At 36.8% G+C, this 72089-nt stretch overlaps 3 protein-coding genes and 1 long non-coding RNA gene across 5 annotated transcripts; 2 read left to right on the plus strand and 2 right to left on the minus strand.

The window, feature by feature from the left end:
- Positions 1-2285: 2285 nt before the first annotated feature.
- Positions 2286-10426, minus strand: LOC129267617 (retinol dehydrogenase 16-like). The gene is made up of 5 exons (XM_064104372.1): positions 10276-10426; positions 5676-5960; positions 4479-4661; positions 3434-3571; positions 2286-2923 (listed from the first exon to the last, which is right to left on the minus strand). Exons 1-5 carry the CDS (start codon positions 10424-10426, stop codon positions 2475-2477), a joined length of 1206 nt encoding a protein of 401 aa, XP_063960442.1. The 3' UTR covers positions 2286-2474.
- A 1912-nt stretch (positions 10427-12338) lies between these two features.
- LOC135155409 (uncharacterized) lies at positions 12339-22755 on the minus strand. The gene is made up of 2 exons (XR_010294603.1): positions 22095-22755; positions 12339-14753 (listed from the first exon to the last, which is right to left on the minus strand). It is a non-coding gene; the product is annotated as an uncharacterized LOC135155409 (long non-coding RNA).
- Positions 22756-33344: 10589 nt separating this feature from the next.
- On the plus strand, positions 33345-46765 carry LOC135155524 (1-aminocyclopropane-1-carboxylate synthase-like protein 1). 2 transcript variants are annotated; one of them, XM_064104852.1, is made up of 6 exons: positions 33345-33498; positions 43427-43486; positions 44312-44452; positions 45071-45137; positions 45642-45739; positions 46285-46765. In XM_064104852.1, the coding sequence occupies exons 1-6, from the start codon at positions 33346-33348 to the stop codon at positions 46381-46383; spliced, it is 618 nt and encodes a 205-aa protein (XP_063960922.1). In that variant the 5' UTR covers position 33345; the 3' UTR covers positions 46384-46765. The 2 variants fall into 2 exon arrangements, with proteins under 2 accessions (XP_063960922.1, XP_063960923.1); XM_064104853.1 differs by lacking the exon at positions 33345-33498 and adding an exon at positions 41010-41272 and having other exon boundaries at positions 46285-46760.
- Positions 46766-59850: 13085 nt separating this feature from the next.
- Positions 59851-66960, plus strand: LOC129267616 (1-aminocyclopropane-1-carboxylate synthase-like protein 1). The gene is made up of 6 exons (XM_064104854.1): positions 59851-59977; positions 61644-61785; positions 63096-63237; positions 64426-64568; positions 65140-65293; positions 66103-66960. The coding sequence occupies exons 2-6, from the start codon at positions 61663-61665 to the stop codon at positions 66153-66155; spliced, it is 615 nt and encodes a 204-aa protein (XP_063960924.1). The 5' UTR covers positions 59851-59977; positions 61644-61662; the 3' UTR covers positions 66156-66960.
- The last annotated feature ends 5129 nt before the right edge of the window (positions 66961-72089 follow it).

Consider the following 72089-nt stretch of genomic DNA (forward strand, 5'->3'; position numbering starts at 1 on the left):
GGGGCTGAGCCAAAAGTGAGGGTGCTGACCATGCAAAAGATCACAATCATATGGTAATTTTTACGTTTTTGTACACGGTTTTGGGGCTTCCGCGGCCCCTGAAAAACCACTGCCAGCAAATCAGACAAGCTATTAATAATTTTCCTTCAGGGCTTCTTTATTATTGGATTTGTATCATCACAGTAAAAAAAAATAGCAAATTGTCAAATTAGCAAAAGTCTGTCACTCTAACACCAAGATGTTTAAACCATTTTGTAATTGTTTGAACTTTTTAAACAACTTGTTTAAAAAAATTTAAACCTTGTACCTTGTAGTTTCAATCCCTGAAGTCCTCCACCAGGAAGGGTAACTCAGGGCTGACGAGAGTGGGAGTATTATTACTCTGTTTTGTTTTGTTGCAGGTTTTGCATGTTTAGTTTTGCTTTAAGTATGTCAGTGCTTTTGGAGGATACCATATCAGCTGTGAGGTTATTCCAGTGGGAGATTGCTTCAGGGAAGAAGGAATTAGCCAGTTGAGTAGTTGTGATGAACTTTGAAGTGACGTCATACAGTTCATCATGGGATCTTCTTAGTCTTGTTATTTTTCTTGTGGCATATTTATTTAAGTCAAGTTGAGTTTCTCCATGGATGATCTTATATAAGTTGATGATTCGGTGATTTCGCCTCCTTTCTTCGAGAGACATCCAGCCAAGTGTTGTCATTATGTTAGTAACACTGGATCCCCGTGTGTAGTTTCCTGTGACGAACCGGGCGGCTCGTCTCTGAACCATTTCCAGCAATTTGGTGTTCTTGACTGTGCCTGGGTGCCATGCTATCGAAGCGTATTCTAGGTGGGGTCTAACAAGTGAATGGTATAAACGTTCCTTCACTGTTTTAGAGCAGGGCGATAATTAGCTGGATCATTTTTAGGACCCTTCTTGTAGATAGCAGCGATGTTCGCTTTACGCCAATCCTCGGGAAGGATCCCTTGGTCGTATGACTGTTTAAATATGAATTGAAGGACGGGGGCTATTTCTTCAGCTGTAAGTTTAAGAATACGGTTTGGTATGCTATCTGGTCCTGCGGCCTTTGAGACATCTAACTTGTTCAATAGCTTGAGGATGCCACTAACTGTGATGTTGATATCTGGCATATCAGGGATGTTTCTTGTTGGAAGGTTGGGGATTTGGGTTTCGTCCCTGGAGAAGACGCTCTGGAACTGTTCGGCCAGTGCGTCTGCTTTCCCTTTGTCATCAGTAATGATGTCGTTTCCCTTCTTAAGGCTCTGGATCCCTACGTTGTCCTTTCGCCTGGTTTTGATATATTTCCAGAACTGTTTATTACCGGCTTCTGAAAGAGTTGCTATGAATGTCCGTTGGGCTTTTCTAAGTTCTTTATTGACTACTCTTTTTATTTGTTTGTATTTGTCCCATCTATCTTGTCCTCCGAGTTGCTTTGCCTTTGAATAGTACCTCTCCTTCTTGCGGCAAAGTTTCTGGAGTTTGGGGGTTAGCCAGGGTACTCTTGGTTTTCCTGACACTGTTTTTGACGGTACGTGTTGGTTGACAAGGTCGTGCATTTTGTCTCTAAAGTTGCACCAATTCTCTTCGACTGATTTACTACCAGGATTTGAGTCCAAAAAGTTCACGCAAAAATTATCTGCGTCTGTTTTGATTTTGTTTTCATCCATCTTTTTCCATTGGTGGATCTCTCTTGGCGGCCTAGTAGGCAGGGGTGCTTTAATGTTAATTTCCACCATTACTACGCTGTGGTCAGAAAATCCTGGGTATGGGTGGATGTTCTTCACAAGAGATGGGTGCGTAGTGAAAAACAAGTCTAGGATATTTTCGGTTCCACTAGCATCTTGACGTGTTGTGAAATTGACGAGTTGTTCTAAGCTGTGTTCGTCAATAATTCCTAGTATGTCTCGTTGAAGTGGGGTTGTGGCCTCGGTTGGAGTCCATGACATATTCGGTATATTAAAATCCCCTCCAAGTATGATGTAGGGTGTGTTAGTTTCCTGTTGGATTTTTTCAAGGCTTTTGCTAAGATTTTCTAAGTCATTACTTGTTTCAAACTTGTTCAAACTTAAAACAATACTTGTTAGAGTGATGGGCTTAAACGACATGCTTAAGATTTTAAACAGCATTTTTACAGTGCATGTGTTGCCATACTGCGCCTTTTTAATAAGCATTGTTATTTTCTTTCCCGGTTTATAATGGTTAAAACAATAAATGAAATGAAATCAATGAAAACAAAAATATCTCATGGGAAAAATGTTTCTTCAGAATAAATTTGTTTGTTTATATAGTAATATTGTTTTATTGCTAAGTAGACATAGTGAATACAACATGATGGCCTATAACACCACGTTTTTCATTTTCAAATCAACAAATGATGTCAGAGTTGGTTTCTTAGGAATTCTAAAGCCTGCTTGTTGCAGGTAATCAATAGCGCCAATTTAGTTATAGATTTAATGATTTGTTGAGCATTTCTCAGGTAGCAATAGGGAAATTGTTTGCTTTTATATTATTTGATAAAGATTCGATGTTGTCGTTTTTATAATCGTCTGCAGCCTGCCTGCAATTTACAGAACCCTTCCCTTCTGATGTCATCGCGAGGCATCGCTCCGAAATGTGCGTTCCTGCCAAATACTTCGCAATGGTGTCTGTGACGAATGTGGGGGCGTGGCTTGTGAGGAGACCAAGAACGATGGATGTTTTATCGCATGAGTACTGTTCATGGGGGTTCTTTGCCAACAGCGCATGTGCAGTGGCTTCGCAGGGCGCTGATTGGTCGGGAGTAAAGTCTGTCCCATCCTCCCGATCGACTGTTGCCATGGCAGCGGCAAAGTACTGATCTCCGTAATCATGTGATACCAACGGGTTCAGTTCATGTGTCATGTGCAGGAGGGCTTTCTTTAGTCTTCCATCTTTGTTGAAAGCTGTATTGGTCAGTAAGAAAGGACAAGTGAAAGGAAAGCAAATCTTCAAAATAATGATGACAATAACAACAATACAATTATAACAATATCAATAATAATGATTTTGTTTGATACAGAGGAAAATGTGAATAATGAAGAAAATATTAATAATAACAATAATAATGACAATTATAATAATAATATAACAAATAATAACAAAAATAATAAAAATAATAAGAGGTAACAGAAAGAGAAGGGGAATACTACTATTATTACTACTACTAATAATAATATTAAGCAAGTTTTTCATATGCCTATATTACATAGGGCCTACTGCTCAGAAAGATGCATTGTGGGTTGGGAACCTGACCAGGTTTGAGTAGCTGAGGACTTTAGGTGGTGCTATCAAGGCTGCTAAATTGTATCTCCTTTTAATGCAAAATGGGACAGGATTTGGTGGAATCTTTAAACAAAAGGCACATTAATGTCACAATAGGACAGGTGAAGAGTAGACCAATTTATCAGACTTACCAGCTCTGTACTCAGATGGCTCGATAACTGAAACATTGACACCCCATTTCTTCATCTCAATGCGCAGCACGTCACTGTACATCAAGAGCGCTGCTTTGGAAGCACAAAAGGCTGAAAAACCAGGTGCTGGAAGCCGGTCTGAAAATAGTGAAATTAGTTGTCATATTTAGTATATTTATTGATTCATTCATTTGTTTGATCGTTTGTTTGTGTATGCAGTAAATTATTGGGTTATTTACTCACTCATTTTATTACATTCATTCATTCATTCATCTATCTATTTATCTATTCATCTAATTGCTTTAACTACCTCTATTTATTTATCCACTTATACATTCATTCATTTATTCATTTATCCATTTATCAGTTTATATATTCAGTTATTTCTTAATTTCTTAATTCACCTATTCATTCAATCATGTATTCATTTAGCCATTCACTGAAGTCATGTTTACTTCTGCCAGTTTCAAAGTAGATTCCATAAATCTACATTATAATTAAAATACGATGGGCTCTTTACTTTTCATTTTCTTTCACATAACCCAATGTGATCCAGAATCAAGGAAGTCGTTGCTTTTAGGATAAAGGTCTCACGCTCCAAATTACAAGAGGGCAAGAAATATTCATTCAACCTTACCTATTTGCAATGTTTGTAACATAAATTGATCTGACTGACAAAATTGTATGCATATGATTTGCCATTAACACTGATCCTAGCAAGGGCAATAGCTGAACTTTCTTTGCCAAAACAGGGAATAAATTAAGTTTTGGAACTCTTGACTGATGGAAGAATTTGGGTCCAATTCACCCTTTCACGTGAAAATGACATCATGTCACTAGATTTTTTTCCGAAATATGTTGGTAAATGTAGGCCTACCCTTTGATGATCGGATATGAAATGTCAGATACAGTTCCTGTCTACTGGAAGTAATCATTAGTCCCCTAAATGAATCCTTATTACATAAATTTTATTTCCTGCTGTAGGATTTACACACATGTCTAAGGGGAAATAATTACAGGTGTGAAACCTATAAAGATCACTTACTTGATATACCCGTAATATTGACGATTCGGCCACGAGACCTCCTGAGAAGCGGAAGTAGTGCTCTTGTAACCCTTATCTGACCTTCGACATTGACTGTCCACTGCTTCCGGTAGAAATCCATCGGCATGATCTCAGATTCTGCATAGTAGCAGGTGGACACACCATTCACCAAACCCCATAAATCTGATGATAAATATGATGATAAGATGGTTTATAAATGTGTTCAATATTCTTGAGCTGTGCCTTTGCCAGCCTGTTTGCTTGGCCCCCCCCCCGCCCATTTTCAAATCAGATAACTTTTCTCCTTTTGTAAGTTTTATTTAATCAAAGTGGCCTCATCATTTATATACACTTTTGTTCAGCCCAAGATAAGAAATCAATATCTATATGATATTTAAACTCTTCAAATCGTCCCTTGAAACTCACTTATTTCAGCAGATGTGCAGTAATTAGCTTAATTGGATGAGCCTGCGCCTATGGATGTTTTTAACAGAAATATGGTTTAATATAAATGCTGTGGATAATCTATATAATATTTACCAAATATACATCAGTAAAATGGATTACATGTATAAAAGTATGGCATAGAAAAAGATTATCCTAATTATATGAAGAACATCTTGAATTCAGTGTAGAAAGCAGGAGGATATTTCAAGGCAATCAAGGAGAACATACAAAAATGAATAAAATGTAAATCAGAAGATATACAATATGAAGGATAACTTGAAATTATGATACATAAGGATTTAAAAACATATAAATCTCAAATGAAAATTACCACAGATTCTATTTTCCAAACTTTCTTTACATTAAGTCTCCAATGAACTGATAATGAAGGATGGCAGATAAACATTCAGTCGCAAAGTTTGCCATATACACTCACTGTTTTATCTTCAGATTTACTACATATTTTGTTTGTGAAGTAACTATGAGGAAAGCTGAAATGTTACACTATTGACAGACAAAAAAGAACATTGTTTAAACTATTGCCAATTAATGACAAGTATTTCACTATGAATTATCAGCCCTAATTGTCAAATCTGATAGTTGATACTGATTTGAAATTTGAAACTTTTTTTTGCATCATGTCATTAGATATCATGAATTCAATCTATGTATATTTCAGAAAATGATAATCTCATATGGTGTTACTGGAGGGTGGGGCTTAGGAGCGACAAGGATCAATTTCTAACAAACCATTTCCGTTGAGACTTTCTCTCAATTCTTCGACTGTACTCGTCACTCTGTTATCATCGCTTGGGTCGAGGTAAAGGGTCACCAGTCTGTCAGAGCATAGCTGTGCTAATTCTTTCTCTGCCTTTGCATCTTCAGTGAGAAATGCTGCATACACCGTGAACCCAAGGGAATCCAGATGAGCGGCCGTAGAGTGCGCTATTCCAGATTCGCATCCTGAAATATAAAAAAAATATATAGATATGATTATCAATCTTTGTTTCTTTAAAAAACTGAAAATGATTATGACTAAACAAATGAGAAGACAATTAATATTCAAGATGATTGAACAAATGATTTCAATAACTCTTGATTATTTTCATTCTGATTAAAAAGCTATTCAGTAGGTGTACCTCAGGAATATAATCTTGGTTCACTTTTACTTTTGCAAAAAATTAATGAAATTTTGGAGAATCTTGCACACAGTCTCATTTGCAGATGATTTTAATTTATCCTTCTAAGGTCAAGACCCCATTGTACAGTATTACACAATTGTTGAGAATACGAATTTAAAGGAAATAAACCTTTTTACTGCGATCATTCATTCGGAATAAAAACCTCTTTTCCATGTTACTTATTATATTTTTACAAAACATCAGAATGCAAATAGGCAAAGCAAACTACCATAGCACACATGCTATCTTTGTTAATAGAGTTGAAATATCCAATGATGATGAAATGAAAAATACAACTGTATTATAGCATTTTTATGATTACTTATATTCCACAGAACTGATGACATAAATTTTTTATATAATATTTTACATTATAGTGACAAAAGTTCACATAACACAAGAAATATGAAGTCAAAGTATTTACATTTTTATGATTATCATTAAAATTTCTAACTATATATTAAAAAATCACAGGTTTTAATGCTGATATGCTTAGAATCTGCCAAAGATACATTAAAGAACGCTGGACTATATCCTGCATTTCAAGAAAACAATATAATTTATATTTTCATCATTCTGAATAAGACTATTCCCCACACATATCCTATTTTCTTCAAAAAATATTGAAGATTAAAACTCTCTATTTCTTCTGATTAGGTTAATTCATTTACAAATATGTGATTGCAACCATCATCGATCAAAACACACTTACTTTTGCCCGCCCAAATTGGGAATTCCCTTTGCTTCACCAATGGCTTCACAATGATATCCACCCTATCTTAATTAAGTTAGGAGAAAATTGAAAGTTCTGATACAATTTTATAACACAAGTCAATGATTTATGAATGTTGTTGTGTACAAGTGCTATGTTTGCAATAAGAAATTGTCTTTCAAATTTACAAATAGCTTTTTCTAATAACTTTATCCAAGCCATCATAAATACCCAACGCTAACACTTATTTTATTTCATTTCATTTTATTTCATTTATTTATTCTTGTATTTTTCCATTTCATTTTTCATCGGCTATTTATGTATTTATTCTTTAATCATTTTTGTATTGTTTTTATTTTTCCTGTTCCTTCATGGGGATATCATTCAAAGCCATAGGTAAAGTTCACGATATGAATATTCATTCTATTTTGGGAGGTTGCTGATCCAGGGGGCGCACATTTGGCCCGTGACCCCCCCCCCCCCCCCCCCCTTGAGAGGCACCAAAAATATTTTTTATTAGAATGTTTTTTTTTTGCTTTACAAATTGTTCATTGAACAAAATTACATCAATTTGGTAGTGAAGACATTTTTTTTTTGGGGGGGTTCCAAATTTTCCTGTACAAGATGCCTCCCCCCTCTCTCTTGGAATATCCTGGATCCGACCCTGATTTGGGGGTTCACACTATAAATACAATGCTTTTGAGATTGGCAAGCCCTCGTTCATGTCCAAAACATATCAAAATGAATGTACTTCTTGTAGACTTAATTTTCCCTTGTGTATTTTTAATCATGTAAATGTACGTTTTGAATCTGTAGCATTTTCTTTTCGAGGGGATGATGATTTATCGTAATCAACTCAACATTTGAAAAAAAAAACCTTTAGGCGTCTCATCAATCCAATTCTCTGATTTGCCATTTCTCCGAGCAATTGCAATACGAGTTGGATTTCCCTTTCAAAATGATTTCACTGACCATATCCCACCGGTGCATCTTCCGAGACATAATCCCCTCAAACTAAAGAACATCGATTTTTTTTTGATACGCCTGTTATGCGACTGTCACACAGGCGAAACCGGTTCCAGACCGATCAAAGCTATTTCCACTGGTATATTATCGGTCGGTTTGGATTCGGTTTCGTTGTAGTGACTGCCGCGTACGAATCGAGGACGCCACACTCTTGAGCAGATGCTAATGCATGACGTAACGCCAACTCGAAGACGCTCAATCGAGGAGAGTTTGGTGGAAAAACGGGACCCCGATGACGTCACTGATGACGTTGTTCGTAGCGGTTCAGGAGGGGTGTGTTTTCACTTCGGGTAGATGTTTTGCAAACACGGGGGATAAGCACTGACGTCACAATAGACGTTGTGGAACAAAGTAGCTCAGAACAAAATAAAAGTTCAGCACCAAAACAAGATCAAAACATCCAACCGTGGGCTGTCTGATATTTTGTTTTTTATCATCACTAAAAGGGAACTTACGGGCGCTTCTAAATAAAGACAATATGACTCCATATTGAAAGGTTAACACATTCATGAGGATTGTCAAAGGAACCAGAAAAATAAAATAGGAGAAGAGCGGGACCGTTCTTACAAAATCTTTTTTTTATATTAATATAGAAATGCTCCAAAAATATTATTATTATGTTAATCAAGATAAATGAGGAACGGGAACGTTCTTATAAAATCTCTAGTTTATATATAGAAATGCTCAAAAATATTATAAAGTGATTAAGATAAACCTATTTTTGCAATTATTATACAAGACTCTCTGATTTCCTGAACCAATTGTAATAACCCTAGTTTTTTTTAGGAAAGCCTTAATTCTCGTTGTTCAATGTCGTACACAACATTCACACTACGTTAAAATAAAAGTTCAATCTAATATATTTTTAGCACAGAGAAGATGTGTCTATTTCTTTGGCAATTATAAAACCAAGTTGTCTTAAGCTACGGGGGCGTTAAGGGGCACCATTACAGAATTTCATGACCTATTCATATTGATTATTGTCAGCAAAACACATACATATATATCGACAGGAAAATGATTTTGGAAATGTCGGTGAATACACAATGTCGATAGACATGTATATTTGCGGACGTCTTTAACCCTCTTTTTTATTGAGTAACGTTTCAATGATTCTTTAATAGAATGATAATAATCTTATTTTCCTCCTATTTGGGGAGCGGGAGACGGGAGTTTGTATGGGGTTTTTTCGAGTAAACTTCATGCCCCCTCATTAATCAAATTCTGGGTCCGCCCCTGAACGTATACTGAGTGACTATAAGTTTGTAATGGGGATAAAGGGTGATTTGCGGGTCTAATTATGGCTTAGGCGTGTCAACAGCAGGTCAATTAATGAACACGTGATAGGCAATAGACACAGGACCTTAATTACTCTATCTCCCCCCTCTCTCTCTCTGTCCCTCTCTTTCATTCCCTCTGCAATTAACTCTGGGGGTTCAAACAGACAGAAAGCAAGCATGCTTAAAATGGCGGACTATCAGCATCAATACACAGAGGGATATCGCAAGGGATAGATGACTTCCACACCGTATGGCTCCCGAAACCTGATCCACTCTTTGACTGTTCTGCTTCAAGACGTGAATCTCGCACGAAAATGTCAAAGGATGGGTCTTCCAATATTTACATCTCCCTTTTAATCACTGGAGACCAAGGGCGGATCCGGAAATTAATCACGTGGGGATGGGGGCGGGGACAAAGCACCTTACGTTTTTATAGATTTTGCAAGGCAGATTTTAGCAAAAGCCAAAACATGGGGGACGGTTCTTACTTCCAGAATAGAACCTATACCACTATAAAAAATAAATAAAAAATTACGAACAAAATAAAATAAGCAACCATTTATAAAACTCATCCAACATATTTCCCCTAGAAGAATACGACAAGTGAAAAAGAACATTAGATCGCTACAAAAAGCTACGAATGTCCATTTTCATTATTTTCAAAACGGGAAAGGGGCTCCAAAAAAAAGAGGGAACTTCTCAACACAGGGGAGTAGAGTAAAACCATTTGGCGTAACAGGGGCACATGCGCGACTATCCCACCCTCCCCCTGATCCGTCACTGCTGGAGACTGGCCGACCCACAATAGACATGATAGAGAGGGGTTGATATAAAGCTCGAGAGAGAAGCACGATGCTCCTTGAATATGGTGGCGAATCTTCTTTACAAAGGTCAGCATCATGTAATTGCAAAGAGTGTCAGGTCGAATCACAAGCATTATTGCAACCATGGCGCCTATGTGCATGTACAAAGAATACATTACACATTGGGATTTATGGAATTAAACTTTTATTTATCATGTATAATGATGTTGATGATTCAAAATATCCTTTTCTCAAAGTAAATGATTTAACATCTTCTATTATTTTGGGGTCATCATAATCATCACGTTCTTCTTTTTCATCTATCACCATCATCACCGTCACCATTACCATCATCGTCGTTATCGAAATCATAATCGTGAGGCCTATGTTCGTCACCATCATCGTAACCAACAAAATTATCACTAGCATCATGATCATCATTACCGCCATCATCATCATCATCAATACCATAATCGTCATCATCAGCATCATTAATCATCATCATCATCATTTCCTCTATTATCATCATCTCCATCGCCATCATCATCATCATCACCATCATCAATCATCATCATCATCATCATCTCAGGCCATCATCTCCATCGCCATCTTCATCAATACCATAATCGTCATCATCACCATCATCATCAATCATCACCATCATCAATAATCATCATCATCTCCATCGCCATCATCATCATCATCATTGGGCCCACATCGGCATCACTTTTACCATAACAACCTTCGACATCGGGGAGGGGCTCCAAGATATCTAAGGAAGTCCACTGATTTCTTTCAACCGGAATGAATGCAAGGGAGAGAGAAAGAAGGGAGAAGATAGAAGTGATTGAGTATGTACAGGGGTCCGTTGCAGAAAGAGTTGCGTTTAAACGCAAGCCAAAAAATCAATCGCAAGTCCCAAATGCGCGCTGTTGATTGGTTGAAAATCAAGTTGCGCGTGATTTTTGGAGTTGCGACTGATTGCAACTCTTTCTGCAACGGGCCCCAGGACTTTATGGTAATGGGTATGAACAGTTTGACAGAGGCATTCCCGAGGGCACCATCCATTGTCAGGTGGACAGACAACATGCCCGTAGACAAATGCATGTGAGGGGGTGCTTTTTTTATCATCGCCTGGCGATGGCGGACGAAATGCATCTCCTTGCCCCCCCCCCCCCCCCCCCACCGCCTCTCCAACTTCCTCCTTTCCTCCATCACCTGGAATTGATTGATGTGACCCCTATCACCATGGTAACAGCATACATCAGGAGGACATTATGTATGGACATAAGGAGTGAAGGTGAAGGATAGGGTAATGCTAGAGATGCGGAGAAAGAGTAAACACAAGAAGGATGCAAAGAAAGAGAGAATAATAAACATGAAAGGAGGAGCGACGAAGGATGAGCGGGGTAAGACAGCGACGGACAGGTCCAAAGAATCGACGGAGGAGAATTAAAAGGAAGCCGAACGGAGAGGCATAGATTAACATTAAAAGGGTTTTCCTTTCAAATATACTGAATTTTGATTCATGTTCTGTATTTAATATTATTCGTCTGGATTTAAAAAACACCTCGGAAAAGAATTAGTGCAGTCACTATGAAAAATCTGAGATTTTCCTGAAAAAAAATATCAAGCTTAGAAATCATCGTAGAATATATGTCGAATAGTAAAAGAAATAAATAATTAATGAATGACTAAAAGAAATAATGAACGAATAAATTTATAAATGAATGAATATATATATATATATATATATATATATATATATATATATATGTAATCAATATATAAACAAATAACTAAATAATTGAATAAATGGATGAAGGACTGGATGTATGTATGTATGAATGAATGAATGAATGAATGAACGAACGAACGAACGAATGAATGACTGAATAAATGAATGAATGGATGTATGAATAAGTAAATAAAATAAATGAATAATAAGGGAGATCACTACCCCTCTCCCCCCCCCCCCCCCCTCCCCCTCCAGTCCTCCACTGACATACCGATGTAATTAGCACATGAAAGAGAATGCTTTTCGTCATATTGTGTTGCAATGAAGATAGCACCCACAGTAATGTTAGAGACATACCGTACATTCATGATATATGCCTCGGCGTATCCAGGTCTGCTAGCAAAAGCCTTGCATGCTATTTCAGTTCAAAGACGATGCTTTATACATGTAGCCTATGTCATTTGTGTCTCAAACTTCCTCGTTCATTATATAGTCTTAAGGCCTCTACAAAATACAGATATAAAATAAAAGATCGGCATTGTCAACCTACGTGTATGACATTTCGACATGAAGGCTTCAGAACTTCTTGCGTTCATTATCCCCCATTTCGGAAATTCAATTCAATTCAATTCAATTCAATTCAATTCAATTCAATTCAATTCAATTCAATCAATTCAATTCAATCATTTTATTTTCCACTTTCAATTTCATATTTACAATTTTTGATACGATTGACATAGTAACATATAATCACATTTGAAGTACATACAAAAAATTGATAACATTATAAAATTACAATAGACAATTATCAAATCGAAATATAAATAATTGAAAGGGAGGGAGGGCCAACTGATAAGCAGAGCTTGTATAATGTAGGCCCCCCCCCTAATGCTGTAATTACGTGTTTATAGCAACTGAATTGCTCTTTTGTAAAAACAAACAAACAAACAAACAAATAACAATATTTACATTATGTAATATATACATTATTATACAAATCATATGCATCATATGAAATGTAGGCCCTAAAGTAATATAATTACTATTTCATCTTCGAGCATATTTATAAATATATATAAACTAAGTAATTACTTCCTCGTCCTGCAATCTAAAATTCAAATTTAGCCAAATATAAGATAGTGAAAACAAATACATGATGGGGATTACAAGGAAGTGCACGAGATATGTGAAGTAGTTGATAACATGCACTACACCACATTTTTAATGACGATCAACGTCTGCATATCTTGGATAATTGTTTAGGCAAAGTTTGACTGCAAATTTTTAACTTCTTTTATGTGTAAAATATGCATTTTCTTCCTATAGGTCTTCCTCATGTTTATCGGCATACATACTGTTATCATCTTGCGCGCCGATTTCATAATATTTTGGGGCCCTCAAGGCGGATCAAATTCGAAATTCGAGAGGGGGCACGCCCCCTCCCCTCACCAGGATCGCCGCCCGTGCATATCATACTTTAACATAAAATACTACAATAATAAGAATCCATAAGGCTTCTCAAGACTGCAAATTATAGGCCTTATCATAGGATATAGGCAAAAGTATACCATAATTAACAAAGTCCATTTTGTACATTTCTGATCCAGATAAAGCTGTGTGTATATATACGATCTTTCAGAGAGAATCATGCTTTTTATGAATAACATATTGACCTGATTACTGGAAATATAAAAATTCGGGGAACTGCGCACGCTCTAATTTTGTAAGTGGTTTATGATATGGTTCCCTGTGTTGCACAACAATCAGGTGAACTAAGTAAACTTCTCTATCTCATATTCTAATCAGAAGCCGCGGAACGGGGGATGGGAAGCTCTCCCTACTACTTCACACACTTTTTTTCTTTTGTTGTTGTTGCTTTTTTAGCCTTTATTCAGATACTATCACATTTTTCATACATACAAGGGTAATAAATCAAATACATGTACAGTATACAAATTAAAGTGAAGCACACGTATACAGCAATATAACAAATGAAATAATATACATTTTGATATAAATTTTTCGAACAAATATCATAACCCATAATACCAATAACAAAAACCTCGTAATTTCACATGTATTTACTGTATAATAATACCGTATTGTATGAGAAAAGTAAAGACTTTTAAAGTGAAGAGGTTATCCCATAATAAAAAAGGTACTTATACATGTATATCCATGCCTCCAACTTTTGTAAGACAATACAAAAAAAGTCTCTGTTTATTCTTAGAAAGTATACAATAATCTGAATAAAGATTTTATATATAAAGCACACACGAAAACAAAACACAACATCAACAAAACAAAACAAACAAATCCTTTACCACACCCCCAAACAAAATATTCTTTTTTTTTCTCATTGACCACGCACAAAAACGTGAGAATTACCATCATCAAATTGTGATTTTATGAATATTCACCCCCCCCCCTCCCCCCATTGAAATTCGCTGCCCGTCCGTTGCTAGCATGGTCAATGGCTTACCCAATCATGTTAACTTATTCCTTGTACAGGTTGCTCTTTGCCACAATTTGGTTACATATATACGAAAGTGAAATAGGCTTCGTGTCTACTTTACATAGGTCTATAAAATTTAACACTCGGATATGCACCTGCGTTATTGGCTTTATCTCTACCATCTATAGGCCTATTAATAGTTGTGCTGGTATAGGAGGTTTAAGGTTGAAGTAAAAAAAAATGATAAGAATTCATCATTTCCCTAATATTTCAATGCCAAATTAATGAATGATTCTTGAATATCATGAAATGAAATAACGTCAACAACTTTTTTTTTTTTTTTTTTTACACATTTATATATTCTTCTACATACCATTATTATTATTTCTATTGTTATTAGTTATTATTATTATCATTATTATTATTATTATCATCATCATCATCATCATCATTATTATTAGCCGGTGTGTTGGCTCAGTTGGTAGAGCGTCCGTCTCACAACCTGGAGGTCGGGAGTTCAAACCCCGACCGCGTCAGACCGGAAGACGTTAAAAGATGGGAGTTGCTGCTACCCTGTTCGGCGTTCAACATTTCAGGGATCTCGAGCCTCGTCGATCTGGTGCTGCACATCGGCTGCAAATGAAATTTTGGAATATTCCTATTCTCAGATTTATATTCGGACAATAAAATACGGATTTATTATCATTATTATTATCATTACTACTATCATCATCTTCTTCTCACTGATCCTTCTTTCTTTTTTATTCTTGTATTAAAAGAAAATAACAATTCGGTCGGCATATTAGACCGAGATTTCTTGTCCCCTTACCCTCCCCATTAAGAAATCCTTGTCCTGCACTATATAGCCCTGCAGATATTATATACTTTTAGCCCGAACAGTTTCCAATTTTTACCCCATATGGCTGGCTCCATATTTTGATGGTACATGTCTCCTTTTTCAATCTACTCTATATAGCCCACATATCGTAGGCGAGACTCAAGCGTCCCTAAAATTAGATTAAAGTGGTCGTTCAAGTAATCAGTTTCATAAATCATCTGCAAATTGATCCCGTAATTAAATGCCCTGCGATAGAGTAGAAAAGCCGCGTATAAGCCCATTTTTCAAAGCCCGGGGATAAAGATATGCGTTGAGTGCAAAGACTCTCCATGCACGACATGTCGACATGAACACTCATGAACGAGGTTTTTAAGGTAAGATAGTATTTAAGAGAGTCGATATACCATTAACCATGCTAGTTATGAATCTCAATGTGTCCTAATATTTGTAGAAGTAATTGATTCAGTGATTATAAAGGTTAAAGAACAATAAAACACTTAAAAAAACATTATTTTAATACACATAGATATGTATTTAAAAAAAGAGTCCTGAAAAGTATTCTCACCTAAAAATTATCGACTTCCTCAAATTTCGATATTATAATCATAAGCTAAGATTCTAATCAATTTCTAGTATCAGATATACATGCACTTTCTTTATTTGTTTTATTTTAGTAATGCATCGCTGCCGTGAACTTCTTTTAAAAAATTACACACAATTCAGCCCACTTTCACTGTGTCATCAATTCACCATGCATGATCATTGATGATAGTCTTACGGTTCGGGTGGTTGAAAATGAAAACCACGACTTTCCGCCCTTTCACATGGTAAAAAAAAACGTAAGTTGAGAGATGATTCCAGTGAAAAATAAGGCTAATGACTTATTTTTAGCACGTGTGAAACCAAACTAGAACATGATTAGAATCACGAACGCTAATCACATACAGGAATTAAAATTCTACTCCGGGGGTGAATTCCAGTTAAGTTCACTCAAATTGCGGTACGAAGTTTGCGTGTGAATGGCTTGACCTCAAAAACATCTTTAGGGGGCGGAGCTTACGTGACCTTTTAAGCACTTCCGTATTTGCGATGCAGTGCTTTGATGACAACTTGTCACCAAGGACACAGAGTCCTACCGCCTTCGCTGAGGAATTCGAATTCAAATCAGTTTTCGAGTGAGCGTGTGAAAGGTCCGATGATTCTAAAGACGAATTGCCATCATCATTACAATGATGATTCAAGATTCACGTGTGAAAAGGCCCTTAATTGCACATAAAGATTCCTGATAGACCACAAATGACATCAATCTGAAGATCCATGAAATAACCAAAAGGAAAGAATTAGAAGCCAGTACAATGCCTCCGTCATTTAAACAAATAATCTTACATTATATACCTCGTTCCAATTGCTTATATTTGACCTCTGCTGACATTGTTTGTACTGTACTTTGCTGAACAGCATGAATACTGGGCCTGACTTTGTTTTCCACTGTACATGATTACTGTTTTCAAAAGGACTGGACAATGAAGGGAATTGGAGCCATTTCGATACAATGTTAGAAATTATTAGAGCTAGCGGATGGGCTGCATTTCCAAGTTGTTTTCATTTATTTAATGTGTTTATTCAATCATTCATTCACACATTAATTAATCAATTAATTCGTTTGTCCGATTTATTGTTCGTCCATTCATTCGTCCACTCAGTTTTACCATCTCACTCAGTTACTCACACACTTACTCATCCAGTCATTCACTTAAGCAACCACCCACTCACCCATTCATTTGAGCACTTAGCAAATCAATCACCCACTCACTCATTAACTCACTGCCTCACCCACTCACTCACTCCCCCGTTTACCTAACCCCTCAACGGTCAACCACTCATTCACTGACTTACTCATTCCCCACTCACCCATTCTCTTAACTACTCAACTAGCCACTCAATACCAACTTATTCGAACGAATACACACACACACACCCACACACATGCAACCATGCACTTAACCACTCAGCTAGCCAATCACTAACTAACCGACTCAAACACACAGTCACACACACAAACACACACGCCAACTCCCCCTGTCACACAACCATCAACCACACACACCCTGTACACACACACACACACACGCCCAACACTCACTCCCCCTCGTTCAATCTCCTACTGTCACTCAGTGACGTCACTCACTCAGTAAGTTTCGGTCGTTCGCTCATTCATGTACTTACTATCGGCTTACGTTCATTCTTATTTATATTCTCAAGGAGTTTCTCAAGAGATGGAGGGACAACGAAATGCAAATTAATTCATGTAGCTTCCAATTTCTCAACAAAGAGGTACAAATACAAAATAATACACTCCTTGATATTCCCGGTCTTCAGTAATTCACTAATATAAATCAATAATAGCAGACTTATTTTGGTCCACAGTATACATGGTAGGTAAGCTCACACTTCAAACTACAAGTTTATTCTTAAAATATTATGCCGTCATGAAGCAAAATTAATGCCAGTATACTGATGTGTGATACCTACTGGTAGACAGTAAACAGTAGACTATAACTCACAGTTATAATACCAGTATGTATTTTACTTACATGTAATAACTCACGCACTATTCTTAGAATCATCACAATTTGGTACTAATGTTCTACGACGCAAATAATCCCAAAGACTTTCGGTGTATTTGGGGACTAACTGTAAATACAATGGATAGCAAAAATTGTATGAAATTTATAGAAACGTGTCTAAACTTTTGAAAAATATTAATATTTGTATTTTAATTTTTATCAATAGTGAAATATTTATTTTCACATTCGAAACTTTCAATGTATAGTAAGGGGCGGATCTAGGATTTTCCAAAGGGGGGAGGGGCACATTTTCCCGATGAAAATTTGACAAGCAAAAAAAAATTGGATTATGGCTCTCAAAAGGGAGCACGGGCCGGCTGTGCCTCCTCCCCACCCCCCCCCCCCCCCCCCTGGATCCGCCACTGTAAGTAGTGTGCGTTAAATCACTTTTCATTAACTGATTCATGTTGAAACTTTGAATATTACCATTCATTTGATTTACCACCCTCTCTCAGATACTTTGTTTCTCAATACAGGCCATTCAGAACACCTTTCATTAAAATGTAGTGAAAATACAAAAAATGCATGATGAAAATTTCTCCCAATTAATATTTGAAAAAAGGGTTTTATGCCAAAAGGGGAAACATATAAGTATTTTCTATTCTGTATTCATTAATTTCTCATGGGTGATCTTCGGGGATCCGACATACATACATCTAGAAAATTAATTGTAGATGTTGAAAATAATCAGGGACGTGTCTCCCTCTCACATCCCTGAAATAATCTAACATGCGCTTTATGATATAGTACTGAGTCTTCGACAATTAATTCATCCTTTGAAAAATTCAGATTTTCTCAAACTTTAATTCAATGGAAGAAACTAATAAGCACCTGCTGTTCTTTAACCCTAACTAGGCCGGGCTTTTTTGGCTGTTCTGTGGCCGGGGGGGGGGGTTGATTCAACCCCCCCCCCCCCCTGAGATCTCGGCCACCGATCGCGCGAGTGCCGCAAAAAGTGTGCGATGTAATCTACAAGGCTGTATGGTAAAATTTTCCAAAATAATGAGATTTTATTTTATATGAATTAATTATGCTAATTTATGCATAAATCATACTTTTTGCTCTAATTCACTAAATAAAGCTCCTAGAATGCTAATTTTTGGTAAAAATATTCTTTGTAGCATTCTTAACAATGGCAATTGAAAAAAAACTTTGGTTTGGAAATCAATTTCTTATGTATTTTATTGTTTTATGAATTTCTTATGTATTTCTTTGTTTTTCAACCTTTTGTTTTTCTTTGTTTTTTTCACCAGATTTATTGCACAACCTTTTTGAAGCATAATTATGCTAAAGTCAATTGCTTTCAGCTGTTTAAAGTAAAAATAATCATATCTTTATGAATAAGATGAGAAAACTCAATTTGCATTGACTTTGTACACAAAATCACGTTTTGGAAAAATGTTTGGTCTGACATGCACTTACAAAATGTTGCGTAATTTCGGAACCGCGTACCCGGGCGTCGTAAATTTGGTCTCAAAAGATGCGCGAGACTTAAAAGTATAAACTCTGCGAGTGGCGTGGTCAAAAAATTTCGCGCGGCGGAATGATCGCAGAAAATGTTGAGGGGGGGTTGATTCAACCCCCCCCCCGGCCATTGTAGGGTTAATCCAGAAATTAAATTCACTGATTCCATATGATTCACTTTGAACTTGAAAGAGTGACTCATGACAACAAGACAAGAAATATAGAAAATTAATCATTCAATAAAGTTTGATCACAGTTGTAGCGCTGCGTCGCAATCACGTGACTTCCCCTTGGCGTCAAAGGGGATTTCCCCAAACTCGACTGGGGGCAGTGGACACAATGTCACAATGGCAACTGAAAAACTAGTCGTGGAAAATCGATAGGTCTTTCAAATCAATGGATATATAATTCCAGGCAGCTCTGTCGGTGTGCAGTAAACATATATATACCCACACTTCGTCTACAAACAGAATAGCCTATAGTGATCAGACCATTTATAATCAGATGCATCAGCTGGGATGGAGCCATTGGGAAGGGGCAGGGGTGGAGGCCCTTATGATTTTCTAGAGGTAAAAAAAGGAGGGAAAAAAGGCTTGAGAAAGGCAAGGAAAAGTGAATATGAAACGTAAATATTCACATCTGAATGATAGGCGCCTTCAAACCCAAGAAAACAACAACAAAAACAACAATAAAACGAAAATATCGGCTTAAGCCCGCGCGATGCCCATATTATTCAAGTGAGACAAGATGGCGCCACCTTAAAGTCGTTTTGCCGCCCCCCCCCCCCCCCCCCCCACTCCCCATCAAAATATAATGGCGCCATTTGTCAGAAAGTTGTTTGTTCGCTAAGTTAAAGGTCAAAGGTCAAGTCCATTCACATCCCATTTGAATGTTGGTATGAATAATTTGATCAAAATCAAAATAGCCAAACTTAAAATTTAATCAAATTCAGATAGAATATAAGAAAGTTGTGACGCTTTGGAATTTTCCGTATTTCCTCAAAAACAGCTGCATGCACAACACAGGTAATATGATGCTCTCAAATTGGAGAATCGATTTATATGTCACTCACTCATTACTCTCTCTGTATTTTATTATTCACGAATGAAATATAAAAACATACATGAATTGAATATATAGGTGACATGAATATTACTATTTTGTCCCCTACAAGCCCTAGATCGGCCTTTCAAATAGCATTTGTTTATATTTTTCTAATATATTGCCATATGATGTTTGGTTGTCATACCAAATAAAGAACTAAAGTGAGAAAAATGAGAGGGAGTGTCTGACGGGACACATCAAGATTTTTGTTAAAGGAGAATGAAACCCTTGAAACCAGCTGAATCAATATCAAAGAGAAAAATCAAAGAAACATATTGTTGAAAGTTTGAGGAAGATTGAATGAATGATAAGAAAGTTATGAGCATTTGAATATTGAGATCACTAGTGCCATGTAGATCCTCCCATCGGCAATGCGACCAAGATCTGTGATGTCACACACGTACAACTCCCTCATTACTTTAGTACTTATTTCACTTAGATTCTCACTTTTATAGAGTCTATCACAAGGTGAGGTGTTCTCTTTATGAGAGGACAAGTACAGAGGTTTCACAACATTATATCATTGATGAATTATTTGTCATATGATTAGAATGAGCAAAAAGAGATGTTTTGGGGTATATTTTCAGTGTCCAAATGGGAGAGTTGTACGTGTGTGATATCACAGATCTTGGTCGCATTGCCAATGGGAGGATCTCCATAGCATTAGTGATCTCGACATTCAAATGCTCATAACTCTTTTATTGCTAGTCCTATTTACTCAAACTTTTGTTGATCTTATTCTTTGATTTTTCTGCTTTCACAAAAGCTAACTTGCTCCAAGAGTTTCATTCTCCTTTAAGTATTACCATCTTTTATTATCATTATTCATTGTCTAGGCTGGAAACATAATTATAAACCGGGAAGTGAATCAAACGTTGTTGATTCTCTTATAATATGCCCTATATGACATATCTATAGTCGCATTGTCATTGTATTCAATTAAAAAAAGAATGGTGGAAAGCGCGAATAATCATTTTAAGTTTCAGAAGTTTGAAGAGGTTGATCAATTTACAAGGTAGCGTACTGTCTTCTGACTATAAAGCATATATATGTTTCATGAACAAGTTGTATGCTTTTGTGAACTTAACATTGTTAGTATAATTTTGCTTCATATTATTTATTTAATGTAATGAGAGATTGCATTTAGATCCTGAATCATCACATCGAATCACAAAATAATATTTTACCATTTCAGGTTTCATGTTTCTAGCTTATATAGTTTATCATTGTTCTTTGATAAAGTGAAGGGCTAAAGAACTGACTGAAGCAGTGACATTGTACATGTATAGTGTAGTCAAGGTAATATTCATGACATTCCCCATGCCCCAAAAGTTAGCATCATTACCTATTTAGGGCCCATACGTAGTTACATCATCAACCAATAACAGACGAACTTGACACTAAATCATGTCGTCTCAATAATTTAATGATTCTCATCATTCTGCAAGAATCTTCAGGATTGAAGCAGACTACACAGAAAAATATCGTATTAGTTTTAATGGTGTGACTGCTCCCTATATCTGGCCCATTTAGGATATTTCCATTTTTTATCTAGAAATTAAATGATGACCATAATGATGCAAATGCTGTAATGTTCAATGAACTGGATGGAATAAGATGGAAGTTTCAGAAGAATATTAATAACAGAATAGCTATAGCCAAATAACTTTTTCATAGATCATGTAGATATAGACATAGTTTAATAGTTCAAGCATAGGCCCGATATATAATTTATGTCCTAATAATTCATATCTATAGATAACATATAATTACAGAAAATAAGGCACTGATAATTAAACTTATTAAATGTAACTTATAGTTTATAGTTAGACCAGGCACGGCAGGAAAAATACGTACTGACCTGAATATCATAATATAGCTCCATGCATTGACTAGTGAAACACAGTCAATGAGTGAATGGCACAATTTAGTTATTCTTACCTGTAACAAATATTGCTTTTCCTCTTGGATCCAGCCATTGTTGCGGTAAATTCCTAAAGAGGTAATAACAAGCTACGGCAAAAACTGTTACTCCGCAAAATCCACCGAGAAATAACTGGCAAAATGGCTGGGCAATCGTTGGCAGAAGCACGAGGAAGGTGTATGGGAACGCCAGGCGTAGCTCCTCCCGGAGGTACCGGCGCAGGACAGCGCCGTTGAAGCATAGCGTTATCGCGGAGTAGCAGAGGAGTTTCACTGGTATCATCGTGTAGTGTGTACACGTATTAGACTTGAGAAATCAAAATAGGAAGCAGGCGTGTTCGGTTTTATTTGTTCATAACTAACAAAGGATTGCCTCCGTCGTGTTCGCACAGCAAACAGGAAATCCACTGCAGCATATAGTCAAGTATATCCCAAGTATATTACACTTTTCACCCGCAGAAGAATACAAGCACTCGGCACATACGTATTATATGCACTGATGATGATGTTGGAGTACAATGGTGTATCCTCATTCTCGATCTCCTGGCGGCGCGCTTTCCGTACACGAACACGACGACGGCAAGCGAGCGAGAGGGATAATAATCATAAATATACACCGCTTGATATATATTGCTATCGCACGTTGCGCGCTGTGTAAACCCTATGCTTCATTATTGATGTATACATCCAGAAACCGCTTGAGGGCAATAGTTCGTACTATTCCACAGCTCCAAATTTCCTGAATCAATCTTCGTAGAGGAGCGCGGGAAAAAGCTTTAGATTATTATTGCTTTCAGTTTTGTATTGTCATCAAGGTGCATGTGAAAGACATACAAGCAAGGTTATTACTAATGCTAATGAATGGACCAGTTCAGTTGTTTAGTCTTCCAAAACATACCCTTGATTTGCTGAGAAGATTTTGACAAACTATAGTATTCCTTTTTATTCTTTTATTGTACTATGCAATAAGTAGCCTATGGGTCTATGGTTTTTTAGCCAATAATACTTAAGCAACCATTATCAATTTAATCATAAAATGCAATCTCTTTCTGAAGAGTATTGATATTATAGTAGGTCCATGATTCAATCAACAATCGCTTTGGAACCCCATCCCGCCGAAACCACCCCCCCCCCCTTCCATCTTCACTCTTAAAAGAAAAGTTTACCCAATATTGAGTAAAATGGGAGTGCATGTTGGTTGGGTAAAAAGATTTTGTAAATTGTACGCAATGTTGCGTTGAAATAGCCCAATATGGGGTTAACAAAAAAAATACCCAGCAAACATGCATGTTCCTTTTCTACCCAATATTGGGTAAAATTTTTACTCAGTGTTTTTAGAGTGTTGCTCTCTTACTTTCTTTTCCTATTTGCCATTCTAGTTTCTTTTCATAGAGAGGCCCTCTCCCCCCCCCCCCCCCTCTTCTCTCTCTCTCTCCAAAACACTCTTGTGAAAATAGATTTTGTGGATATACAACTAGACGAAAACGCTCCAATAAATGTATTCACTATATCTTAATAAATCTGGGCCCCGTCTTACAAAGAGTTACGATTCATCCAATCAACGTCAACTAGATGGAAATCCATCAATGTCATAATTTTTCTTTAGAAAATGTGCACAATGTACTTTGTGCATAGAGAAGCACACTGAATTGTCAAGAAAACCATGGTATCTAGAAAATAATTTGAATAAACATGCATTATAGACATGATAGATGTTGACGTTGCTGGCTTTTCCATAGTTGTGGTTGATCAGATCAATCGCAAATTTATGTAAGACGGGGCCCTGATTTCAATCCAATCACTGTATTAGCAAAGTTTGAACACGCGTAGGCTTCAATCTTTTTGGATCATTCACCATATTCTGTCTACTATACTTTCACACAATTCCATGAATAGCTGAATGCCAAAATGCACTGCTCAAAATGTATAACTGGGAAAATTCATTTGTCACATGCGTCACAAAAGTACAAGAAGCAAGGCTGTATATGCTGAGATAAGTACCTGCATTGAAAAATCGAAGGATATAAAAGTCTTCAACTTTCTCATCTCGTTACTGATTTTGAGGGACTTTTTTTTCTTTATTGCTTCCCTCTGCCCCCCCCCCCCCCCCCCCCTCTCTTCATAGTAATGGGTTATGGAAAGGGTAATAAAATTCAAGTTTCGTTTTCCTTTAATTTCTGTTTTTATGAAAAATAAACGAGTTAGGATTGTTGTTGATGGCGCTGTTGCCATTCATTTTTTTTTTCTTTTTACGACGCTCTCATTGAATGAAGACTATATGCCCCCAAAGGGGATACACGTTCGTTTTTGGGGCGTCATAGTCTAGCGGTTATGACTCCCGTCTTTCAATCTGAGGGACGTGGGTTCGATTCCAAGCCATGGCGTGTTTTCCTTCAGCAAGAAATTTACCCACTTTATGCTGCAGTCAACCCAGGTGAGGTGAATGGGTACCTGGTAGGAATTTATTCCTTAAAATGCAGCGCGCGGAACATCTGCTCTGGTAAAGCCAGTGTAACTTTTAATCGCTATATGAGCAAGTATATATTTAAGCTTAGGTTTATGCATGACAGGTTTGTCAGTTCATAAGACTGCCATGAAGATTATGATAATGATCAGGGGTGGATCCTGGATTTTCCAAAGGGGGGGGGGGGCACATTTTCCCAATGAAAATTTGACAAGCAAAAAGAAAAGAAAAGATGGTCCTCACTTTCAAAGGGCCGGCAGTGCCCCCCCCCCCCGGATCCAACACTGATTATGGTCAAGGTCTAGTCTGTTTCTGTACAAAAACACTCATCATAAAAGAGTGCAGTTTGTGGTAGGGTTGATATTCACAAAGTTTTGAGCACAACCTTACTTACTGTACATCATTTTCGTGGATTTTAAATGGCATGTCATTTCCTGGCGATGGGGTCGCTCTTTATCATGCATCCCACATTGTATTGATTTCCCCTTGTATTGATTTGTAATGTCATTTTGACTCACCTTCTGTAAGCGGATTATGTGCAATTCTTTGGCTTCTCCGCAACAGTCCGTCAATTGAATTATCGTCTTAGACATAAACATGTAAAGTTCATTTATTCCAAAAGAAAACGGCTTACAGCGGAGCAATTGTCGCCGGAGCAAATGTCATGGAACTGTCTCAGCTCACCACTTCAAGCTGTTTGGAATAAATGAATGGCTCCATGACATTTGCTCCGGCGACAATTGCTCCGCTGTAAATTCCACACACCAAAGGAATGACCAACTTCAACCCTGATCCTAAACGTAAAATAAAACCCTATCATGATTGCAACCCTAACCCTAATCTTCGACGAAAAAAGCCCGGAGAAATTGTCGCCGGTGCAAATGTCGTGCTGAGACTGGGGCTGGCTGGGATAACTTGAGTTTTTTTGCTCAGCAAACGTACGGAGGACTCAAAAACACAGTAAATCTATTCAAAATACCCGTCAAAAATTAATGACAAACGCGTAAGAAACTTTCTTTCCTCTTTCGTTTTTGGACTGTTAAATCAAATATCCAGAAAGAGAATTTAAAAAGGGATGACTCCATTTTCTTTTCGACCATATACAGGGGCCGCGGAACAGGGGGGGGGGGGCTGGGGGGGGGGGGCAGCACCCCCCCCCCCACTTTTTTCCAAAACCGTGTACAAAAACGTAAAAATTACCATATGATTGTGATTTTTAGCATGGTCAGCCCCCCCCCCCCACTTTTGGCTCAGCCCCCCCCCCCCCCCACTTTGAAAACCGTTCCGCGGCCCCTGATATATAATCAACTATAATTTGAAGAAAAAAAATTATTATTCACACTTACTACTTTTTTTACGACGTGATCTGTTTCTGTTTATCATGTTTATGGTAACTCCCGTAGGAACTCGGCAGGACACCATTTTGCTGGTAAACGCCAAGTTGGTATATAACCAATTACCTAGGAAACATTTTACGTCTAGGGTAATCAGTCATAATGGCTGACCTTATCGACGACAGATCTTACTCTCGGGCCTTTTTATCAAAGTGGAGACAATGGCAGAGTGGGAATTCGAACTCACAACCTTGTGATTATGAGTCCAATCAGGGGCGGATCCAGGATTTTCCAAAGGGGGGGGCACATTTTCCCGAGGAAAAATTTGACAAAACTTAAAAAAGGTTTTAACCAATGTGCACTAACCACTGGACCACACGACCAGTGTAGTCGTATTCTCAGTATTCAAATTCGATGGATGGAATTACTGCACAACTCCGGAAGTGAAAAATCAATGATCTCATTAAACCTTTTATTTCAATCATTTTTTTTTCTCCTTCAGATTCGCTCAAGCATCATCCGCAAGACAGCACCATTGATCAAAACAAAGACTGATACTCCTATATCGATTACGGCTATCGATCAAGGTTACAAGCTAGATTGACGGTTTATAACCGCCTCTTGGTCCTATTAGGTGATTGGTGAAAAAAAAAATTCAGAAAATGGCACAAGCATGAAAATTGGCACAAAGTTAGAGTGTGTTATTCTAAACATTTTTAGGAGGGGGTGCCAACATGAGTTTCCCCAAATATAGCAACGGTTGCTGTGTAACATATTTACCTTAGTAACTGAGCTTTATTGGGCTTGAGTAACATATTCACAAGGTATAGGCCCTATGTTACACTCATTTTAATCTAAAGCATGTTCCTTAGTATCACAACAGTTTTGATTCATTCATTCATAGCAACGGTTGCTAAGGGACCTTTTCCCATAGCAACAAACTACAATATAGTTCAGATCATTATATCATTTACTCAGAATAGCTCAGAAATTAAATCTGGCCCATAAGTTCCTCATGTGATGAATGTTTCCATAGGTAGACCCAATGATTACCATAGCAACGGTTGCTACTAGGTAACATATTTCCTCAGTAACCAATTCTTATAGGCCATGCTTTTCAAATTTCTATGAACCACATCTTTTCTATTAAAACATTTATACATTAATCTCAACAACCCAGGAACAATAATATTCCTTGGATACTCGCCAATACGAGGTACCAGTTGCTAAGTAACATGTTTCCGTAGCAACCAATGGTAAGATTATTGATGTGTGTAAATCATAGAGGTACTAATACTATGTAAAAACTTGCACAAATTAAACTACCCCAAAGCATGACATGGTTCATATTTTCCAAAGACGATGTCTGTGAGTTCCATATTATTGGCATAATAATACTTGTTTCATGTTTAAAAAAAACTCACCTTAAAACCAATATTTCTCCATTTGGAAACCATAACTACTATGGATTAACCTAAACATGTATAAAAGAAAGACCATTGATTAAATTATTTGGTGTCTTTCATAGCAAAGGGTTCTTTGTTAATAGTAACCGTTACTATGTTATCATCGAGAATTAAAGTCAAGAAACCGTTGACATTCTGGAAATTTGTGGCTATTTATTTCCAAGGGGAGGGGGCTATGAATCTCTTTTAAAAACCTATCTAATACCTACAAATGCCCTTGGAAAGAATTTAAAAAAATCAACATTTAATAAGAGGTCACTCTATTAGAAGAACGGTTACAAGAGCTCACAAGGAGGTCATGGGTGCTTACAACCTAAATATATGTAATTTTGGAGAGATGAAAGAATGGCCGCCGAGAATTGATTTATTCAACTATGTTTGAAATCATTTCAAACACCAAATGGGTGCTTAGATACCACTTTATCCCTTAATTGCCAATAGTAGTCGATCGCTTGAAAGCCAACACACCCTACCTTGGTTTACCCCCTCCCATCTTTAGCCTGCAGGGCCTGCAATCATGAAGATCATATTAGTTATCCGTGCCGTTCCCGGACCTACGTGCTGGAGTTGATTTGGACCTAGCTGTCAGTACCGATTCCAGGTGTTTTGACCTGGATCAATCCTGCAGCTCAGGGAACTTTCATGACGTGAAAGATCTTGCTAGAGTTTATTATGACCTGTCACTTCCGTTTAGGCATGTTGGCCTGTATCCTGCAGCTATGATTGAAGGGGATGATCTATCATGCATGACTCGATCCTGCAGAAGTTAATTTGGATCTGTCCGTTTTGTTTCAGGTGTTTTGATCTGGATCATACTGCAGCTCCATGATTTATGATCACGTGATAGGTCTCGCAAGATTTGATTAATAATAATAAAAAAATAATAATAATAATAATAATAGTTCCGAAGTCGTTATTACGCCGACTTTAGCACGGCTCCCTTGCAGTGGCGTAACAGGCACCATGGGGGGCAGTTTGCCCTCCCCCCCCCCCAATGGCGGATTTCACCGGGAAAATTAAAAAAAAAACGGGAAAAAGATAAAAGAGAGAAAGGGAAAGAAAGAAAGAAAATTAATGGAAGGAAATCGGAAGAGGAAGGAAAGAAGAACATGTGAGGGAGTACAAAATATCCTGAAATACAAATACATTAGCATGATTATCGTAAGATACAAATACAATCAAAATAATATGACACAATGACACGGGCAAGAATGGCGGGAAAATGGGAGAAAGAGGCAAAAAGAAACGGGAAATGAAGGTAGAGCCGAAAGCTAAATTGGAAAATCGGAATATGAAGAAAAGGAACAACAATTTTATGCAATAATGGTCGCAATCAGGACAAAAAAATCCTTAGCCAAGGGTTCTCCAAGAGCTAGTTATATCCCCCTATATTATGTCCAAACCTATAGGTAAAGCTTTACGCTGGCTAGATTTACCGTAAAAAACCTCTTGTTTACTTTTGCTAAATTTCCAAAGCTACTATCACATAATTAGAATTTAATTTCAAAGTTATTTAAAAAAGGTAAACATTTTCTGGCTCACTCGCTCGATGGCGACTTTACCTCAAAATATTTTGTTTATTATCCGCAACTGCGTTGAAGTTAATACGTGTCGTGTTTGTACCCGCGAGTTGATAAAAAAGTGGCCATCTGCAATGTTTAAACATATCACGAGGTTCCGAGGGCTCCGCCCCAGCCCAGTGGTGGCACCAAGGGGGGAAGGCACGGGGGCATTTGCCCCCAGTGTGTTGCCACCCCTCCCCTTGCTCCCCCGAAATTTTGAAAAATAAAAATGTGCCTTGTCATTTGCATTCTACTAAAGCTACAAAGTACTCCAAAACAGCTTTTCGTTCTTTAAATTTTGAACATTTTCTCATCCATTCACTGTTAGCTCCCAACAATTTTGTCACTAACATAAATCATTGAGGTCATTATATAAAATTCCAAATTTCGCTCGCGCTACGCGCTCACAGTATAACTGTTGTCTAAAATAAGTAAATTATCTGTTCACATGGGGCTTAAGAAGCCAATGTTCAAGTCAATATGCTTCTCGCAATTGGAGTTTTCATTATTCGTTTTAGCTAGATCCTGCGTATTCATAACTTTCATAAATAGATAATTGTCAGCTCGTAGCGCTTGTTCAATTAGATGGCCATCCAGTTCATTATTACAAAATGTGCTTAGAACGTCCATTTATCATCTCAGGATATCAAAAATTATTATATAATTATCATTATTTATTTGGTGAGATATCATCTTCATGACCCAATGCAAACAGCTAGTCCTTAACAGGTCCCTTTTCAATTCAGTAGGGTCTACGTTAAAAATATTAGGTTGTGCTTCTCGCTCGATTTTGTGAAATAGGCAAAATATTTGTGTGTTGCCCCTTAGATTCTCATGAAAAGGGTTTTTCTCGCTCACTTCGCTCGCTCAGGACTTATATCAAGCAACCTTTTTATTCCAAGAAACCCATTAGAATTAAATCAAATATGAAAGCCACATGGGAGATTATTAATGATTTGATAGGCAAAAAAAAAAACATTACATAAAGATAATTTCACAGTTCATGATGTTGCAATAAATTCAGAAGATATAGCTGATACCTTTGATTTATTTTATTGTTAACATAGGACCCTCATTGGCAAACTAACTTTACAGACCAAATCAAAATTATGCAAAGTTTCTTCCCACACCCATCAATTCTTTGTTATTCTTTAACCCCCAAATTTTCAGGAAATAATTGAAATAACAAAACATCTCAAATCTAGCAAATCCCAAGGGCATGATAGAATAAGCATTTTCCTTCTTTAAAAAAATCATACATTATATTGCATCTCCTTTGAGTCACATTTTTAATCTATCGATCAGCACAGGCCAAGTCCAGATTCCCTAAAAATTGCGAAGGTAAATCCTGTTTTTAAAAAAGACAATCCACATGAAATAACTAATTACAGGCCTATATCTATTCTTCCCAGCATATCCAAAATATTATGAAAAAAATATTTACAGCAGACTTTACACGTTCCTAGATGCTTTTCATTTTCTAAATTCAAACCAATATGGATTCAGGAAAGGACATTCAACAGACCAGGCTTTAGTACATTTATACGATAAGATTACAAATGCAATGGCAAATAAAGAACATATAATAGGAGTATTCATGGACCTATGCAAAACCTTTGATACTCTCGATCACCAAATTTTACTTTAAAAACTTGAAAATTATGGAGTTAAAGGAACTGCATTATCGTGGTTTGGGTGTTATTTATCTATTTATCAGATATTAAAAATATGTAATTCACAATAATATTTCTTCTAACCTTCAATCAATAAAATGTTGAGTTCCACAAGGATCGATCTTGGGCCCCTTACTTTTCTTAATATAATGATTTGACTTATGTTATCATTTGTATTATTTGGAGATGACACAAACATTTTTTGTTCACATAATAGTTTAGAAACTTTAGGAGATACAATTAATCGTGAATTGCCAAAACTATTTATACAGTGTAAGTGTAATAAGCTTTCACTTAATATATATATAAAAAAAACTTTATTTATTTCAAACATACAACTTCACATATTGCTGGATTACCTTACAATATAATCATAGACAATACTCCTCTGAAAAGAAAAAAGGATACAAAATTTTTAGGTGTTACAATAGATGAAAATTTAGATAGGAACGAACACATACGTTGCATATCCACTAGTATCTCGAGAAACGTCGGTGTACTTTACAAAATGAAAAACATTATTCCACAAACTACCCTTGTCACACTATGCCATTCATTAATTTTGCCTCATGAATTATATCGTACTGCAATATAGTTTGGGCAACCTGTGCAAAAACTAAAATTAAAACTATATATTTATTACAGAAAAAAGCTATTCGAATTTGTACTGATTCGCAGTATTTCGCGCACACAAAACCATTATTCCATAAACTAAAGACTCTTAGACTAACAGTATTTGACATAAATTCACTTCAGAGTTTACTACTGATGTTCAAGTACGTATAAATAACATGCTTCCACCTTCATTCCACAATGTTTATACAATAAACACATCTATTCATTCATGCCCTACACGGAACTCTTCAAATTTTCACTTAATCAACCCCAAATTTCTTATTGCACACAGATCCATAAGACACCGCGGTCCCGGTCCATGGAACTCTCTACCAGAGTCTATCAAAAAAATGTTCATCTCTTAATGTTAAATCCATGTTATTATCAGAATAATTTAAGTAAGTTTTTTCTGTGTCAGTATTTCAATTGATCATTAAATCACCATTCCTGTGATTTAATCATCAACAATACTCTATAACCATCATCATCATCATCTCCATCATGACCTTCATTTTGACCATTATCACCATTATCATCATTTTTATCATCTCCATCTTCATCATTATAAAATTATGAAAAAAATAAAAGTTCCATTTTATTCCGGCGTTGTCATTTTTTTCAAGCAATCTGCTTGTGATGACAATCCTTCTCCTGTAAACTGCAAATGTTATATACATGTATATATATATGAAGAGTTTAGTTGCAAAAGGGGTTAGGTCCATTTGGACTATTCCGAGAATAACCATGTTTTTTATTCTCACTTACTGCAATATTCTTATGAGAAACTCAATTGTCATGATGTACTACCCTATCATGTGAACATAAAATTGGGTATAAAAGAAATCTACCTGTCTTCAATTTTTTTTTTTAATTAAAATTGTGGACCTAACCCCTTTTGCAAGTAAACTGAAATGAATCCAATCTCTTTTGATTAAAAAAGTGATTTTTCTTTGCCACTTTCATTCACGTTTTCATTTGAATTTCAAATCGTCTTTGGAATCATCAGATTGCCTAAAAATTTAGAGGTTTAGAGACAGAAAACAATAAAATTTATGAAAAATGGACCTAACCCCTTTTGACAAATGAGTTCTTCAGAAGAGTTTGGTTGCAATAGGGGTTAGTTCTACTCCATGAAAATCATTTTTTTTTTATTCTCCCATATTGCAATATTCTTATGCGAAACTGAATTGTCATGGTACCCTACCACGAGAACATAAAATTGGGTATAAGAGAAATCTACCTGTCTTCATATTTTTTAAGATAATCTTTTCCAAAAAAATATGTGTGGACCTAACCCCTTTTGCAACTAAACTGAAATGGACCTAACCCCTTTTGAAAAAAAAAAAATTTTCTTTGCCATTTTAGTTCACTTTGTAATAGGAATTTCAACTTTTCTTTGGTGTCATCTTATAGAGCTACTAAAAAATCAAATTTGATGAAAAATGGACCTAATCCCTTTTGCAAGTGAGCTCTTTACATATATATATATAGTATAGTATAGTAGTAGGGTGGAGCGAGTTGCTTAGATTTTAGCCGTACAACTAAAATCCAAGCAACTCGCTCCACCCTATTACTATACTACATGAAGCTCCTATATGTACATGTAGTTGAGCACTTTTAAGTAACTGCAGTTTCGTATAGTCATTATATATATATATATATATTTGTAGTAGATCATATTTGTTTAAGATGACTTTTTTATTATACAAAAATCACTTACCGATATATTATGTTAGTTACGCAATAAAAATTGTTTTGTCTACGAATGTTATGAATGCAGAAGAAAACCATAAATCAAATCAAATCAAACTTTTTGCTGCGCGCGCCCCTCTTTTTTGTACTTATCACGCATTGAGCTCTGCCCTACAATGTTCGGGCACAATCATAAAAAAATCCTGTACACCTGTACAAACCATGATATGACCGTGAAATTTTTGCACTTGCCCCCCCCCCCCCCCCCCCGGCCACCGACCCCTGTAACGCGCCTGTGCCGAAAGCTGGATCCGCCCCCTGGCTTTGGAACCCATAAATATCCCCAAGGTTACCACTCCAATCCATCTTTTGTCAGAGCAATGACATACGGTCACAATCATTCAAAAATAAGGTGAGACAACATTCGCGGATATATACATATTGTACGATATCGATAAACTTAATGCGCCTTGGCCTGCACTTTTGCTCTAAAAAAATTATGTCCGGGTTATCTTTGTCTAAAAGAAGCGACTGTGTCAAGACTTTCAACGATCCCGTGAGAGCAGCTTACGATGTCGTCGCGGAAAGTTTCTACCATGAAACTCAAAACCAGAAGGTAAGATCTCGAGAATTTGTCATTGATCACTAGTAGAGTAATCAGCCCCCCAAAAAAAAATGAGGCGACCAGACATGGAGTATATACTGGTATAAAATTTTAATAACTTTGGACCTTTTTAAACAAAAATCAAATTTTGTAATAGATTTTTTACATAATATTAAGAAAAGAATGATTATCATATGTCACCTTTCCCTTTCCTTTTCCCATTTTTTCTTGGTTGTGAAAATTTGGGGGGTTCATGGCTCCCTCATCCCCTAAAAATATATATATAATGATTGCATGTATATCCAGTATATTGTGTAAGATTGAGTGTTATCTCTTATTCATTACCATATGTTGTCATTTCAATACTCCCCCCTGCAGTCCCCCCCCCCCCTTCTCTCTCTCTCTTTCTCTCTCTCCCCCCATCTCCCTCTCCTCTACCATATTTTCTTTATGTAGATATAGGGTCCCTAAAAATCGAAGCCATTTGGTCACCACCACTTTGCAAAGCACAAGATGAAGGGATCATTCCTCTTCTTTATTACTTAATTTACAAAAAAAATCCCACTGCGCCCCCCCCCCCCCCCGCTGTACCGTCCATGCCTGTCTGTGAATGTCAGATGTGAACACAAACGTGATATTTGCATGGCAGGTTTGTGAAAATGTTCAAAAAGTATAGGGTATATATAGATAGGCCTTACCCAGAAAATATTTGCATATAATAGAACAATCATAGCCGCAGTACGGTTTTGAAAATGGAGGGGGGGGGTTGAGCAAGCAAAAAATCACAATCACATGGTCATTTTTCACGTTTTTGTGCACAGTTTTAGGGGAGAAAAGTGGGGGCTGTAGCCCCCCCCCCCCCCGTGAATGATGAGTGACCACAGTAATACCGTCATAAAATTATTGAAAATCTTTACGTTGCACCCGAAACAGTATCACCGAAAATGCCTTCTTAAAATATGTTCCTATATTAGGGAGTTTCTCTATCTAATGTATATAAAAAATCACAATCAAGAAGTTTTTTTAAAATGTGATCACCTCAATGGGCGGTTCGGGATTTTAAAAAAAGGAGGGGCACTTGAAAAAAAAATTACCAAGCAAAAAAAAAGATGTTTTAAAACATCACTTCCTACAGGAAGTGTTTTCCCGTTAAAATAAAAAGGTCCCCAAATAATGAGGAAGGACAAGCCCCTAATGCCCATCCTCGCCCTCCCTAGATCCGCCCCCTGGTCACCTTTGGGGGTGAGAAAGAGGAGGGGTGAGATACCCCCCCCCCCCCCAGCATTTTTATTTCAATATTGATGGGCCCTATAAAGTAAACTAAGGGTATTTCAAAATCACAAGACACGGCAATCTGGGTTTTTTTTCGAACTATTTCTTCTCCTTCCCTTTCTTCATGAAAAAATGTAAATATAGGGCCTACGCTCTCCCCCAATAGCGTAAAGACCCCCAGAATTTGATGGGGCCAGACATAGCTTATGGGGCAAAATGTCATAACTTTCTTATTTTACATCCGATTTTGATGAAATTTTCAGTGTAATGCTCGTTGGATTTTTCTCTTTTTATTCAAATCAAAATTTTGTTGGGGTGGACTTGTCCTTTAATGCGATGTTTGCATGGCATGATTTCCACAGGACTAAGGTGGAGGAGCTTTAATTGAGCATTGAAAAAAAAAACCAGACCAAGTTGACAATATTTGCATAAGATAAAACGATAAAATTAGCACATGGGTCACTGAAAAGTAGGCCTAATACGGCCATGGCGTTTGAAAATTATGTAAAGGGTCTTTATTATGCATGCAGTTGAGATCGTAATATCCAATGTCAGGCGCATGTTATGAGTTTCATCATGGAGCTATTTTACACGGTCACACACTGGGAGCAACTTCACAGATGCAACTTTGGATCTTTCTGACCTAAAAAGGTTCAAAACTAAGTATACAAAACGTATACCTGTTAAATGTGTTGGCATATACACCCCCTCAAAAAATGTCCCATGACCCCCCCCCCCTCCAAAAAAAAAGAGAGAACAAAATGAGAATATAAAAGAAAATGAAATTAAAATATGGATTCAATATACATTTCTGAATATCATTTCTAAATCTATCACAAAATTTAAGTTTTAATTTGAAACAGATAAAATATTTGCTCACTCGATTTGCTTTCTCGCGACTTTTTAGATGTTTATCTCGATAAGCCAAGCAAGTTTTGCACCCTCAAAAATTTGGGGTTCGTTGCGCAACGGTGGTCCCAATCTGAAAAGGTGAAAAGTTCTACCACTCAGGTTGCTACCACTAAAGATCCAGAGAAGAACAGGGTTTGTTTAGAGTGTAGCCTATATCTATAATTTTATGATGCTAATGATTCTATTAACTTTGAATTGTGTTTAAATGGAATAGCCTATTGTTCTCTTGTCGCCTTTATTTCTGTAAGACATTATATATATATATATATATATGTATATATATATATAAATATGAAAATAAAACGAAAGGAAACAAACCATGAAGATAATTAATAGACCCTGGTAAAATTGACAGCCGTTGCCACGGGGCGAAGGGGGGGGGGGCAGTAGTGACTTCTCATTATTTGATTCAAGGAATAAAAAAGGGGTGGGGTGATGAGGACCGAAGAGCATCCCCCTCTTTAATAAGTTTCCTTTTATTTGATTTTCTTTACTGCGCCATGAGCATCTTTTCATCACGGATACCGTTCATTGCAAATGTCGATCCTTTCACGTGTCAAGCCAGGCGAATCATATTAGGCCTTTGGCCTAGGCTATATTTTAGACAGAAGATGTTTATATAAAATAAAACAAAATGAAATAAAATAAAAAATATAATATAATATAAAATGAAATGAAATGAAATAAAAAAGGTCATTTATCATTCAATAATTTATATAATATAATACCGTCATAAACTTATCGAAAATCTTTACGTTGCACCCGAAACATTATCACCGAAAATGCCTTCTTAAAAGATTGTCCTATATTAGGGAGTTTCTCCATCTAATATATATAAAATCACAATCAAGAAGTTTTTAAAAAATGTAGATCACCTCAAAGGGCGGTTCAGAATTTTGAAAAAAGGAGGGGCACTTGAAAAAAAATTACCAAGCAAAAAAAAACGATGTCTATAAAATCACTTTCTACAGGGAGTGTTTTCCCCATAAAATAAAGGGTTACACTTCGTATTTCCGAAGGTTCGTAATTCCGAACCACGTAAATTGCCTATACCTCGATGTTCGTTAATCCGAAAACGAAAAAGGGTTCGTTAATCCGAACATTTGTGGCGTTATTCCGACGGTTCGTTATTCCGAAGGTTCGATAATCCGAAAACAAAATAAGATTCGTTATTCCGAAGGTTCGTTAATCCGAAAAAGAAATAAGGTTCGTTGTTCCGAAGGTGCTTTAATCCGAAAACAAAATAAGGTTCGATGTTCCGAACGTTCGTAATTTCGTAACGAACCTTATTTTGTTTTCGGATTAACGAATCTTCGGAATTACGAACCTCAAATCGATTTCGGACTAACGAACCTTTGGAATTACGAACCTTATTTCGTTTTCGTATTAACGATCCTTCGGAATTACGAACCTTCGGAATTACGAACCTTCGGAAATACGAACCTTCGGAATAACCGAACCTTCGGAATTACGAATGTATGCGAAAATAAAGAGGTCCCCAAATATGGAAGCGCGAGCCCCTAATGCCCATCCTCGCCTTCCCTGATGGATCCGCCTCTGATCACCTTCAGGGATGGCTCTGTGAGTAGGGGTGACGCGCACATTTTCTTTGGAGGGGGGATGAGAATGAGGAGGGGCGAGATACCCCCCCCCCACCCCCTGCATTTTTATTTTAATAATGATAGGCCCTATAAAGTAAACTAAGGGTATTTCAAAATCACAAGACACGGCAATCTGGGTTTTTTTTTCGAACTATTTCTTCTCCTTCCCTTTCTTCATGAAAAATGTAAATATAGGGCCTATATGCTCTCCCCCAATAGCGTAAAGACCCCCAGAATTTGAGGGGCCAGACATAGCTTATGGGGCAAAATCTCTATTTAAAAAAACTGCGAACGAGCAAAACGAGCGACCAATAATGTTGACCTAGACAGAGATTGGCACAATCATTCCGAAAATAATTTCATATTTATTTAAACCCTTACCTTTACCGTTCTTTGTTTTTCTTTTTTTTCTTGGTCCTGTTTTTTTTTTTTTTTTTTTTTTTTTTTTTGGGGGGGGGGTGGGGGCCATGGCCCCATTTCTGTAGGCCTATGCCCGTGCCCCTCCATGACTACCCCTTACAGTGCCACCTGACCGCTTTTATAAATATATGTGACATCTATCATTATAATTTTGTGAGCAATGTCAACTCATTTAAAGGTAAATTCCACCCCAGGAAAATGCTGACTTGAATAAATAAAGAAAACTCAAATTAGTATAGTGCTGAAAATTCCATCAAAATCGGATGCAAAACAAGAAAGTTACGACATTTTAAAGTTTCACATAATTTTTCACAAAACAGTGATATGCACAACTAGGTGAGTCCGTCGATGATGTCCATCACTCACTCTTTCTTTTGTTTTTATTGTTTGAATTATACAATATTTTATTTTTTTATAGATTTGACAATAAGGACCAACTTGACTGAACCATATAGTATTAAACCATGCTAATTTCACATGTTCAGGGAGGAATTAGTCGTTGTATCACTTGACAATGAGGAGAAAATTTGAATATTTCATATTTCATTTAATAAAATACAAAAGAAATAGTGAGTGGATGACGTCATAGTCTCCTCCTTTGCTTACCAGCCAGGATGTGCAAATAACTGTTTTGTGAAATTAAGTGAAACTTTGAAATGTCATAACTTTTTTATTTTACATCCGATTTTGATGAAATTTTCAGTGTTATGCTCGTTGGATATTTCTCTTTTTATTCAAATCAAAATTTTGTTGGGGTGGAATTGTCCTTTAATGCAATGTTTGCATGGCATGATTTCCACAGGACTAAGGTGAAGGAGCTTTAATTGAGCATTGAAAAAAACCCAGACCAAGTTGACAATATTTGCATAAGATAAAACGCTAAAATTTGCACATGGGTCACTGAAAAGTAGGCCTAATACTGACATGGCAATTGAATATTATTTAAAGGATCTTTATAATGCATGCAGTTGAGACCGTAATATCCAATGTCAGGCACATTTTATGAGTTTCATCATGGAGCTATATATTTTACAACGGTCACACACTGGGAGCAACTTCACAGATGCAACTTTGGATCTTTCTGACCTAAAAAGGTTCAAAACTAAGTATACAAAACGTATACCTGTTAAATGTGTTGGCATATACACCCCCTAAAATAATGTCCCATGACCTCCCCCCCCCTCCAAAAAAAAGAGAGAACAAAATGAGAATATAAAAGAAAATGAAATTAAAATAGGTGAGATTCAAGATACATTTCTGAATATTATTTCTAAATCTATCACAAAATTTAAGTTCTAATTTGAAACAGATAAAATATTTGCTCACTCGATTTGCTTTCTCGCGACTTTTTAGATGTTTATCTCGATAGGCCAAGCAAGTTTTGCACCCTAAAAAAATTGGGGTTCGTTGCGCAACGGTGGTCCCAATCTGAAAAGGTAAAAAGTTTAGTCTACCACTAAAGATCAAGAGAAGAACAGGGTTTGTTTAGAGTGTATATTAGAGTATAAAGTTTGTTTAAAGTATATATATATACATATATATATATATATATATATATATATATATATATATATATATATATATATATATAATTACAAATAGAATATATACAAATAGGTAAAAATACGGCTGGGAGCCCATATTCATAGCTGCAAATAATCTGAACGGTGTTCGGTTATGAACTAAAAATTGAATTAGATTGGATTAAATAAACTAAAATGAAATAATATGAAATAAGATATAATATAATTAAATAAAATTAAAAAAATAAAATAAAATAAAACAAAACGAAATGAAATTAAATAAATTAAATTAAAATAAAACAAAATAAAATAAAATAAAATAAAAATATAATTTTTTTTTTCAATTCAATTCATTTATTTCCAATTAAAAATCACAATACAGAAATTCATGAAAATACATAATTGAGCAAATGTAAACCATATTTATGTACATGTATTACAAAAGTCTTCCAGATAAAATATATATTTTTACAATAATTTAACATTTTAAACAACAGAGGAATTACGGAAATTATAAAAACCCAAAAATAGAGTTTGTCTAGATAACCTCCCCTAAAGGAATTAGACAAAATATAATTGACAAAGTAAGATTTAAGAAACTTATTTGCCCACAATTAAACACAAAAGAAAAACCAAAGAAAAAAAATATATAATATAAAATGAAATGAAATAAATAAAATAAAATATAATAAAGTAAAATCTGATAAAATTCAATTAAATGTAAATAGATTTAATTGAATAATAATTGAAGTAAAGTGAACAATAAAACACAACTAATTCAAATAAAGTAATTAAATAATGGCTTTTGTCTTCTGCCTTTTTGTACACTCTTTTTACAATATTTTGGTTTGTTTACAGTACTTATTTGATGATGAACGATACAAAAGCAGCGTACATTTAATGAAAATAAAGCGAAAGTAAATAAACTATGAAGATAATTAATAGACACTGGCAGTGGCGTACCTAGGATTTTCCACAGGGGGGGGGGGGGCAAATTCGTCCGCCAAAAAATTTGACAAGCAAAAAAAAAAGGTATTCAACCACAATTAAAGGATTTCGTAATAGAAAAAAATTTGACAACCAAAAAAAAGAAAAAAAAAAAAAGGTCTTCAAGACTCGTCAGGGGGCAGGGATATGTCCCTTGCATGGATTGTGACTCGTCAGGGGGGCAGTCTGCCCCCTCTGCCCCCCCCCCCCGTAGGTACGCTAGTGGACCCTGGTAATGACAGCCGTTGCCACGGGGCGAAGGGGGGGGGGCAGGAGTGACTTCTCATTATTTGATTCAAGGAATAAAAAAGGGGGTGGGGTGATTAAGACCGAAGAGCATCCCCCTCTTTAATGAGTTTCCTTTTATTTTATTTTCTTACTGCGCCATGAGCATCTTTTCATCACGGATACCGGCTCAATGCAAATGTCGATCCTTTCACGTGTCAAGCCAGGCGAATCATATTAGGCCTTTGGCCTAGGCTATATATTATAGACAGAAGATGTTTATATAAATTAAATTAAATTAAATAGATTAGAATAAAACAAAATGAAATAAAAAAATATAATATAGTATAAAATTAAATGAAATGAAATAAAAAAGGTCATTTATCATTCAATAATTTATATAATATTCGCGTGACGGTGTCTCAGTTCCGCGTTCAACCCCACGATGTTCGTAAACAATTTATAAGCCGACCCCGCCCCCAGCCACGCCTCCTTATCTGTGGGGATTACGTAATGTCGACAAGATCACGCACGTGTCGAACTCGAAGTGCAACGAAGCGGTGTGCCGTATATAGCGCTTAGAGCCCGCCGTGTTTGGTGCAGAAATCGTGCTGTGTTCACTTCGTTTTTGTGTAAATTGGAAGTATTAACAGTCTTCGAGCAGGCGAGCAAGCACAAATACAAAATCAGTCAAGTTGAGAGAATCAATTTACTTGTAATATAAAGGATCGAGATCTTAAAATCATGTCAAGTAGAAGTGATTGCGTTCTTGAGTTCAGCGATCCCGTACGAGAAGCGTCCGAAGCAACCTGTTCAAACCCTTACCATGAAACTGAAAACCCGCAGGTAAACATGTTTATAGTGTCAGCCATTTACTCAAGTCTTTGGTTTGGTTTGGGGAGTGTATTCAGTGTGTTTAATTGTCCTGCTTTTGAAAGTGAAAGGAAAGCTTTAATTAGAGGGTATTATTTTGTCAGACCAAACGTGATTAAAATGCACAAGCTGTTTAATAATTAATAATATGCGAAATACAAAAGACTTGAAAAATCTGTCAAGATTTTGTAAATTCATTATTTTTTTATGTCAAAATTTTAATATCTTAAGTGTAGTTGCTGTCTTGGACTTGGTTACTTTCTCGTATTAGGGCATGATTTCAGATTTTTTTGGATTGCACCTGCACACTAGTGGGGTACCAGTCTCCAGATACTCTCTGGCATGTCGGGAGTGGGTGGGTTAATTTGTGCCCGTTTCTATTTCTATTACTGCTCTTGAGTCTTGTATTGTACATATGTTTATTATCATCATGTTTGATTCTTTTTTTCTTTCTTTTTATTAATCTATTTTTTTGTTACCTTGGTATTTTTTTCTTATGCCTATTATTGCCATTGTTGTAAGTTGTTATATTTCTTCTATGGCTATGCCCCCAGGAGGGGCCGTCAAAGAAATAAAATCATTGTCATTGTCATTGTCAGTATGTCTAACTGAGAATGGACCGCTAGGCCTAGACTACCATTGCAAATGCTTGTAAATATGAATTTAAAAAAAAAAAATCAAAAATAAAGTAATAGAAAGAAAAATTTATTAGAAAAATTATGGTGAATCATAATCATATTAAACATTCACTAGATTTTATTTGGATTTGATGAAATACAAATTAGTCAAGATGAAAAAGTTAAAAGTCTACTGTCTAGAAAGTTCTAAGTCTAACTTTCGTATTTGCTGAAAATAAACTTAGTCTCAGAACATGCAGAAAGTTAGAACTGATTTATTCTTATCAGTTTTGTTTTGCTAACTGCTCTCTCTATCTCATCATTAATTGATCCATGCAGGTGGGGTGCCAAGGCCTGCCCCTCTATTTTTAATTTGATAATTGCCTGATAACTAAAGGGGAAGTTCACCCTAACAAAAAGTTTATTGTAAAAATAGCTAAAAAAACAATTTGAAAAATACCTCCAAATAGGTTTGAAATAAATCCATCAAAAGATTAAAAAGTTACTAGAATTTAAATTATTTGATTTGTGACGTCATATGCGAGCAGCATTCCTACATAGCAAATGCACTCATTCAATGAACAAGGTTATGATATAACCTTGTTCTCAGTTATATCTCCATGTGTGGCAAAATAAGGGTGGCAATTTTTGGCTTATTTTCTCTTTTTCTTTGGGACAAATGCTTGATTTTTTTTACACTGAGTTTCCATTACACCTATTCGTCATACAACTTGGCTCTTAAGTAAATTTGATTCTTTAAATTATTTTTTTCTTAGTTAAAAATAGAGATAAAAAATTTGAAAAAATTAAAATTTTCTTGCCATATAACTTTCCACCAATAGAGGGCATACACAAAAATATGCCCCAAAATCAAGTTTTTGAGCGCTCTGGTGAATACAAAAATTATTCCCAAGTTACTAATGAAAAATAAATTGCAACTGTATGGAAATTAGTAATTTTGGTCACAAAAGTGATATTTTAATGATTCTTTAAAGTGTGTGCTCTGTACAACATTGGCATACCATAGTCCTACCTGTAGATTCCCCACAGGCAGGATGGTTGCAGTGAACAAGTGAGCAAATGGTAAAAAATCAATGAAATGTCATTTTCTCTGAAAAATGAAAATGGTACTGTACCTTTTATATATCAATAGACAAATCATTTCACACCCGATCATAAAAAGAAAACAAAAATAAGTCACCAGGAACCATTACAAAATTAAATCCGTGCATATAGGGCACCTGCTCATTTATAACGTCACAAATCAAAAACTCAAAATTCCAATAACTTTCTTAATCTTGAATACTTTCCTCAAACCTTCACCAATATTTTTTATTATTTTTCTGCTATTTTAATAACAAACTTTTCTTCAGGGTGAACTTCCCCTTTAAATATAACAAAGTGGTCTATAGTGCCCCCTCTAATTTTAAATTTGCTTTTTATACCCCTCACTTTTTTAAAAATCTTGGTGCCTCGACTGTTTTCATTTTTTTTTCTTCAAATTTTGCAGGGTATAGTGGATCTGTGTATGTCGCAGAATACTCTTATTTCTGATCTTATTCTTGAAAAGGTAAGAATAATTTTTTTTTTTTAAATTCCTTAGAAAGTTAATTTAGAGATGTTTTTTTTCCTTGAAATGTTTTTGTAATTATGGCCGGTAAAGACTTCCCCAAACAAGAGGATGATTTGAACAGATAAAAAAAAAAAAAACAAGCATTACACCTAAAACTTCCTCAAATTTGGAATGTAACATGAGAAACATTGCAAATTACAAAGAATAAAAAAAAAAATCCATGTTGCATTAAACCACTTGCAACTGAAAATTAAAGTTTGATTTAGTAGGACTTTTATTGAAATCCTTGTGAAACATCCCAAGCAAGTTTCTTTAAATCATTCAGGTCAACTACTCTAATTTAAATGCGATTTTTAACCAGACTTACATGTTTGTGAAACACTTCACCTCTTCCAGAATTAAAGATAAATGCCAGTTGTCATAACGATCTCAAAATGAGTTCGAACAGAATCCAACGAAATTACCACCAAAGTGTCTGTATGTATAAATAACAAGTATGTGCCAAATAGCTCTGGAAGAAAATGCGTAATTGCTGAGAAATGAGCAAAATAAGCACAGAATTCCATCAAATGTTGGGTAGTTTTTAAAGCAATATTAATACACTGTGCCACATATGCCTTCCTGTGTTAGTGATCATCAGAAATTATCGATTTTGAGCTGAGATATCATGATTTTACAAAGATAAGTTTACATTAATATACCAGACCTAGGTGTATGATAATATTTTGACAATTAACCTTGATTTAAAAGACTTTCTCATGAAATAATTGTTTGCTGCAACTACTGTCTTTTACCTTTAAAACAAGTATATTTATTTATCAGTTACAACAGCCAGAATTGTTGAAATGGGAGAAGACGATGCTGACATATACAGAGAGAAGAGGGACGGCAAGATTGAGAGTTGCCATTGCAAAACTTTTAGAAGACCAGACTGGCTCTCCGCAACAGATAGATCCAGATAAGGTATGACTATTGGTGCCACATTGTCCAAAATTTCATCCTGTGCCTTGGAACGTTTCTTGCAGATAAATCCTGACACTATGCAAATCATCACATCACCAATATCATCATCATCCTAATCATTAATTATCATCATCATTCATCATCCTAATCATTGATTATCATCATCATCATCACCATCATCATCATTTATCCTAATCATTAATTATCATCATCATCGTAATCATCGATTATCATCATCATCATCCTAATCATTAATCATCATCACCATCATTCATCATCATCATCCTAATCATTAATTAACATCATTCATCATCATCATTGCTGCTGTTATTCTCACTTTATTTCTACCTTTAATCATACCACACGTTGATAAAAGGAACAAAGTGCCAGAGATATTAAATAAAGACATGTAATATTCTCCTTCATCTCTTCATCATCATCATTATTTGATTGTCATCCATTTCGAGTTGCCTAGGAGACCTTAATGAATATTTTAAAGTACAAGGTGTTGTACATCTATCCATTATCATTTCAACTGAAGTTTTTCTCAATATAATCTTACAGCTTTAGTTGCATAGCTTGAATACAATATGAATGATCTTATTTTTTAATATTCAGATGTGCATTATGAATGGGGTTACTGGAGTGATGAACTTACTGACCTATGTTTTATTTGAAGAAGGAGGTAAGACTTGCAGTTTGTTTACACAAGAATAAATTAATTAAAAATTATTGCTTAACTTAATAATCTAAAAGTCTGGATAAGGATATAGTACAGTAAAAAAATGCAGTGAATTCTTTTCTCTTTAATCTTTTTGTGGGGTTTTTCATTTATTATAGCAGTGATGATGGTGATGACACTGATGAAAAAATGAAGGTGATGATGATGATAGTGATGACGATGAAGATGATGATGGTGATGATGGTAGAGATGATGACGACCCTGATGATGATGGTAATGATGATGACAATGATGATGGTGATGATGATGATAATGGTGGTGGTGGTGGTAGTAATGATAAAGACATTAATGATGATTATGATAACAATGATAGTGATAAAATTTGGTGGTGGTAATGAATGATTATGATGGTCATCCTATAATGATGACGATGATGATCACAAAACGATTGTTGTGCACACTCTTTATCACATTTATAATCCCTCTTTTATTATATTTCTCTCCTAGATACGGTTCTATGTCCTGCTCCATTTTATTACTCTATCCCAAGGGATATCATGTACATCTCCAAGATCAAAGTCTATCCAGTCCCACTCAGCAGCAAGGTAAGAAATAATAAAGTAGCAGAAAATTGCTAATTTTCTAGAGAAGAGACCCTTGTGATTATTTTATTTTCGGTTACAGGGGCCCATCTTACAAACAGTTGTGATTGATCTGATCAATGGCAACTATGGAAAGCCAGCAAAGTTAACATATAATATGCATGTTTGTTCAAAATATTTTCTAGGATGCATATTCATGCATTCATAGATTTCTTGACAATTTGGTGTGTTCTCCTTTGTTTACAAAAGACATTTTGCAAATTTCCTGGAGAAAAGATTATGACACTGATGGAGTTCCATAGAGTTATGATTGATTGGTCAATCATAACTCTTTTTAAGACGGGGGCCCTGATGTACGTCTTGGTCAGACACACTCACTTCGATGCACAGTGAACTTCATATTATTTGTTGCTTTTTAGATATTTCCTGACAGACTTCTACATGTATTTTGTGCAAAGCTTGAATACAGTCCCTTTTACTCTTCATCAATAACAGTTTTTCTCATTTTGGTCATGTTAATTAATCCCTTCAAATGATTTATTTTACAGCCAGGGGAGAATGGATTGAAACCATTTGAGTTGACTGTTGACCATCTTGAGAAAGCACTTGAAAAGGCAAGAAAAGAGGTGAGTGCTTTAGATTATTGACGACTTAGCTAATTCAAGTTAATTATAGTGTCATCACCCCAGTCATTGGATTCTGGCATGCCCGCATACAACGTATGGATTTTCTCCATCCCTGGGGGGCATTCCAACAAGAGTTCCAAGACTCAATTGCTAGGTATACTACATACCGGTAGGCTTTCGTATCCTAACGAGTACCCATTTAACACCTGGGTGGAGAGTGGCAAAGTGTGGATTGACGCTATGCCAGAGCACGCAAGGCTGCGGTGGGATTCGAACACACAACCCTCTGACTACAAGACGAGAGTCAGAACCACTACACCGAGAGGCTTCCAAGATCCAAAGTGTAATGAAATTGGTTATTTTGCATCCTTGGAACCCCTTCTGTACAATTTAATTTTGCCAATGTGAGGATACGGGTTGGAATTCATAAATCAGACGAAGCAGTTGTTTTTGCGGTTCTATTGGGTATGAGGCCAATCTTTATTTCATCATGTTCAAATCAAACAAAAGAGGGTAGAAGACCCTTGACTGAGGTCACTTCAGTTGCTGTAGAATTAAAAGACACAAAATTACAGTAAGTATTGCATCATTATGATCACAAATAATTACTTGCTACAGCTGCTTTCAGAGCAGAGCAGAAAACTAAAGGTCCATAATTACAAATATATCGTCTTCCATATCATGTATGCAATTTAGTTCATACATGTACATTGTATATATTGAGTTTACCTCAGCCTATGAAATGCATGTAGTAAATAGATCTGCAAAGAAGGCCATTCCCTATTTATTACTTTCACATAGATATATATACCGGTAACACAATTCTGCAAATGAGTGAGCTATCATAATCATTCTATCAGTCTTAAGCAATATAGAAACATACTCGAACTAATCACAATACAAATCAGTGGGGCATGACATCTACCAATATTTAAGTCACCTCAACTCTAGAAAAGATTTCAATATTTGCTATCTGTAATTAGTTATTAACACATTTGCTTACCAACGTGAATTCCTCAAGAAAACCAACAGGCCCTGTCTTTATGAATACAAGGCTTACCAAAAGGCAGTTATACATAGTATTATGTCTTAATGACATGCCTTTCTAGCATTAATAGGCATAACTTGGTTACTATACCAGCATGCCTCCTTCATGTAAATTGAAGTTATCTCCCTCTTCTTCACACAAATTATAATCTGTCTAATATAGCTCCTCAGCAAATCTTAACATCAGAGAGTAAATTATATACTGTACTCACATATTAAGGTGTCCAAAATCAACTATATACATCAAGAATATCAGGATGAGACATCGATTACCGCTTCATGTAGGCACATGCAGCTACAGCCAGTCTCATCTGCTCACTGCATGTTTGAGCTTTTTCCTGCATGCAGTGAGTGTATGTCCACTGGAGCATATCGCTCCTCTTTAGCTACATTCCTTTTGTACCTGACTAATTTGCATTATAAAGAAAGGGTTATTTCTCATCCCCTCACAATCTCCCCTGCTAAAATTCAAGTTTGTCCTCAAACTTGGCATAATTCTAATAATAATATATAACTTAAACAAAACTCATGAGCACTAACAATTTTTTTTTTTTTTTTTTTTTTTTTTTTGCTTTCCATATAGTTGCATAATAGGTACCAAAATACATGTACATTATAACTTTGTCCTTGTCTCAAAGTAAACATATACTTCTTCAGATATACATCCAAACTTATTCTCCTCCCCAAATCCCAACTTTAAATACATTTCTTTCCTAAACCTGTATGAAAACAACAAAACTATAATTAATGTGTGTGTGTTCACTAACACATCTTATCAATCAATATTCCCACTACCACTGTTTTCTTCAATAACATTGATTAAAGTTTTGTTCGCAAACGCTGATATCGTCCACAAGATTCCAACCACTTTCTCCAATAATAGTTCCATATCAGGTAGTAAGAGTTGCTATTAATATGACGTAGAGGTTTCATCCCAATGTAACTGGCGATTAATACCACTTTGGAGTCTGTCAATCAAAACTCCACTATGTTCGTTCTGTGCTCTGGGCTTTACTCTGGCATTACCATTAATGACGTTAGCTGTCGCTGCAGACCGAGGTAGACGGAGAGGATTGCGGTGTTTCCCTTTCATCAGCCTCAGGCTTCGACGTAGACGTGGAGGTGGGGAAAGGGGGTCATCCTCTTCACTAATTTCTGGTGTAGACGGGGAGGGGGGGTCGTCCTCATCACTGGATTCTGGTTCAGGGGTCCGGACATGTAATTCAGGCTGTTCGTCAGTGGACTCGGCTGGTAGATCCCTCACCACTATTTCAATGGCTGAGCTAGAGTCATCAGAAATGCTATCAGTCTGCTCTTGGGGGGTATTGCGTGTTCTCCCCTGTCTGGTTTTGGGAATGACAGGGTCCGATTGTTCCCTGACTGGGCACACCTTTAGCTCCCTTCGGTTGACAGTCCGTGGACCACCACTGCCATCTGCTTTCTCAATAGCATAGACTGCTCCCTCTCCTGGTCGGGATACAACCTTGTATACTGTTGATTGCCACCCATCAGCAATTTTATGTCTACCTTGAGGATGGCTCCTTAGGTACACTCTGGTGCCAACAGTCAGTGGTCTCTCTTTGGCAGATTTGTCGTAGTGTGCCTTGCGATAAGCTGCTTCATGATCAAGTCTCTCCCCTGCTTTTTGGTAAGCCCATTGTAGAACCTTGGTGTGGTTAGCCAGCCAGTCATTCACATTAGAAGTGTCGTGTTGCGACTCTTCACCCAGTAGGAAGTCAACTGGAAGTTTGGGATCCCTCCCAAACATGATGTAGAAAGGGGCGAAACCAGTTGAGGCATGCTGGGTTGCATTGTAGGCATAGATTACTTCTGGAAGAAATTCTGACCATCTACGTTTCTTTTCAGGAGGGAGTGTTTTTAGTAAATCATGCAATGTTCTGTTAAACCTCTCGGCTTGACCGTTACCCTCTGGGTGGTAGGGTGTTGTATGTGATTTGTAGATTCCGTACTGTCGACACAAGGATTGGATAAGCGACGACTCAAAATTACGCCCCTGGTCTGAATGGAGTCGATGCGGCACCCCAAACTTGCTGAACCATTCTCTTACAAGTACCTTCGCTGTGGTTTCAGCTGTTTGATTCCTAGTTGCGACTGCCAATGAATATTTGGAAAATGCATCAGTCATGACAAGAACATTTTCCTTGCCTGTTGAGTCTGGTTCTAGTAGAGTGAAGTCAACAGCCAGCAATTCATTTGGGTGAGAAGCTGTCAATCCCCTCATGGGTTCTCTGATCCTTGGTGGATTTTTCGCCTTGGTACATCGATCACACTGATTACACCAATCTTTGATGTGCATCGTCATCCTTGGCCAGTAACATCGACTCCTAACTAGGCTTGTAGTTCTTTTCACAGCTTGATGTCCTGTCTGGTCATGGCAAGCCTTTAGTACATCCTTGATGAGTACTCTGGGTAGAAGTAACTGCCAAACATTTTCCAAGTCACAGACTCTGTATAAGAGACCACCCTTTTCTCTTATCTTCTCCATCTGCCGCAAGAGAAGTATTACACTTTCGTCTTCTATAGCCCTCTGTTCTCTGTTTGGCTTTTCTTTCCTCTCCCAGTAGTATCGGAATTTGCTGATAGTTGGATCTCGAAGCTGAAATTCTTCCAACTGTTCCCTTGAATAGTTCGGGAATGGGGCAGGCGTAGGAGAAGGTTCCTCATTATCCTGCATTTCTCCCTTGTCTTGGATAAATTGGGAATAGACATGAGTGTGCTGGAGTTCCTCTGGCAACCGAGTAGCTCCCACTACCATACAACATCCATCAGAAGTATATATCGCCTCTTCTGCAGTGTCGGGTGATGCATGGGGGCGACGAGATAATCCATCCGCTACCATGTTTGACGCTCCAGGTTTGTATTGTACATCAAAGTTGAATGCGGAGAGAGCGCCAACCCATCGCTGTTCTACAGCCCCAAGTTTCGCCGAGTTAAGATGAGCCAGAGGGTTATTGTCTGTGAACACTGTAAATGTACTCCCGATAAGATAATCTCTGAATTTCTCTGAAATTGCCCATTTCATCCCCAGTAGTTCAAGCTTCATACTGGAGTACCTTTCCATGTTCTTCTCTGCACCTCTGAGCGTTCGACTGGCATAAGCGATTACCAGACGCTTACCACCTTGCCTCTGGAAAAGAACAGCTCCTAGTCCCTGTAGACTTGCATCAACCTCGAGCTCAAATGGTCTTGTGAAGTCTGCATATCCAAGCACTGGCGGTTGACATAGTTTCTCTTTGAGCTCCTCAAATGCCGCCTGGTGTTCTGGTTCCCACGTAAAGGGTGTTGTTTTTCTTTCTTTCCTCTTCTCAACTTGGATGGCAACCAGACTGTGCAGGGGGCCAGCAATCTGTGAAAATCCTTTCACAAATCGTCGATAGAAGGAGCAGAACCCCAGAAAAGAGCGTAGCTCTTTCAGATTCCTTGGTGTTGGCCAGCTCCTCACCACCTCGATCTTGTCCGGATCTGTCTGCACGCCCTCTCTTGAAACTTTATGGCCCAAATACCTCACTTCTGGACGGAACAGTTCACATTTTGAGGGCTTGATCTTTAGTCCATGCTTGCGAAGTCTGTCAAATACACGGTCTAGTCTTTCAAGCTGTTCTTCAAAGGTAGTCGAATACACTAAAATGTCGTCCAGATAGCACAAGACAGACGAGAAGAACTGGTCCCCTAGGCAAATTTGCATTAGACGCTGGAACGTTCCTGGCGCATTACACAATCCAAAAGGCATGCGTACATATTCGTATAAGCCAAAGGGTGTTGTAAAGCTTGTCTTGTGTTGGTCCCTCTCATCCATAGCCACTTGGTGATAGCCCGACAAGAGATCAAGTGTCGAAAACCATTGTGCGCCATATAATGCATCCATTGATTCGTCAATCCTTGGTATTGGATAGGCATCTTTCCTAGTTTTCTGATTCAATTTGCGGTAGTCCACACATAGCCTCAATGAACCATCTTTTTTGCGAACCAATACAATTGGTGATGCATAAGGACTTGTACTTTCCTTGATAACCTTTTTCTCCAGTAGCTTTCGGATATGCTCTCTAACTTCTTCCAGCTGGGATGGGGGGATGGGGGGATACGCCTGTATGATAAGCTTAACAGGCTCCTCATCTACTGTTCTGACTTGGTGGGTTACCGTTTCCGTATGGCCCAAGTCCTCTTCCGAGGCAGCAAAGACATCACTATTTCGTAACAACAGGGCTTCTGCTTGTTGTCTCTGCTCCTCACTCAGTCCTTTCCATAGTAGTCCAGGTGTCTCTAGCAGCTTCATTCTACCTGTATCAGTTTGTTGGTCCCCACTTGCAACCATTCTTTGACACAAGACACTATTGTCATCGATCATCGATGCAAGTTGAAGAGATCCAATTGGAGTTCTGGGATTTAAGAAGATGTCCTCATCTGTGGTATTGTATAATTGTACAGTTATTCTCCCCCTACACGAATGAGCCAGAGTCGGACTGAGGATGATTCCCTTCGGAGTTTGCACAATTTGGTCCACAATTACCGCGGTTTGGGTAGGACAAGTGGGTCCTGTCACCTCTATGGCTTGTATTGATCGAGCTGGGACTCTCACCTTCCCTCTTCCGGCAACACGAACAAGGCCCACAGTACTTTTCTTGTCGATCCAGTTCTTGCTTGTGACAACTGACGCATCAGCTCCAATTACGGCTGCTAAGGTCTCACCTGGCAAACCTTGCAGAACATTCATTCCGAGCAAAATGGGATGTTTTGGTTTATGTGATGTATTTGTTACTAGAATACCTCTTTTCGGAACTGTAATGCCAGCAATAGTCACATCAGCCTCAAAATATCCAGAGTAAGGAATATCTGTCCCATTTGCTGCACTAAGAGAAATCCAGTTTAATTTCTTTAGGGTCGACGGCGAAAATGATCGCTGGAAGCAATTGGAAGTGATGGTTGTGACTTGAGACCCACAGTCTACCACACTAGTGAGTTCCACCCCATTAATAAATATGATGCTTGTTGGGCAAATACCAATGAGCATGTTTTGTTCTCCATTTCCAGAGCCCCTTTCAAAACTCTCTGACTCTGAAGAGACACCCAGGGCTTGGCTCTCAGCCCTGGGTGTATACAGTTTCCCTGTTGCTGTTGCCGACTGTTTGACTGTCCAGCCCTCTGTGTACGTGGATTGCCCCCAGGATGAGGACTCTCACACTCCCTTGCATAATGACCCATGCGGTGGCATCGATGGCACTCAATCTTATTCTTGTCTAGAGGAGGTCTCCTGAATCTCCTGGCATTGTCCTGCGTCTCCTCTAACTGACTTAGACGAGAATTGAAAATGCCCTGCTGTACTATCATCTTGTCAAGTAGCTCTGTTTGGCCTTTGATCGCTGCAGTGAGCCCCTCTACCATCTTTCCCATCTCGGCTGTGGCTTCGGCCTGGTAGGTGGTGCATTTCTTTTTGCGTGGGTTGGTGCCCTTAAGTTCTTCCTCATCCATCTCCACCGCCCAGTCTCGTGCCTCTAGAAAAGACAATTCTGGCTTTTCTTTAAACAACCGCTTCACTTCCCTCCTGAGTACTGGGTCACTCAACCCATCTTTAAACTGTTCTTTGATGATATTCTTCGACTCCGGAGCTCCTGGTTTGCGTTGCAATCGAGTCGCCAATGCAAGTAAGGCATATGCGTACTGTGCCACAGACTCATCTTCATTTTGTACTCGGTTATATATCTGCCGCATTAGTTGACTAGCATTCAGCTTGTCCCCAAAGGCTTCCAATAAGATGTTCATTATTGAATCAGCATCCTTCTTTTCTCTATCTGGGCGATGTTGCACCTCTTGCCTTGCAGATCCTTCCAGGTGAGCTAGCACGTAGTCAATAGCACTCTCACCCGTCAGCTTTCGAAGTTTAATTCCTGCCTTAATGTCCTCCACAAAATCTGAGACCAGCATGTTTTCAGTGCCACTAAAGGGCCTGATTTTCTTTTCCTTGGGCGGGAAATACACTTCCCTACTTTTCAGCTCCAATGACAGCTTTTCTAGCTCCTCCCTCATCTCTTCCATGGTCGTCATCTTCCTACCCTCTTTTGTCTTTTACTCCTTGATCGTTACACACCTGGCCAAGCCAATAGTTCTCAGTTATCTGAAGAGAAGCCGCACCCCATCCGTACTACCAAATGTGAGGATACGGGTTGGAATTCATAAATCAGACGAAGCAGTTGTTTTTGCGGTTCTATTGGGTATGAGGCCAATCTTTATTTCATCATGTTCAAATCAAACAAAAGAGGGTAGAAGACCCTTGACTGAGGTCACTTCAGTTGCTGTAGAATTAAAAGACACAAAATTACAGTAAGTATTGCATCATTATGATCACAAATAATTACTTGCTACAGCTGCTTTCAGAGCAGAGCAGAAAACTAAAGGTCCATAATTACAAATATATCGTCTTCCATATCATGTATGCAATTTAGTTCATACATGTACATTGTATATATTGAGTTTACCTCAGCCTATGAAATGCATGTAGTAAATAGATCTGCAAAGAAGGCCATTCCCTATTTATTACTTTCACATAGATATATGTGACTCGTCATACCGAAATGAGAGACAACTCGGAATTTTTCAAATCCAAGTTTTGTAGTGATTATTGTTCTCCGTTTCTTTACCTTTAATTTGATATATCATTCGACCCTTAAGAGTAAATAATAGTGGAGATATTAGCCTTAGAATGCAAGAAGAATTGGGCTTTTGAAAATAAAAATCAAGAGAAAAGCGCCTTCGAAGTTTGACTTCCGTTTTGAATCCGCTCCATGAAAAAATCTATTGCCACCGCCGAGCTAACCGAAATGTCCTAGCAACCGCTTGCCAAAGAAGGCGAAACGATTGACCAATGAGGAGGCTGCATTTGGAACAATAGTGAACTTGCAGGTCACGCGCGACTGCAAGACGAAACAAAGTTAATGTTCTGGTTCGATATGTCAATCCACTGATCTTCTATACAGATCAGTGTAATAGCTCCATAGTTATACTGGGGTTTTATAATTATATTCGTGAAAGAAATAGAAGATCGAATGGGGAGAAGAACGAATAATACAGAACAACAAAAGAAATAAGAGGAAAAAGGATGAGGAATAAGACGGTGGGGTGAGCAAGAGAGAGGAATAAGAAGGAAAAAAGGGGGAAGAAATGAGGTTAAAAAATATTGAGAGCAGATCGACGGGGGAGAAGAAAAAGAAATGGAGGGGGAGAGGAATAAGATGGTGGGAATGGGCACGGGAGAGGAAGAAGGAAAACATAATTATATAAAGAGGAACGAAAGAAAAAAAGAGGAATAAGGCGGTGGGTGAGGGAGGGAGAAAACAAAGAAGGAAAAAAGAAAGAAAACCGGCAAAAAGAGAGAAGATCGAAGGGTGAGAAGAACGAAAAACAGAATTATGTAAATAGAAACGAAAACAAGAAGAAGTGGAGGGTGAAAAAAAAGGCAAGAGAGAAGAAGGAAAGGAGGGGGAAAAATCGGCAGAGAAAAAAAAAGATCGAAAGGGAAGAAAGAAAAACAGATTAAGAGGGACGAAAGAATTAAAGAAGAGAAAGGGGATGAGATAGAATAGGGGAGGGGGGTTAGAGAGAGGAGACCGAATGACCTGAATAAGAAGAGCGAACGAAAAGGGGGAGAGAGGAAGAAAGGAAGAAATAAAGCACAAGAAAGACGAAAGAAGTAGGTAAGAGAATACGAGAGAGGGAAAGAGAGAATAGATCTGGACACAGTCGAATGGAACAACATGACAATGACTTTTATGAAATGTTTATTTCAATATGTGTATTTTAAATGACTGATATTTTCAATCAATGTCTTTATCCAAAAAAAAATGCACTAAACCTTCTGCATGGTCGTTTCGGCCATTTTTCATTGGTCGACGTTAGCTGTCTCAGACTTTCTGTTTGTACAGTTATTTCTTTCGCTTTCTCTATCGTTCATTCAAACATGATAAAAATTGAGGGCAACAATGTCTTGATTATAAATAATTGGAAATAATGAAGCCCACCAAGCTTTCTACATAAATTTTGTTTCTTTTGTTAAAGATACTGCAGATCAATTAACTCACATTCACGAACAAACAATACTTTTAAGGTTTGTAAACCCTTTCTTTTGAAAATGTTCTCTCTTGAAAACATCCCGATCACTTGCAAATGATGGAGAGAATCTTCAACATGTCCATGTTATGTTTAATGAAATTAATCCTCGCAAACAAACCGTGTTCTGAATACTTTGCGTCTCTGCATGACTTTTATTTCGCGATTTTAGCCAGGCTAATACTCTAAATCCGGTATCAATCTATCGCTAATACCCACGCCTGGTACTATTATCACCAAAAAATAACCCTTTAGAAGTTGTATCCCGTTTGTTAACTATTGTCAAGAAGCCCCCCTTTTGAATTTCAGAATACGTATTGAAATCGATGCTTTTGATCTTTCTTTTGAAGCTGAATCATTGAACCGATCGATCGATCGAGCTAGCGGCCGCCGCCAGCTGTACACGAGTTTAAATGAATAGCCAATCAACAATGGCATACGTTGCTAGGGGCGGAGCTTAGTATGAAGCGAAATTCGATCAAGTCGAACGTGCCAAGTATCAGAAATTTTCGAATTGACCGAAAAAAACACTCGCAGAAAAACTGCTTTTTTATCATATTCCCGTCATCAATTTCACTCATCTTTTTCACAGAGTAATTATGAAACATGGAAGAATCAGAAAATGAAAAAAAAAAAAATCTTCACAATTTTGACTTTTTTATTTGTGTGTCGAATTCCAAGGAATTTTGATTTGCGACTTGTCTCTCATTTCGGTATGATCGATCACATATATACCGGTAACACAATTCTGCAAATGAGTGAGCTATCATAATCATTCTATAAGTCTTAAGCAATATAGAAACATACTCGAACTAATCACAATACAAATCAGTGGGGCATGACATCTACCAATATTTAAGTCACCTCAACTCTAGAAAAGATTTCAATATTTGCTATCTGTAATTAGTTATTAACACATTTGCTTACCAACGTGAATTCCTCAAGAAAACCAACAGGCCCTGTCTTTATGAATACAAGGCTTACCAAAAGGCAGTTATACATAGTATTATGTCTTAATGACATGCCTTTCTAGCATTAATAGGCATAACTTGGTTACTATACCAGCATGCCTCCTTCATGTAAATTGAAGTTATCTCCCTCTTCTTCACACAAATTATAATCTGTCTAATATAGCTCCTCAGCAAATCTTAACATCAGAGAGTAAATTATATACTGTACTCACATATTAAGGTGTCCAAAATCAACTATATACATCAAGAATATCAGGATGAGACATCGATTACCGCTTCATGTAGGCACATGCAGCTACAGCCAGTCTCATCTGCTCACTGCATGTTTGAGCTTTTTCCTGCATGCAGTGAGTGTATGTCCACTGGAGCATATCGCTCCTCTTTAGCTACATTCCTTTTGTACCTGACTAATTTGCATTATAAAGAAAGGGTTATTTCTCATCCCCTCACACCAACATAGGTTGATTTAATGATATTTTTTAATTTTCCTCGGACATCATTAGAATGTAGTTTACCTACAGTATTAACAAATTTCAGCTCTATGAAATTAATGCATAGTATGTTTGGGAATCAGTGATATGCTGAGAGTGAATGATTTGTGACCTTTAACCCCAAAACATAAAAATGAATAGTGTGACTTGCATTGAGCTTTAAAAAGCACATCCTAAACATTAAAATTGAATATATAGTGGTGCTCAAAAGTAAGAGAACCCCACCAGAAAATGAGCAAATTTAACCCTAAGAAGACTAGGGGGCTGATTCAGCCCCCCCCCTCGAAATTTTTTGTGATAAATCCGCGTCGCTCACTGACTTTTTACATTCACGTCTCGCGCAACTTTTGAGACCAAAATTGCGACCCCCGGGTACGCGGTTCCGAAATTACGCAACATTTCGTAAGTGCATGCAGACCCAAAAATGCTCAAAAACATGAATTTGTGTACAAATCCAATGCAAATAGTGTTTTTAGCCGAAATTCATAAATGTATCATTATTTTTCCATTTACTGATTAAAATCAATTCATTCCATCTTATTTATGGTCAAAATAAAGTCACTGACAATTTTCATTGTCAGTGATCGGCGGCCGAGATCATAAGGGGGGGGGGCTGAATCAGCCCCCCTCAGTCTTAGGCATCGAAATAGCCCAGTCTATTTAGGGTTAAAGTGTTTAAAGTTCAAGTTCTGCCATGTTTAAGATATTGAATTCAAGTTCAAGTTTAAGTTTATTTTGTTCTACAAAACATTATACATGTCATCGATGAAGTAACAATGAATTAACAATAATTAAAATGCAGAACTGAGGTGATATATCACCTGTGAAACATATATACAGTGCAAAGATACGTAATAATACATACATATACATCATGTAAGCGAACAGAATAGGAGAGAAGTGTAGAGGGCAGAAGTTAAAGAAAAATAGAATTAAGAAAAACGGCAGAGCTAGGATGTATATCGAAAAGATGAAAGTGGAGACAGGAGAGGAGAGCCTAGAGAAGAAAGGGGAAGGGGAGAATGAAATAGCTTACAAATTTACGGCATGTACCTAAATACACAAAAACACACACGCATATATGCGCAATCATGCACATGAGCTACTACGAAAGGTAATAATTAAACATGAGAAATTAAAATATGTAAAAACTACATAGAATATTAATGGCAAGACAGAGAGACGTATACACAAAACACACGTACAGTTCAATAACAAGTTGTATAAAAGTTTAAGTTACAGTACATTGATCAATAATTGTGAAGTCAGGTGGTAAAATATTACATTCAATAAAGTTTGTTTTTCTGGGCTCGCCGAACATTGTAGTGTTGTTGTCAACACTCAGCATGAAGGAGTGCATTTTGTGATGGGGCTCACTAACTTTTGAGCACAACTGCAGCTTTTCAAAATTGATCGACAATAACCCACTCAAGCGCTTGATTGAACAAAAAGAAATTCACTGATTGCTTCAAAGAATAAGGAGAAAAGAAGGTTTGAAGTTTGGGGATCTGTCAAGCGTGGTATGTGCATACTGTGCAATCTCAGTAAAACGTTCAGTCATCCATAAAAAAAGGTGTCAAAGAAACTCTTATATCTTGCCTTTTATTTAACTTTTGCAAGTTCAAATTTTGAAAGTGACAAGAAGGATAACTACTCTTTGAGATAAGCTAATTTTCTTATGTTTAGTTTTTTAAAGACCAAATTACTATTCCCTACATAAACAGCACCTGAATGTCAACACAATGCTAAATAATGTTTCTCAAGATGTCATTTTCCATAATTGTGGAACTGCTCCCAATTCCTTTAGTTGCACTAAACTAACTTAGAAACATGTATCCCAATATAATTTGTTTCTTCCTTAATTTTCAATTTGTTGCATTATAATTACTACATGTATTTCCTATAATTTTTTGTCCATCTTTGTTAAATTACCCAACCTCTTTTACTTTGTTTCTGTCTCCCTCTTTTCTTCTTATTTCATTCTGTCTTTTTGTTCAAGAAACATGTTCTCACTACTTTATTCTACCTCTGAGGCTGTCTTCTCATATGCTGGGTATTTCAACTAATTTCGTATAATTATGTACATGTATAATTATTTTGTGGCACAATTAATTTTATATTAGCCTACACCTGTATTCTAGTTCAAGTTGTATATTTTTATGTCTGTATATACCATTTGTAAACTGAATGTAATTCAGCCTTTTAGCTGCTATGTTCAGTGAATATTTGAAATAAACCAATAAATTTACAGAGAACCTCACCTGGCAATGTATTGTTGGTTTTGGTGTGGCTGGTCTTATAAAATACTAGCAGCCCTAGTCAGAAAGTGCTTTTTTTTTGCCTTGAATATTTTATAGCAGTCAAGAATCTTCCACAGCACTGTACATAATCCTGCATAATTCTACAAGTACGATGATACACCAACAGGGTGGACTGTACTTCAACGGATGACGATGTTTATTTATTTTTTTAAATTTTTTTAACCGCACGTGTACGTAGAATAGAATCCATCTAGATATTTTTTTTATGCTGTATATGGGCCTGGGACGTGTAACCTTTGAACAGATCATTATTGCATAAATATTTGAGTATGCCTGAGTATATTTGCATTGTGTCTGCCTTAATGCTATCTTTTGCTCATTCATTAAAGTTCTAGAAAGCATATATCTTTCAAAAGAACATGAACATATCCAGAAGTGCTGCCAATTTTAGTTGCGATTGGGTAGAATGTACATGTAGCTAGAATATCTTATATGCCTATTATTACAGCACAAATAAAAAAAAATTGAATAATTTAATAATACATACGTGGAATATAATTTTTCATAAATGTCAGTTGATTATTCTATACACATTCATGTGTAGATTTTTTAAAAACCATTTTTAGGGTCACAATGTCCGTGGGGTCTTCTTTGTGAATCCGAGCAATCCGTTAGGACTGGTCTACACCAAGGAACAGGTCCTGGACTATCTAGCATTCTGCAAGAAGTAAGACTTTTCAAGGTATTTCACTGTGTTCTTAAAGAGGAAACCAAACTTGTTCATAAAATGTTTTGTGAGAGAAGAAAAAAAAAGTTAAACAGAATGGTGAAAGTTTGAAAAAAAATCAGACAAGCATTAAGAAAGTAAGGGCTGTTTCAAAATTGAGATCCTTAAGAATATATCAATTTCATATTGGCAACTGGGTAAGTGTTTGTGGCAAGTGGGAGGGGCAACTTTCCCATGAGCCATGTACTTAAGAAGTAAGACTTCAAGGTAGTCCACTGTGTTGTTAACCTATGTTGGGTCACAGCTTTCATAAGGATATATCTTGTAGTAAAAAAAGCATCACTAAAATGTCATTTCTATTTTTAAAAAATGTATATTGTTATACCTTAATAACAGACAAATTATTTCACACTTGCACCTGCAATGTTTGTTTTTTTAGTGACCATGAACCCCTACAAAATTCAATTTATGCATTTTGTATTACATAACACATGGGACAGCTGCTTCTATGTGATGTTACAAATTGAAAACTTCAAATTCGAATGAGATTTCTTAATATTTCATGGATTTTCCCCCAAACCTTCAACTTTGTATTTTATTATGTTTTCCGGTATTTTTACAGCAAAATTTTTTCAGGGTGAATTTCCCCTTTAAGGGTTAACGCTAAATAGGTCTATGGCAAACCGTGTAAAAAAAATACAATCAGTTATAACAAAAGCAAACAAGATACAGTACATCAAGATCAAATCAATCAAATGATTCCATAGTAATGGAGTAAAATAACAATGAAAATTGTAAAATTTTGACAAAAATAACAAAAAATGAAAAAAATACATAAAGTAATGAATGGAATGTGAGGGAGTAGTGAAAAGCCAATAGACCTATCTAGGCTACTCCCTTATTAACATTCATTTACTGAAAATCTTGCAATATTAAGCCTATTATTATTGCAGGGCCCATAATGTCAGATTCTATCCCAGCACATACACATGTAAGAAACACCTTCCTTGGGCCCGTGACACAAAGCTTAGCAATGATCGCAGAACATTTTTTTTTGCGATTGATTGCATTGACTGCAATGTAAAGCAATCGTGAAAATCAAGCGTACGATTAATCGCTAACCTTTGTGTTATGAGACCCTGGTGGATGTTTCATAAAGCTGTCTGTGAGATACGAATGACTTACGCAAGACTGGTGACCCTTTCTTGTGCTTAGTGATATATATTTATTTCTTTGATTTAGGACCTAAGAACATTTTCGCGTCTCGTGTAAAATCGTGCGAAACATTACAAATAGCTTTATGAAGTGCCCACTCAGTATATCTTTGGAGGTGGGTGTCTCATAAAGCTTCTTTCAGTTACGAGCGACTTAACGAACGATTGGTGATCCTTTTTTGTGGAGCATCTAAGAAAGGGTCACGAGTAAAGTCATTTGTATTTTCTGAACAGCTTAACAAAACTTCCACCAGGGCTCCGTAACACAAAGGTTTACGATGAATTGCAAATATGAAAGAACCGCACTGATTGGTTCCTGGTCAGTATTATGAACCAAATGCGAGTGTAACATTGATATTGATTGGTCAGTTCTTGTAGCGATTGATCACTAATCTTTGTGTTACAGAGCCCGGGAGTTGTATGAATTAATTTGAATTTCTTTTTCATTCTAGGCACAGCCTTCAAGTTATAATGGATGAGATTTACCAGGGCAGCATCCATGATGAATCTATACCAAACTCTAGCATTCTGGGGCTCCCTCTTGAGGCCATTCCGGACACGCAGACTACTCACATCTTGTATGGCTTCAGCAAGGTAAGTGATTTAAGCCCCTTTCACAATTGGTGGTGCGACTGCTTACAACCGTTCTGTGATTCTGTGCAACATATATTGTGACCAAATTATCACAAACGTTCGCACGAGCAAATGGGAAAGCCCCGTTAGGTACTTGTAATTTCATTTCATTGTGATTATCATGTGAAAAAGAACACTTTCATGATCAGGTACAGTACATCTAGAATATGGACACTCATCTGACATCTTTTTGCCATAATTTTTGGCTTTCTGAGACTCGAAATAGAAGTTTGACTACATAGCATACTATTTCTTGCCTTGGAGGCAATTTTGATTTTTATGTGAAAAGTAAAAACAGCATGATCTGCACATCTAGAATATGGGCACTAATTTGACGTCTTTTTGCTATAATTTCTGCCTTTCGTAGATATGATAAGAAAGCTTGAATCATCTTTACTATTATTATAATTGTTTGTTGCCTGGGAGATGTAAAGCAAACTGAATCACTGTGTTCCACAGATCTCTCCTATTGCTATAAATGATTGGTGGTGTGCATGGGGCAACTACATTTACATTGGGGTTATATGAATAGAATATTGCATTCATGTGCAAAAGTGGCGACTCCTTTGTACGGGACCTCCATTTAACGTCCTATGCAAGAGATGGAGTCTTTTTCCACTGTAACATAGCCTGTGTCTATGAAACATGGGATGGGCACATTAGCACATGATGCAGGCTTCAGTAATCCGCCCAGAATGGACAGGAGCCCATAATCTTTGGTTCGACAGGCAGTCAGCAAGCACAGACTCAAACTGGACATTTTGACAAATTATACCATGTTTAAAGTAAAGACTAGACCCTAGCTACAGTACATGGGGCGTTGTGGCGTTCGCCTGTAATCCAAGCTATGTGGGGAAGTTACAAACTGATGCTGAGGTCTAGGTTCAATCCCTGGTCACGTCTTTCGAATTGTGATGTTAAAGGCCGGTCCCAGACGTAAATAATCATATCTGACTGATACATCTCTGACAAAACTCAGTTATACACACACATACATGAGTGAATCTAGCTAGTCTCATTACCTCAGACCCTGCATTATGCACTATAAGAAAACCTGGGGCCAGTTTCATAAAGGACTTGCAACTGTCGTAACTTTGTCATTATGGCAACTACCATGGTAACTGGGCTCAGCAGCCAAACAGAATCAAGGTTCCCATGGTAGTTGCCATAATGGCAAAGTTACAACAGCTGCAAATCCTTTATGAAACAGGGCCCCGAAGTCTGTAGCTGCACACTAGTCAACGGTCTCTTTGTATATTTTTCTCTCGTAGGACTTTGGAATACCTGGGGCTCCGCTGGGGGTCCTCCACTCTTGGAACAAGGACGTCTTAGATAGATGCATCGGGCTGAACGACTATCAGCAAGCTTCTAGTTTCATCCAGTCTGCTGCAGCTAAGATGATAGAGGATAAAGGTGAGATCCAGGCCCCGCCCCCCCCCCCCTGGCTATTTTGCCCCTGAAATGCCCAAAAGAGCCATAAAAAAAAGGGGAAAAAAATTGTTCCAGAAAATGTCATTCACTGCAATGTTAAAGCTTATCCAATGTTTCAGATTTAGGCAGAAGGTTGTGAAAAGAAGCTCAGAAAATAGGGGGAAAAAATTGCTGCCACCCCCCCCCCCACCCTCTCCCCAAAAATGAAAAGAATACATGGGCATTGGGTGATTTGCTGCTAATAGTTTGAAAAAAAGCCACGGGAAAATTTATTTAAAAACTCTTTAGGGCTCAGACCTTCCTTTAAAAGTACAGTATTACCATTTACCATTTACATTGGAGCCTATGGTTATATAAGTTGAAGGGAGATGTATTTAGCGGTTCAGACTCTCGCCTTGTAATCAGAGGGTCATGTGTTAGAATCCCACCATAGCCTAGCGTCCTTTGGCAAGGCGTCAATCCACACTTTGCCACTCTCACCCAGATGCTAATTGGGTACCGGTAGGAAACAACTGTCATTGTGGTTGGTGTAGCAAGTGTGCGCCTATCTGGCTGCTAAAAAGCTATGAATCCAGTGATCGCATAATAATAATTGTGAAGCCCTTGGAGCAGTTGTAGATTGATATCACACTATATAAAAGTCAATTATTATTAGTAGTAGTAGTATTATTATTAGTAGTAAAGGATATAGTAGTATAAATTATTCTGTATGCATAAAAAATATGTTATGTGACATTCCTCCCATGAATTCTGGTAATTTATTATTCTTCTCCGAGAGATGTGCAATATAACAGTCAAACTTAGCGACGGGTGTAGATGCTTTCATTTTGACAAGCTTGACATAGAATGACACAAAACTTACATTATTTATGCAGCAAATGGAATTCCGGTTGTGTTTAATTTGTGTGCTGAGGATTGAACTCGTATAGATGATGCTGTTGTGTAAGAGAGACATTTGTTTATATTTCAGCTATTTCTGGATCAAATTCGCCAAATAAATGGTGAACATATGCTAATTTAGTAATCCAAGACTGTGTTATGAACTTGATTTTTTCCAGCTGATAAAGTAGTTAAACAATCAAAGTGACTTCTCTCCCATCCTTCCCGTTTAAACCATAACTTTTGACCAGAGTTTGTAAGCAGATCATACTGTCTTCTTTCTCCTTCCAGATTGGCTGAGGGGGACCTACTTCCCAACCAACCTCTCAAGAATGAGAGATGCGTGTCGGGTTACCATGGAAACCCTGGATGAGATCGGAGCTACATACCTCAAGCCTCAAGCTGGTCTCTATATATGGGCTAACCTTAGCAAGGTGAATATTACTCCATTTAGATTCAAAAGATTAAAACTTCATTTGACTTTATTGGTTTGAAGTCACATGTCCAGAAAAATATTTAGTATAGGAACTTCTTGCCATGCATGTTTTGCTAATTCTCAGCAAGGATAATTTTCTGCCAGAATTATTTGATACACTTTTATTTAATTTATGAATTAATGATAATAATAATAATATGCAACATTTATAGAGCGCTTAATACACATTTTTCTAAGCACCACATACTATTACTCTGGCTTTAGCATGGCTATCCTGATTAAGTGCACGAGCATTCAAGGAATTCCTTCCTACCAGGTACCCATTTACTACACCTGGGTGGTGAGTGGCAAATGTAGATAATCCTTGCCAAAGGACCTGAGTGCTGTGGTGGGATTTGAACCCCGGACCTCGTGGTTCAAAGTCTGGAGACATACGTCCCACTGAGCCACAACACCTCTGAATTCACACACTTGGTCATTTCGTTCAAAATTCTATTCAAAATAATTTTATAACTATTGCGACAAGTTGAAAAAAAAAATTCTGGTTAATTAGATAATTTTTTTTTCAGTTCCTTGCACAAGATAACGAAGAGGAGGAACGTCGTTTTACCAACCACCTCTTAAAGGGCGGGGTCGGTTTGTCGCCCTCTGCTGGCTACTGCGGGGGAGAGTATGGCTGGTATCGGATCATGTTTGCTGTACCAAGAAACAGATTAGTAGAAGGTAACTAAGATATTAAGATTAGATTAGATTTATAAAAGGGATACTCCAGGCTGAAGATATTCATATCTTATCAAATAGAGTAAAATTCACAGAGCAAAATGCTGAAAATTTGATCAAAATCGGATAACAAATAACAAAGTCATTGAATTTTAAAGATTTGCATTATTCCGGTGAAATAGTTCTAGGCATGTCTTCATGAATATTCAATGAGCAAACTGATGATGTCATATATCCACTTGTTCTTTTGTATTTTATTATTTGAAATAAGGTTTATTGAAAAAATTTCTACCAAGAACTAAAACAATTGGATTGACAACTGATTAAGTTCATTAGTTATTTATTGCTGCAACTTATTTCATTATAATGAAGACACATCATTTACACATGTATGAAAAAATGAAAGAATTATGATTTCATGTAATAACATAAGAAAAAGGAGAGTGGAGGTGTGACATCATCAGCCCACCTAATGAATATTCATCATAGTTGCTGTCACGGGGGGGGGGGGGTCACAACCAGCTTGTGGCCCTCCTTTTTAGAGCCATAATCAAAATTTGTAATATAAAAAGTAAAAATGCTATTTTGACCCAAGTGTGCCCCCCCCCCCCTTTGAACGCGAGGACTTTTTTTTTGCTTTTTTTGCTTGTTAAATTTTTTGTGGAAGAAATAACTTAATATTTGAGGAGAAAACCTTGTTTTTTGTGTGCAATGTCAAATGTATATTGGGAAAATGTGCCCCCCCCCTTTGGAAAATCCTGGATCCGCCCCCGGTTGCTGTTATTAATCCCATTTAAAAAAATCTCTTTCAGGTTTACAACGATTGAAGAAATCCTGTTTGTCCTTTGATTCCTCACGCTCCTAGATGGAAGAAAGCATCAGAGATCACCATGACTTGTAATAATCTGTTTATAATCTCTTTATGAAATTCAAATTTCTGTACCCTCTATTGGAAGCAGAAAGTTCCTAGAAGCATTTTTGTGAAAGTTTGGGGCAGAACTTAGATGAAATATTAGGGGCATGAATAGAAGAAATTCTTAAATCACTCATCAGAAATGCTCTAAAAGCATTGAACTAATCCCCAATGTTATATATCATATTGAAGGAAAATCTGCATATATTTGTAAAGAATGAATTGATTAACATAAATTTGATAACAAATACATTTTGAGGAATCAATTTAGGAACATAATGTAAGAAATAGTTTAAGATATGTTTTAAGTAGAAGGGATTTAGTTTATTAATAATGAGCTGCATTTAGGATGTGGTATAAAGGAATCTCCTGATATTCAGTAATACAATACTTTGAAAATATTTCCATAGTTCAGTAGGATGGCTGATAAGCTTCTGAGGTTATCTGTTAAAAAAAAAAAATTTCTGTTTCTGAAAAGCATTAATTCCATTTCAAACTTGATCTATAATTGAAATTCTGTTGTGTCGTATAAAAAAAATGAATTCAGTTTTGCAAAGGTAAATTCAGTTCATTTTCACGCAAAAAGTAAAGAAGCAAAATTGATTTTTCGTTTTGATTTACTGGTAAACAAAGAGTCCTTGTCCTTACAAATTAAAGAAAAGTGATGTTTTTAAGGATCTGAATTTTCATGAGTTTAAAAGCATTACCTATATTGCTCAATAAGGTAATAAAACTAGTCTGAAATATTGAGGAATTTTTTTTTTTAAACTTTGGAAGACGATCACTGTTATTAACGTTTGGTGTGTAGTACACTGTTATTGATGGAGGCTCTCAAAATTAATGCGAAGTATTGACGTCAAAATAGAGACGTGATTTGCGCGCATGCATTATGAAGTGCCTTATACTCATTGTAAAGTCAAAACCACTATCTCGGCGCAATTGGAAAGTCAACAAATCAGAAAAATAAACTGTTCAACACATATAATTTTATTGTGAAAAGAATGCATGTATTGTCAAGTCAATATCCGTTGATTATTGGCTTTTGAATTTTGCTGATTGACTAAATTTTCACGTTTTCGTAATGACATGTATAATTCTGTGTGAAACCTACGTTACCGAGCATTTACACCTTTAATAGTCGTGGTGAAATCTATTTCTATTGAGTAGAACTTATTTGCCACTTCTGAAATAATCAATTTGGTGCCAAAAATTGTACGATAATGGTCTATTACTTCCCTTGAGTTTGATTGAGAAAACCACTGAGGGGAATTGAAGTTTGAAAACATTCATTTCTATAAAGAAGTTTGAATGTCAAATCACGAATCGTATCTTTTTACTTCGAACAATAAATCTGAAAGATAAAGGTAAGATTTAAACATTTATAAAGTCATGTAATGATTAAGTTTACAGGATGTTCATCAAATTCAACGAACGGGCAGCATGTAATATGTAATTGTCTCATTAAATACGTAGGTTTCATGAAAGGTAACGTAAATTACATGTTCTGAAAATCTGAAAATAAATACGAAGGTTTAGAATTTTATGCACGAAAATAACTGAAAGTTGATTGGTTACATTGTCAAAGAATATCATGAAACAAAATGGACCCAACTATTATCACAAAATGGTTTTAATCCATGGGAAATTTAGATTACATGGTGCTCAGAATATGGTCATTTTATATTCACACGTGTGGAAGTGTGAGTGATAATCAAAACGCGGTCAGTTGTGTTTTCAGATAATGGTATTTATATCAACTCCCTCTTTCTGTTTGCAATTTTAATTAAATGTAGAGAGTGAAAATTAGAAATAAAGTTACTTTGAAAATAGTAACGTATGTTACTTCAATATCTGACAATGCTAAACAATTGTCCTACCACAACTAACATTAAAAATCTGCTAGTTTGGATGAAATATAACACCAATGTGCCAAAAAATTGCAAATGCAACTTTAAAATTTAACAATTTCTCTTTTTGAACTTTACCAAGGTATGAAATACTGAAAGTGTGGAAGAACTATAACACCAATTCGAAATTGTGAATAAACTATAACACTTATAGATCAACTATACATCAAACATATATGGAAATGTGATTGATCATCAAAACGTGGTTACCTTTATTTTCCCGATGACTTTTATATCAATTCCCCATTTTCTGTTAGCAAATTTTGATTACGTTTACATAGCGAAAATTAGTAATAAAATTATTTTGAAAAGAGTAACGTATTTTAACTTCAATATCTGACAATGTAAAACAATTATTTTAACTCAGCTAACATTCAAGATCTAAAATTGTGGATGAACCATAAAACCTAATGTGCAAAGAACTCGCAACTTTAAAATTCAACAATTAGCCTTTTTGAGCTATAAGCAGTAACTATACTATGGATTGTTCTCCAGATTCCATTCGCAACATAACAACCACCTACTGTGGATTTCCATTAAATGGAAATTGTTTTAAAACATATATCATGAGAGCTGAATAACAAAATGATATAATGAAATTGTATACAAAGCTTATTGTAGCATGAAAGCTGATGAACATGCCATGTACATTATTAAAAACGTTACGGTATATGAGTATCGTGATTTGCTTGAATTGAAAAAATCCCCCACTAATTTTATAAAAGAAATTGATTTACATTCCAAAGAAAGTGTAATGAAAATTGAAAGAGAGAGATGAAATGAGGAAAAGGGAGATTGCAGTAAGTAGATACAAGATGAAAAACGAAAAGAAATGAACCCCCCCCCCCATGATATGATGAGGAACATAATAGGGAGTTGAAGATAACTCACATATCAATTATTTATGCTTTAATATTAATTCCCTAAGACTGGAAGCATATCAATCTGATAGCCTACAACTTAATCACATAGGCCTAACTCTAGTTTTGCATGTGTGATATTAATTTCATATAGCTCTTACAATAAACATATGGCCAATGATTTACATGTATATGGAAATCAATTAATCAATTAACCCATAAAAATTAAAAACCCTTTGAATCATTCCAGTAAAGATCTATGAAGTCAGACAACGGCCTTGAAGGCTTCTTCGATCAGAGCTTTCTGCTCTGGAGATAAAGTGACAATTCTTTGAGAAGTATCACATAAGCATGGTGTAATGTGACACAACACTTTGTCCCATGCCACCCATATTGCATCTTTTTTTACAGGCCATTTGTATTCCCCCCCCTGTATGGGTACCAGAACATTTTGCCATGAAGTCAATATGAATATCAGAAGAGTCCAATTTGAGGACTTTGCCAATGTACCACTGCTTATCATAAACTGCAGCAACCCAGTCGTCAACACCATATGTACCTGAGGACGCTTTGTTGGTTGTTGGTGAGGACTCATCATTTTCAGACATGCTTGTGTTGCTTGGACTCTGTGGTGTAACAGAAGCACCTGTTGTTGACATGGTAGTTGATCGATGAAGGAGACGATTGTGTATCCACCCTTCGCACATCGTTTCAACTTGGCCTTCTTCCCGACTGCCATAGCAGCTTTGACAGTAGCAGGACAACTTTCAGAGAAGAACTCCATTGTCATGGCCAATCACTGCGTGCATCTGCATTGTCCCAGGAAAGGTTTTCACACTGGACCACCTCTCCGCAATGAGAAGACTTCCTGCAGCACAGTCTCCCTTGGCTACAAAGAAGATGTTGATCTTTGAACCTGAGCATTCGTGGCGTTCTTGTGAGGCCCAGGCGAAAAAAAGTCGGAGGCATGTTGGATAACTGCTGCCCTTCTCTTCACTGCCGCGTCTGCAAGCCGTTTGATGGTACCCCCGATCCCATCGCATGGACCCTTCCCGTGGCCACTCTCGAAATTGTTCCATTGAGCGTGTATGCCGTCGAAGATATCAGCATGCTCACTTACCAACGAAAACATTGTTTTGTTCCTATATTGCGATGTAGGACTGTCGGTCCAGTAGTAAACCTTGTGGAGATGGGGTATTAGCTCTTTGAGCTTTGGCATGAGCTTGATGAGTATTGCCAGTATTGTGGAAGTGTTGTGATTTCTGTCATCAGACAGCTGCAAAACTTTGATGAACTAGTTCATTCTCGTCGTTGGGTGAAGTGAGCTTGGATCTATTCCTTCATCTAGCTGAGAGTTTGTACGGGATCGCGGTGTATTCTTCTCAACTTCTTTTCTTGTTGGCATTGAAGTCATGACTTTATTCTGCAGCCTCTCACACCTTTTCTTTAGTCTTGTCTTGTCTTTCTTTGCCGCCTGTAGTTTCAGTCTGAGCTGTTCAATGTTTCTATGAGCCTTGCTCAAACACCTACATGTACTCACTCGTTTTCTTCTTGGCTTTTGGAATGGCATTTTGATAGTAAGGCCTAACTGGTTGGATATGTCTGGGGATATGTCCGAGATAGCAGAATCGTCATCCGCAGTGTATCCGACGTCATCTATGTTCATGTTTCTTCTTTCTTCCATTTCCTGTCTTACCCGACGAACTCGATCTCTATGCTTTCGTACTCTTCTATTTACTTGCGTTCTTCTCTCTTGGGCCCTCTTCTTTGTGAGCGTATCCACCGGTTTGTAGTATTTTTTCACCCTCTGCCTCTCTGCTTGTAAGTAAGCATTTTCCCCAATCTTTTGCCGCTTCCTTTTGCCTGTAAGCAGCCTGAATTTCAGCCCTGCTCCTAGCCATTCCTTTAGGGAAAATAAAAAGAGAAAGGTTATATTGTATGTTATGTTTTCAATTATGAAATCTTGAAACTTACGTTACCATTTTGGGCAGGGGAAATGCCATTATTATATTCTAAATCTTATTAAAAGGTGTCGCGTTTATCAATTGATATCAACAACTTCTTTACACAAATATGCGTTATACTGCTATTTATAGTTTTTTTTCTCTTTCATTACAAAAAATATTAAGGTATATATATATTTTTTTTTTTTTAAGAAGGCAATTATATAAATTGATATATATAAAAGAAATTTGAGGGAAGGTAATCAACAATAATACATTTGATAAACCGATATACGCCCCTCCTTTATATTGTGAAAAATAAAATTTGATCATGGGCTTGGAAAAATCTTAACTAGTATTCAAAACTCGGTACCAAATCCTGAAACCTACGTTACTATAATTTGAAACCTACGTTGCTATAATGAGGTGGATAAAATATTAGCATATGAACTTTTTTATATACCTTAATTCAACCAATTGAGAGAGATCTTATTTATGAAGAATATTGGCAAGTATTAATGTAAGAAAGGTATATACAGTGTAACAAAATACTGAATCTTTTAAAGGGCTAGTTTTATCTTTAAATATTTCATGAAAATAAAAATTGAACGGAACATAAACAATGCTTGAAGTGATAGTAATTGTACTTTTTTCTCTTTTTTTGTTCCCGAAATTTCACTGGTAATGAAATAGAATGTAGTACGCGCTTATTATAAACATAAAGTTACGATTAGCAAGATTAAATCACCTTATATCATCTATGTATGGGACAACTTCTATTTTGAAACATACGTTACATTATTATTACTAGCTTTCAAGGTATAAAAGATCGATTGAAGAGTAATTTCACATTCTTAAACTTTTATTTGATTTTCTAGCACTTCTTAAGAAGCCCTTGACTAATGGTTGCACCTAAAATACACTCAAATATTTAGAGGAGTAGAACCTTTTAAAAATTTGATGAAATTGAATACTTACTAGTCAGCTTCTGATGCAAGGGATTTAGAAAAATGGGACGAGATCCACCATAGACTTGTAAAAAGTTGTTGCTAGGCTTTCTGAGAATGATCGTAGATGGCTCATCTTCGTTATATATCGAGAAAAATCCTTTTAACGCCAAAAAGGTAGAGGTCTGGATATACGGTAACGTAAGTTTCATAACGTAAGTTACATGAT

Source organism: Lytechinus pictus, chromosome 9 (genome assembly GCF_037042905.1).
Source record: "Lytechinus pictus isolate F3 Inbred chromosome 9, Lp3.0, whole genome shotgun sequence".
In the NCBI taxonomy this organism is placed as follows: Eukaryota; Metazoa; Echinodermata; class Echinoidea; order Temnopleuroida; family Toxopneustidae; genus Lytechinus; species Lytechinus pictus.

Excerpts from the sequence above, each read along its gene's own strand:
- LOC129267617 (XM_064104372.1), bottom strand. The coding sequence starts at position 10,426 with ATGATTAATGATGCTGATGATGACGATTATGGTATTGATGATGATGAT. Across the intron at positions 4,662-5,675 it reads AGAAAGTCTCAACGGAAATG|ATTTATGGGGTTTGGTGAAT; the intron begins GTTTGTTAGAAA and ends ATTTATCATCAG. Across the intron at positions 3,572-4,478 it reads CAATATTACGGGTATATCAA|ACCGGCTTCCAGCACCTGGT; the intron begins GTAAGTGATCTT and ends CACTATTTTCAG.
- LOC135155524 (XM_064104852.1), top strand. The coding sequence starts at position 33,346 with ATGCGCCTTGGCCTGCACTTTTGCTCTAAAAAAATTATGTCCGGGTTA. Across the intron at positions 33,499-43,426 it reads ATGAAACTCAAAACCAGAAG|GGTATAGTGGATCTGTGTAT; the intron begins GTAAGATCTCGA and ends CAAATTTTGCAG. Across the intron at positions 45,740-46,284 it reads CAGTCCCACTCAGCAGCAAG|CCAGGGGAGAATGGATTGAA; the intron begins GTAAGAAATAAT and ends TTTATTTTACAG.
- LOC129267616 (XM_064104854.1), top strand. The coding sequence starts at position 61,663 with ATGGATGAGATTTACCAGGGCAGCATCCATGATGAATCTATACCAAAC. Across the intron at positions 61,786-63,095 it reads TCTTGTATGGCTTCAGCAAG|GACTTTGGAATACCTGGGGC; the intron begins GTAAGTGATTTA and ends TTTCTCTCGTAG. Across the intron at positions 63,238-64,425 it reads TAAGATGATAGAGGATAAAG|ATTGGCTGAGGGGGACCTAC; the intron begins GTGAGATCCAGG and ends TTCTCCTTCCAG.